The following is a 72,089-nucleotide window of genomic DNA, read 5'->3' as shown; positions in this document are numbered from 1 at the left end:
GACACCACAGAAATAAAAAGAATCATCAGAAATTACTACAAGGACCTGTATGCCAGCAAACAGGAAAACCTATCAGAAATGGATAGATTCCTCGACACATGCAATCTACCAAAATTGAACCATGAAGACATCGAAAACCTAAATAGACCCATAACTGAAACAGAAATTGAAACCGTAATAAAGGCCCTCCCAACAAAGAAAAGTCCAGGACCAGATGGATTCACTGCTGAATTCTACCAGACATTTAAAGAAGAACTAATCCCATTTCTTCTCAAACTATTCAGAACAATCGAAAAAGAGGGAATCCTCCCAAATTCTTTCTATGAAGCCAGCATCACCTTAATTCCTAAGCCGGAAAGAGATGCAGCATTGAAAGAGAATTACAGACCAATATCCCTGATGAACATAGATGCAAAAATCCTCAATAAAATTCTCGCCAATAGAATGCAACAACACATCAGAAACATCATCCACCCAGACCAAGTGGGATTTATCCCTGGTATGCAGGGATGGTTTAATGTGCGCAAGACAATCAATGTGATACACCACATTAACAGACTGCAGAAGAAAAACCATATGATTATCTCAATAGACGCAGAGAAAGCATTTGATAAAATTCAACACCCTTTCATGATGAAAACTCTAAGCAAATTGGGTATAGAAGGAACATTCCTCAATATAATCAAAGCAATTTATAAAAAACCCACAGCCAGCATCCTATTGAATGGGGAAAAGTTGGAAGCATTTCCACTGAAATCTGGCACCAGGCAGGGATGCCCACTCTCACCACTGCTATTTAACATAGTTCTGGAAGTTTTAGCCAGAGCCATCAGACAAGAAAAAGAAATCAAAGGGATACAAATCAAGAAGGAAGAAGTCAAACTATCCCTCTTTGCAGACGATATGATTCTGTACTTAGAGGATCCAAAGAACTCTACTAAGAGACTATTGGAACTCATAGAGGAGTTTGGCAAAGTGGCAGGATATAAAATCAATGCACAAAAATCAACAGCTTTTGTATACACAAGCAATGCCATGACTGAGAAAGAACTGCTAAGATCAATCCCATTCACAATAGCTACAAAAACAATCAAATACCTTGGAATAAACTTAACCAAGGACGTTAAAGATCTCTACGATGAAAATTACAAAACCTTAAAGAAAGAAATAGAAGAGGATACCAAAAAATGGAAAAATCTTCCATGCTCATGGATTGGAAGAATCAACATCATCAAAATGTCCATTCTCCCAAAAGCAATTTATAGATTCAATGCAATCCCAATCAAGATACCAAAGACATTCTTCGCAGATCTAGAAAAAATGATGCTGAAATTCATATGGAGGCACAAGAGACCTCGAATAGCTAAAGCAATCTTGTACAACAAAAACAAAGCCGGAGGCATCACAATACCAGACTTCAGGACATACTACAGGGCAGTTGTAATCAAAACAGCATGGTACTGGTACAGAAACAGATGGATAGACCAATGGAACAGAATTGAAACACCAGAAATCAACCCAAACATCTACAGCCAACTTATATTTGATCAAGGATCTAAAACTAATTCCTGGAGCAAGGACAGTCTATTCAATAAATGGTGCTGGGAAAACTGGATTTCCACGTGCAGAAGCATGAAGCAAGACCCCTACCTTACACCTTACACAAAAATCCACTCAACGTGGATTAAAGACCTAAATCTACGTCCTGACACCATGAAGTTATTAGAGAACATTGGAGAAACCTTTCAAGATATTGGCACAGGCAAAGAATTTCTGGAAAAGACCCGGGAGGCACAGACAGTCAAAGCCAAAATCAACTATTGGGATTGCATCAAATTGAGAAGTTTCTGTACTGCAAAAGAAACAGTCAGGAGAGTGAAGAGACAACCGACAGAATGGGAAAAAATATTTGCAAACTATGCAACAGATAAAGGGTTAATAACCAGAATCTACAAAGAGATCAAGAAACTCCACAAAAACAAAACCAACAACCCACTTAAGAGATGGGCCAAGGACTTCAATAGACATTTTTCAAAAGAGGAAATCCAAATGGCCAACAGGCACATGAAAAAATGTTCAAGGTCATTAGCAATCAGGGAAATGCAAATCAAAACCACAATGAGGTTTCACCTCACCCCGGTTAGAATGGCTCACATACAGAAATCTACCAACAACAGATGCTGGCGAGGATGTGGGGAAAAAGGGACACTAACCCACTGTTGGTGGGAATGCAAACTGGTCAAGCCACTATGGAAGTCAGTCTGGAGATGCCTCAGAAACCTGAATATAACCCTACCGTTCGACCCAGCCATCCCACTCCTTGGAATTTACCCAAAGGAGTTTAAATTGATAAACAAAAAAGCGGTCTGCACCCTAATGTTTATTGCAGCACAATTCACAATAGCCAAGACCTGGAACCAACCTAAATGCCCATCAACGGTAGACTGGATAAAGAAATTATGGGATATGTATTCTTTAGAGTACTATACCGCAGTAAGAAACAACGAAATCCAGTCATTTGCAACAAAATGGAGGAATCTGGAACACATCATGCTGAGTGAAGTAAGCCAGTCCCAAAGGGACAAATACCATATGTTCTCCCTGATCGGTGACAACTGACTGAACACCAAAGGGGAAACCTCCTGAAGTGAAGTGGACACTATGAGAAATGGTGACTTGATCAGCATAGCCCTGACTGCTGATGGACAACTTAACACATTATCCCTCATAGTATTTTTTTTTGTCTGTTCTACTTGATATGACTGGTTTAATTCTGTAATTATCACAGAGTTATTCTTGAGTGTTGAAAATTAACTGAAATGTGATCCCTGTTGAACGTAAGAGTGGGAATAAGAGAGGGAAGAGATGTGTAATTTGGGGCATGCTCGGGCTGACTTGCCCCAATTGGTAGAGTTGGAAACATACCAGGGGATTCCAATTCAATCCCATCAAGGTGGCATGTGCCAATGCCATCTCGCTATTCCAGGTGATCAATTTCAGTTCACAATTGATCATAATGAAAGGACTGAGAGTCAAGGGGAGCACATGGGCAAGTCTAGTATCTGCTGACACCAACCGATAGAATGGATAAAGGGGAGAGTGGTCCAGCATGGGAAGTGAGATGCTCAGCAGACTCATAGAATGGCGGATGTCCTAAATAGCACTCTGGCCTCAGAATCAGCCCTGAAGGCACTCGGATCTGGCTGAAAAGCCCATGAGAGTATTTCAGGCCTGGAAAGCCAAGACACTCTGGCAAAAAGATCTCTGTGAGTGAGATCCCAGTGGAAAGAACAGGTCTTCAAAGAGGGAGGTGCCTTTCTCTGAAGGGAGGAGAGAACCTCCACTTTGACTATGACCGTGTCCAAACAAGATAAGAGTCGGAGAACTCAGGGGGCTTCCATAGCCTTGGAAACTCATAACTGGTGCATAGGGAGATTACTGATGCCATAAACAGGAGTGTCAATTTGTGAAGTCAACGGCAGGAGTCACTGTGCACTTACTCCTCATGTAGGATCTCTGTCCTTAACATGCTGTACACTGAGGCTTAATGCTATAACGAGTACTCAAACAGTATATTTCACTTTGTGTTTCTATGGGGGTGCAAACGATTGAAATCTTTACTTAATGTACACTAAACTGATCTTCTGTAAAAAAAAAAAAAAATTATCAATTCCCAACTTGACTCTCACTGGGATTAAACATGACAATAGGTCTGATCTGATTTCATCATCATTTAAAAAAAATCATCTATTATTTTTCACTTTATGTTTCTGTGTGGGAGCAAACTGTTGAAATACTTACTTAAGGTATGCTAGGCTGATCTTCTGTATATTAAGATAATCGAAAATGAATCTTGACGTGAATGGAGGGGGAGAGGGAGTGGGAAGGGGGGGGTTGTGGGTGGGAGGGACGGTATGGGGGGGAAGCCATTGTAACACATGAGTCGTACTTTGGAAATTTATATTCATTAAATAAAAGATTAAAAAAAAAGAAATTTAACTGAAATGTGATCCCTGTTAAACATAAGAGTAGGAATAAGAGAGGGAAGAGATATATAATTTGGGACATGCTCAAGCTGACTTGCCCCAAATGGTAGAGTTAGAAACATACCAGGGGACTCCAGTTTAATCCCATCAAGGTGGCATGTACCAATGCCATCTCACTATTCCAAGTGATCAATTTCAGTTCACAATTGATCATAATGAAAGGACTAAGAGTCAAAGGGAGCACATAAACAAGTCTAGTACCTGCTAACACTAACCGATAGAATAAATAAAGGGGAGAGTGATCCAACATGGGAAGTGAGATACTCAGCAGTCTCATAGAATGGCAGATGTCCTAAATAGCACTCTGGCCTCAGAATCAGCCCTAAAGGCATTCGGATCTGGCTGAAAAGCCCATGAGAGTATTTCAGGCATGGAAAGCCAAGACACTCTGGCAAAAAGATCTCTGTGAGTGAGATCCCAGTGGAAAGAACAGGTCTTCAAAGAAGGAGGTACCTTTCTCTGAAGGGAGGAGAGAACCTCCACTTTGACTATGACCTTGTCTAAAAAAGATAAGAATCGGAGAACTCAGAGGGCTTCCATAGCCTTGGGAACTCATGACTGGAGCATAGGGAGATTACTGATGCCATAGACAGGAGTGTCAATTGGTAAAGTCAACAACAGGAGTCACTGTGCACTTACTCCTCATGTAGGATCTCTGTCCTTAATGTGCTGTGCATTGAGATTTAATGCTATAACGAGTACTCAAACAATATATTTCACTTTGTGTTTCTATGGGGGTGCAAACTGTTTAAATCTTTACTTAATGCATACTAAACTGATCCTCTGTAAAAAAAAAAAATTATCAACTCCCAACTTGACTCTCACTGGGATTAAACATGACAATAGGTCTGATCTGACTTCATCATCATTTAAAAAAAATCATCTATTATTCCTCACTTTATGTTTCTGTGTGGGAGCAAACTGTTGAAATCCTTACTTAATGTATACTAAGCTGATCTTCTGTATATTAAGATAATCGAAAATGAATCTTGATGTGAATGGAAGGGGAGAGGGAGTGGGAAAGGGGAGGGCTGTGGGTGGGAGGGACGGTATGGGGGGGGAAGCCATTGTAATCCATAAATCGTACTTTGGAAATTTATATTCATTAAATAAAAGTTAAAAAAAAACAATATACTATATTCTATATGGTGTGGTTTCATATTTGTAAGTAAAAAACATATTCATTTATAATATTAGTGGTGGTCACTTATAGATCATGGGGATAACAGTCATTCTTTACGTACTGCAATTTCCTTAATTTCTATGTATATGAAAGACATACAAAAGAAACAGAGACATTCTCCAAATGTGTGCAACAGCTAAGGCTGGGCCTGGTTAAAGCTAGGGGCATGGACACTCAGACTCCCTATGGGTTGCAGGAACCCAAATTCTCGCAAACTTCATCACCACGGACTGAGAATATGGGGCCTACCTGACCTTAGCCTGTGAATCTCCTGAACCAGGAGCCAAAATACATCTCTTCCTGTATAACGCTAGCCTGAATCACTTATTATGTTACAGTAATCAAAATATGACTAATATTCACAGATGTTCTTTGTGAAGACCCGTCAAGCTTACAACATGCACCCTTCTGAGTGCATGTTCTGCTTCAAGAAGAGCTTATTGGCTGGTGTTGTGGCATAGTGAATTAAGACAGTCTGTCACACTGGAGTCTCATATTGGAGCACATTTTCTAGTCCCTGCTGCTCCACTTCTGATTTACCTCCCTACTAATGTGTGTGGGAAATCAGTGAAATATGACACAAGTACTTGGGCCCCTGCCACCCACTTGGGAAAACCAGATGGTGCTCTGGTCTCCAGGCTTCAGTCTGGACCACCTCAGCTCATTGGTGCCATGTGGATAGTGAACCAATAGATCTGTGATCTCTCTATCTCTCCCTCTCCCTCTCTGTATCACTCTGCTTTTTAAAAAAAAATTAAATCTTTTAAAAATAATTAAAAGCTTCAATGATTATGTAGACTTAGAAGAAATCACTTGGAGAATATAGGGACATTTAATTATTCTTTTTAAAGATATTGGCAAATAATAAAAAAAAAAGCAGGTTGCCAGACAGTGTGTGCTATGGTGTATGGTCCATCTATACAAGTTGATAAATACATTCATTTATGATAGTAATGGTGATTAGTACTGGATAATTGGGTTACGTGTCATTTAAAATATTGAATTTTTTTTAACTATTTGAAAGACACGGTGGGGGGGGGCAAAGAGGAAGAGAGGTCTTTCTTCCATTGGTCCACTCTCCAGATGCACACAAGAACTGTGACTGAGCCACGCTGAAGCCAGTGGCCCAGAAGTCAATCTGAGTCTCCCATACAAGCGGCAAGAACCCAAGGGCTTGACACACCACCAGTTGCCTCTTAGTGTGTGCACACATAGGAAGCCAGCACTGGGGGCAGATCTGGGCCTGGAACCCTGGCACTGCAATATGAGACACAAGCTGTCGCTCCCCTTCTTCGTGGAGGAACGACACTAAACCCTGCTCTGTTCTTTTGTCTGCTCGGCCCTCCCTGGGTTTGCTGCTGGTTCTTCCCGGGTTGGCTACCGACCCTTCCACCTCCGTGGAAGGGTGGTTCCCCCTGCCACTTTCCCCACTTCCGCGGGGGAGCGGCACACCACCGGCCAGCTCTCTCGGGGGCTGCTCAGATGTTCCTCAGGTGTTCCCCTTAGATGTTCCTGGTGCATGTTGTCTCTCTCCTCCTTTATAGTCCTCTTCCACCAATCCCAACTCTGCTACCCACACGCCGAGTACGCTGCTCTCCTCCAATCAGGAGCAGGATCAGCTCCTGCAGGTCATCACTCAAGTTGGCGAGAGGCAGCTGCGTAGAAGTTGTTACTCCCTTCTCAGCGCCATATTGTGGGAGAGCAGATGCATAGAATAAGTCTTAATTCCAGTAACAGTCTAGTCCAAGTTGCTCCCCACACAAGCATCCCAAGCAGCATCTTCACCACTGCTTCAAATGTCTGATGCCCCAATTTTTATTTACCTATAAAAATACATTAGTCATGTGTGGGAGTACTTCAACACATTCACTGAAAATGTGTTTTATGAAAAACTATGCACAGATTTCTAAACTTTTTACACCAAAATAAATATATTTTTATTTCTAGTTTTCCGTGATCTGGTGGAAGTTCCCTCATGCTACTGTGAAGTGGAGAACACAGTGCTCCTGTGGAGTTGGAGACCATGTTCTGGAAAGTGCGGGGGGACCAGGTGTTCAGGGCCGATCAGCCCAGTCCCATAACACCTGTCATGCTTAAGCACTCCATCTCCCCCTTGCCCGGAATGTTTTGTTCAACCTCTTTCCATTGCTTAATCTGATATGCTGATGGAACATTCTGAACACCTGGGCCCTTGGCAGGGGGGTGGCCTGCATTAGAAACTCTATCACCAGTGACCCTCAAGGCCGGACATTCCCATACAGAGTGCCAGCAGGACTAATGGCAAGGTAAACATTGTTGTCCAATTTTTCTCCTGGGTTAGCCTGGCACAGTGAGATTATGTGGCTTCTTTAGTGCCAGCAGAGTATCAGCCCTGGCTGCTGATCAGAGAGCCCCAGAGTCAGGATTCCCTTCTATCTCACAAGAGTTCTAGTACAGGAGGTCATGGAGATGGCTTCTCTGAGAGCCTGTAGGGTGGCCCTCACAGAATGCAAACTTACACTCTAATCCACAGACAGAAACCAGATGGATAAGAGTCCTCCAGGTCTTGGGAACTCCTGAGACCCAGGGTCTAGACCTGCCAGTGCCATTGCTTGGTTATGAGAACCTGCACTGATCACTTAACCCCTCGACTACATCGATGGTGAGACAGCAGAAACAGTGACTTAAAAGGGGAAAAGCAGATTTCAGAGTATTCAGAAAATCAGAAAGAGCCAATGAAATTCAAGTATTATGTTCACGGAGAGTTGCAGATAATCCAACCACTGACACCAACCTCCGCAATCTCAGATCACTCACATGCTGTGAAAGTGGCCCCAAGAGGGGAAGAGTATAAGGCAGGGATGGTAGACTTCCCAGGAGATTAATTTGCTGAAGATAACACACGTTTAACTCATAACACCTCACATTTACGATCTCTCAGTTTCTGTGGTCAGGAACCCAGGTCCAGCTGAGATGGGTTTGCTCTGTCAGGATCTCACAGGGCTGCTGACCATGGGCCAGTTAAGGCTGTGGTCTTACCTGTGGCTTGACTTGAGAAGGATCTGCTTCCACACTCACTGGGTGTGGGAAGGGCTTAGTTCTTTGTGGATTGTCAGACAGGGGCCCTCAGTTTCTCTGGCTGTTAGCTGAGGCCACTTTCAATGTTTTCCTTTGTGGGTCTCTCCCTAGGGCAGCTTGCTTCATCCGAGCCACCATTGTGAGAATCAGCAGAGTGCTGACCAACAAGATAGAAGTTCCAATCTTACACGATGCAACCTCTATATGATGTCTCATCTGTTTTGCTGTATCTTATGGGATAGAAGTAAGCCATGAGTTCTGCCCAGGTTCAACAGGATTGGACTTCACAGATGCATCAATACACATTGGGAGGATAACGGGCTGCGGCAGTCAGCTTCTCACTACTACAACAAAATATTTTGGTGAAGCTACTTATGAGGCAAAGATATTTATTTAGCTCATGTATTAAACATTCGATGTGTAAATGGCCTGGTGCAAGATTTGGTTCTGGTGAGGGGCCCATGGTGAATGGTGAAGTTAATGCAGGCTGATAAAAAGACAAGCCGGATTCCAGAGAGAGTGGCTGGCTCGAAACGCAAACTCATAGTGACCCTCTCCTGAGGAATGACTTCCATGGACATGAGCCCAGTGGCCCAGAAACTTCACACTAGGCAATACCTCCTACGGGCTCCATCTCTTCTCAACAGCATCACCGCAGGAACCAGTCAAGAACACCTGGGCCTTATGGGGTATCAACACCCAAATCATATCAGGGCCAACCTAGAGAGTCTTCCTGCTCCTGGAATTGTGTCCCTGTGCTTTCTTCTCAATGGAGACTTGTCTTTCCTAACCCAACAGCTTCCTTCAGTGTGACCCAGAGCCCCTCCAGGCAGAAGACAAGAGGCTTTTCTCCATCTCCCCCACCACCTTTTCTCAAGCTGTTTGCATCTACTTTAGAATTCAGCAGCTCCTCATAGTCATAGAGTCAGTCTTGGGGGCAAAGTTCTTATTGATTTCTCTTCCTTGCATTACCAAGATACTCAGACTTTGTACAAATCATTTACACATTACCAGCAACCCTTCCATGCCTAACCTCCATTTGAGACTTTCCCTGACATCATCTTAGACATTTAGGGTATTTCAGGGGTCAAGATCATTTCAGGTCCTCCAGTCACAGGAGTATTTTCAGTCAAGGATTAACAACAAAGTAGTTAACGCCATTCATGGGGAATTCTCAGTCCAAACTCCCATAGATATTTCTGGGAGGGGGCACACAGGCTGTTGCCCGCAGCTCCAGTCTAGGCTGCACATGAGGCCAAGACACAGAGAAGGCATCCCATCGCCCCAATGCTGCAGCCTGTACTCCACACTCTGCGGATTCAAACAAACTTCCTGGCTCTCAAGTAACACATCCCGTTGAAATCACTGGAAGAGAAGATTCTCTGCCTTCTGCTTTACAACACGTGGTGGAGGAACATTCTCCACTCAGATCTGATGTCCATTCTGTAACACAACAAGGGTAAAGCCAGGCAATGGCTTCACAGGCATCCTGCCCAAATGTACCCAGAACATTTTCTTTTTTTATTTATTTTTTTAACTTTTATTTAATGAATATAAATTTCCAAAGTACGATTTATGGATTACAATGGCTTCCCCCACATACCGTCCCTCCCACCCACAGCCTTCCCCTTTCCCACTCCCTCTCCCCTTCCATTCACATCAAGATTCATTTTCGATTATCTTAATATACAGAAGATCAGCTTAGTATACATTAAGTAAGGATTTCAACAGTTTGCTCACACAAAAACAAAAAAGTGAAAAATAATAGATGATTTTTTTAAATGATGATGAAATCAGATCAGACCTATTGTCATGTTTAATCACCAAAAAGGAAACCTCCTGAAGTGAAACGGACACTATGGGAAACGGTGACTTGATCAGCATAGCCCTGACTGTTAATGAACAACTTAATACATTATCCCTCTTAGTAGTTTTTTTGTCTGTTCTACTTAATATGACTAGAACATTTTCTTATGCCATCAACTGTCACTTTCCAGTCTGCAGCCTCTAGTAGGACTTCATCATCAGATTCTGGTTTACAACACAGAGTAAGGGAAGGATTTGTTCCCCAGCTAGACATCACATCTGCTCCCTTCAACTTGTAGGTAAAGGAACTACAACTTCATGCAAAGCCTGTCCACCTTCCATGATGTAACCCCTCCTTTGTTTATGTTGCATCCCCCATGGACTTCTCCACCCTGAGAGTCAAGAAACACTGACACTTTCTCTATTGTTGTCTAGAGGAATCTGCCTAACAGCTGTACCAATGTCAGGGTGTATTTCTCATTGTAATCTTCATCTTCTGGCTTCTTAAACTTCACACGACTAGGGTAGGTGCAGTAAACTTGTGTGGGGTTGTCTAATGTTAGGTGACCTGCAAGAGTACCCTTGGGCCATCCAGCCTTCTAGTGCTGTTAATGCCATGATTATGAGGAAGGAATATGCATTGACAACCACAATAAACACTGCTGTGTAGTTCCCTATCTTCTTCATGGCTTATAAGGGTCGGGGGAAGTTGATGAGGGCATCATGATCCATGTCCAAGTTCTTTCTTCATGGGATAGTCTTCCAAGGATATTTAGGTAGCCTCCAGGGTTAGTGTCTTGGACTACATATAGGTGGGTAAATGTCTAGCCAGCAGTCCTCTCCTCTTTATTTGAGCTTCTATAGAGAGCTACAACCAAGGATGGTGAGTTTTGCTTTTGTTCCTGTAAGTATGCACCTCTTCCCCTCTAGTGAACCAACTCCCTACAAGTTGGATCCACCCCTGAAATCAAATGGGACTTGGATCTCCAGCAACTGACTGAGGCAGAACTGCTGCCCACACCAGAGATGGCTGTGTGGCCACAAGATCTCCTTCACTTTCTGACTCTTTCCCCTCTCAAGCTCTGATCTCTAGAGTCAGGACCACTCTACTGGATCCCACTGCCACCCAGGATAACTTCCTATTTGTCATCAAAAGAACTCCTCTTGCCCCATTTTCAGGAAGCCCTGTGATCCCTGTGTTTAAGGCCGGTGTGTGGGTTCTTCAATTCATGAGCATGATTGCTGATACACTTGTGGGGGGGGGGGTCCCCAGCATGGACTCAGCAGCCTCCTTCCCATGGCTTTGGCAGGACCGCTCTGGGGTTAGGAGGATCTTAGGATCTACTATGGAACACTCACATAGCAGAGAATTTTGTTATGACCAGCTAAAGGCAGGGAGATCAGAGTTCCTATCATCTACCTCGGAGAAGAGATTTCTAGTTTCTTTGCCATTAGGAGGAGTGATGAGACAGGAAACAGGGACAGAAACCAAATCTACCTCCATATACACAGATCCCCTTATGTCATACACACATGAAGCCATGAGCACACAGAAGTAGGCCATGATCCACAAACCACTCTCTGCCAACATCCTCAGGGGTGGCAGACACAGAAATGGCACCCAGGACTATGCTGGGCAGCTGCTTTCTTAGAACCCCAACTGTCTGTGGCACTGGGACAAATCAGTATACAATGAGATAATGCAACACTGGTCCAATGCTGTGTTCTCTGCATTTCTGACCAACTCTGTCAAAACACTGAGCCTGGAAAGTTGGACATGGACCCATCTCATTGTAAACATCACAGTCAATCCTCAGTAGCTGGCAGGATTTCGGCAGGTGCACTCCAACTGAGGGATGTGGTGTTAGTGGAAAGCTACTCCACGGGCCAATTCTCAGAACAGGACTTCACACAGGACTGTGTTATCAGAGACTGTTATGTTGGGAGTGTGATAGCAGGTGGCATTAAGAGACTGATAAGGACTATTACATTCAGGATTGGCCACACATATTTAAGCAGTGGCTCTTGCCTGCTGCTGTACACCTTCCACTCGTCCTGCCTTCCCCAGTGTCTTGGGAGTCAGGAAGAACCATGAAGTGGCTGCTGCTGCTCGGCCTACTGGCGCTCTCTGAGTGCGTCATCCACAAGTGAGTCTGGGGTCAAGCAGTGAGAAGAGCGGCTCCAAGAGGCAATCTCCCAGCACTCGGCTGCCTCCCAAGTCCCTGCTTGTCCTATGTCCACTTTCCTTTCCTCCCTATGTTTCAACATCTTGAAGCTTCCTGACTTCTCTTTCTGCCTTTATGGAGAGGCCAGGCTCCAATGCAGCCAGTTATGTTTCAGCCCCATCACTGGCCAGCAGCACCTCCCTTCTGTGCACTGTTGAGTAACAGATGGGAGCTTCTCCCCTCCTCCTTTCTCTTCTCTTGAATCAGGTCCCTCACTTTTCTTGGGTTTCTGTAGCAACCCTGATCCGATCTTTGCCCAATTACCTCTCCTTCCCTAACCATGCATATTCCAATGCTCTGCCCCAGGGTCCCCCTGGTCAGAAAGAAGTCCTTGAGGAAGAACCTGATTGAGAAGGGCTTGCTGCAGGACTACCTGAAGACTCACAGCCCCAACCCGGCCACCAAGTACTTCCCCAATGCAGCCTATGCCAAGGAGTCAACTGAGAAGATGGAGAACTACATGGACGTGAGTATGCATACAGCTGGCAGGAGCATCCCCAAGGACTGACCCAGAGAGGGAACTAGGGGCATGGATGACAGCCAGGGACTATTCCCTGATCTCAGTAGCCCAGGGAAACTCACAAAATCCACAATCAGAACTATCGTGATTTGTTCATCACAAGATCTTTCAATATTTCTTTACACTGAGTTCTATCTTAGGTTTCAGATCTTTTGCTGAATAAAATTACTGTAACGCAAGGGATAATGATATCCTCAGTGAGACTCAGCACCCAGTGAGAATCCAGAGTAGCCAGAGGGCCAACAAAGAGGGGTCTCGCTCATTGAGCCGGCACTCCGGGAGGGCAAGGATGCCTTCTGGGAGCAATGAAAGAAGAACAGGAGCTTCCAAGAGAAGGCAGGGACTTTTCGAGAGTTAGTGGGCTCATGCTCAACCTGTGGGCACAGGGAGCCAACTGCATTTCAGGAAGTAAGAGCAGAGTGCATAGAAGAGTGTAAAGTGAAACAGAGTGGTGCCAAGGGAGGCAGAGGGGCCATGGGTGGGGCAGACCACAGAGAGGCCAGGAGCCTGACACAGCCTAAGCCCTACTTGCCAAGTATGTTAACCCCAGGGTGAATATGAGCCTCAAGACCTCTGACTCTTTTATTTGGGATCTGATGGCACACCCTGGTCTTCAGTAGACACTGTACATCTTCATGTGAATAGAAACAGCCAAAGGAACAAAGCAGGCTTGACTGTGGCCAAGGGCTAGGCCTCTGAAATCCCTAAGACGTGCTGCAAATCGGGGCTCTAAGGCCTCCAGGCCTGGTGATCTTGGGAAAGTTGTTTACATTCTTTGAGCCTCAGCATCCTGGTCTAGAGAACTGACCCATTCACGGCCACCATCCACAGAAGGCTACAAGTCATTAAAACCCCAGATTTCTGGGAGTGCTGAGCACAGGGCCCAGCAGCCCCCATGGCAGAGCTCAGAAACAGCAGCCTATTTATCAAGTTCATATTTATTTACAAAGCACCTGCTAAGTGCCAGAGGCTAGCACATACTGAGGCCACAACATTGAGCAGGCCAAAGTCCTGGGGTTATATTCAAGAGAGGACGGCAAACAAACCAGCATGTGAGAAGAGTCATGTAATGAGAGAAGCCACAAAGCATAACACTTCAGTTAATTAATTACAAGTCGATGAAGACACATAGGGGACAAATTTGGATGAAGTGATGGGGAAGACTTGCTGAGAGAGGTGACATTGGATGAGAGCTCTAAATGATGAAGAAAGAGGCAGCCAAGGGAAAGTCTAGAAGAAACATTTTCCGACCAAGGAATAGCCAGTGCAAAAGCCCTAGGGTGGGAAGGAGCTTGTACTTGTCCAAGAAAGGCACAATGACCAGGGTAACTAGAGCAGATCTACCAGATAGGAACGTGCTGACATTGAGAATAAAAATACTGACAACCCTGCTATCCACCCTCAGATTTAGGGATAGGAGATTCCCATGTGCTCCCACGTTGAAGTGTCTTATATGTCTCCAGCTCAGCAAGTTAATGAACAGGCACTGTTGACATGACTTGCTAAGTGCCACAGTTACATCCTATCCTCTGAGAAGGTGAACTCTTTAGGAGGTCAAGACTGACATAGGTAGGGTTCTGGCCAAGAGAACACAGCATATAAGCCTCGGATGTGAATGTACTTAGCAGAGAACAGTCAGAGGCAACTACGGAGCAATCAGGAGGAGTGGAGACCCGGCTGGGGTTTGAAGAAGAGTGTACTGGATGAGGAGGTTAGAAGAGAGGAGATGATGGAGAGTTTGACTGAGGAGCTGGCCCCCAGGGAGGATGGATGGGGTGACCAGGTACTTGAGCTACACTGTCCTGACCCCTGCAGGCTGAGTACTTTGGCACCATCAGCATCGGAACCCCCCCTCAGGACTTCACCGTCATCTTTGACACGGGCTCCTCCAACCTGTGGGTGCCCTCCATCTACTGCTCCAGTCTTGCCTGTGGTGAGTAGCTGAACCTGCCTGGCCTGCTCTTCCCTTGCTGCCCAGAACCAGCTGATGCTGGCAAACTGGACCCTTAGGGACTTTCTTTAGTTCCTATTAAGCTATTGAAGCCACTCGGCCATTCACCTTGCCCAGGAAGCTACTAGGAGCCTATAACTGGGCACACATGCTCTTAGGATTAAAGGTGGAGCAGATGTGGTCAGATAGGCTCACAGAGCAGAAAACTTGTAGAAGTCCAAAGTTAATCTTGGCTAAATAGGGCTCCAGCCTGGCAAGCCACGCTGCATGGGCTATGTGACACAGTGGATTTAATGTCAGGCTGAAGCACCCTCGAGAAAAGTGAGAAGCTTAGTCATTAAAAGCTTAGTCTACAGCCATACCATCCTGAACACGCCCAATCTCATCAGATCTCAGATGCCAAAAAAGCATGGTTGGGAATGATTAGTATGTGGATAGCGAAAACAAACACATGAGTCATTGCTTTGCTGATGAAGGAGACTTTGTCACTGGAAGTCACCACAATGTTTCAAGCTCCAGCCTCTTGTGGCTTTTTTTAACCTGAATTTTAATTAAGAGGAGATGCCCTTGAAATCATCTGTGCCCAAACTGGAGCCTTGGCTGTGCAGGCTGCTGTGCTCAGAGTTTGTCAGAAGGATCTTGGGGTGACATGGAATAGGTTGGGTTCCATCCACCAGTGACATGGTGCCAATGACAACAAGTTTGGATTGGCTCAGGGTACTAAAGGGTCAATTCAAAGGGCACATTGCGGCAAAGGTTGTCTTTCTCTGCCAGTACCAAGACACCCAAAGCAAAGAAGATATTACCAGCTCACTTGCTTGCCCTCTGGTGGTTAATGATGTCTCTTTCTGCTTTTGTAGCCTTCCATAAGCAGTTTAACCCTAAGAAGTCCTCCACCTACCAGGCCACCGACAAGACAGTATCCATTGCCTATGGCACTGGCAGTATGACAGGCATCCTGGGATATGACATTGTGAAGGTGAGAACCTGCCATCTCTGCCCCTCACACTGCCAGGCCTTAGGGCCAGCTTCCTGAGACCACAGTGTGTCCCCCAGAGCAAGCTAATTCTAGAAGTACAGGTGTCTCAGAGATGACACAAGAAATCTAACAGGGTGGTCAGGGAGCCATGTGGCAGAGCTGCCATACACACATTGCAGGCTGAGCCACCAGTGCATAAGGGTAGTGGTGCCTGGAGTCGACAGCCAACCTCAGTGCCGAATGCCATGGAGGAAGCAGTGATTGGAGATGGAAAGGCTAAGATACCTTTGGAGTTCTCATCTTCCTCTAGATCTCTATAGTCACATGAGCTCCACAAGTCTCACAGGGCATGACAGGGGCAACAGATCCTAAATTGCTGGGTTCTGCTTTGCATCTGCCCAGCTATAATGCAAATGCACAGTGGTCATCCATCCTGTAGCAGAATCTCACAGCAAGTCACAACAGTGGCCATCTGGACATCAGCTCGCAGGACCTGTCCAGTGGGGAGTCAAAGTATTCCAGGGGATGGTCTCTCAACTTGCCTTTCAGCCTGATGCCCTGGAAGCTGAATCCTTTGGGAAATGATGCAAGGTTGCACTGGGTCCAGGACTAGGGTACAGCATTGCTCCATAAACAGTTGCTTATGTTGGACATCATCTCTGTCCCCCCTTACAAAGGTTGGAAGCATCGATGACACCCACCAGATCTTTGGCCTGAGTGAGACAGAGCCGGGTGACACCTTCGTGTTTGCTCCCTTCGATGGTATCCTGGGTCTGGGCTACCCCAGCATTTCCTCCTCTGATGCCACGCCCGTCTTTGACAACATGTGGGACCACCGTCTGGTGTCTGAGGACCTCTTCTCCGTCTACCTGAGCTCGTAGGTTGGCTAGCCCGGGGCCTCTCCCACACAGACCATTTTCACCTGGATCAGCAAAGGACCTCACCAGGGCTGGGTGGGCTTGGGAAGATCTTAGATGAAAGAGATTTTCAAAGTCAATGTCATAGTCTGCAGAACGATGTATTTGAGCAGCAATGCTGCCAAGTCTCTCTCACTCTCTGACAAACTATCTTCATGTGCTACTATTTATCAAGATAAGTTTTTCTCCCTTGAACTTCTCAACTCCAAAGTCATTACCAGTTGCTCTTGGCACTGATGCCCTCATTCTTGGCCCTAAGAAACCATTTAGAGTGAAATCACATAACACAGTGTTCAAAAATCATAGGAAAACAATAACAAAATTTGATTGTGACTTAGGAGGGGACTTCGAAAATTTTGTGGCAAGTGAAACTCAAAGACACATTTAGGGAGTGATGTTACTTCCAATGGTTAATTTACTGTTTAAGGTACTCAAACATCAAGTACATGCTTTGAGTCCAGACTACACTGTTTGTGCTTTATCTTCTTCATACTGCACAACCAGGGTAGGAGTAGCTGATGACTCAAGCACCTTGGCCTCTGTCACCCACTGGGAAGAGCCATATTGAGTCTGATTGCCTGTTTTCAACCCGGGTGCATTTGTGCAATTGTGGACATTTGTGGGCTGACAAGTAGATAAAAGACCCTGTCTCTTCCTATTGCTCTGTGTTTCAAATTTGCTTTGTAAAATAAGTATATTTTGGTGCATACATTTTGAACACCATGCATAGTTTTATTACATAACACTAATTTTTCATGAATATTTTGCAGAGCCCTTGAATGCTCAGGTTGCAAAATGTTTGGCACCAATATAAATTCTTTCAATATATTTTTCCAGCAACTTTTTGATGTACCCTCATATATATAGAAGAATGAAATGAGAAAGTAATGCTACAAAGTTTCTTTTTTAATTATCAAAATGTAGGGTCAGGCCAGCGCCGCGGCTCACTAGGCTAATCCTCCGCCTAGCGGCGCCGGCACACCGGGTTCTAGTCCTGGTCGGGGCGCTGGATTCTGTCCCGGTTGCCCCTCTTCCAGGCCAGCTCTCTGCTGTGGCCAGGGAGTGCAGTGGAGGATGGCCCAGGTGCTTGGGCCCTGCACCCCATGGGAGACCAGGAAAAGCACCTGGCTCCTGGCTCCTGCCATCGGATCAGTGCGGTGCACCGGCCGGGGTGGCCATTGGAGGGTGAACCAATGGCAAAGGAAGACCTTTCTCTCTGTCTCTCTCTCTCACTGTCCACTCTGCCTGTCCAAAAAAAAAAAATGTAGGGTCAAAGAATAAATGAAGAACAAACAGGTTGGTTTTGGCTGAGTAGACTTTTACACAAGAAGAGCTAGGCCAGTTGCCAACTTTCTTCTATTACTTAATTCCTCCTAATGACACTGTTGGTCATTATCCTGTTTTCCTTCACTTGTTAATAACCGCTAGATGTCGATTACACTATCACATGTTTCCTGCAAAAGTGGGTGGGTTAAACTGAGTGGGGCTGTGGTTCATAAATGGCCAGTTGGTGATTAATTCCTCAATACCCTCTATATTTACATCCCTATGTACCCTGAAATGGATGTTCCACTAACAAAGACCCCAACATGTGCTCTAGGCCACTAAGTAGTCATGTCTCTCATGGTTCTCACCTGCTTCATGTGGGCTAAAGTATGTCTTGTGAACCACTGCATTTCCCCCAGTGAGACAAAGGTCAATACAGCTCAGCACCATGGAGATTTTGGTTTGAAGTATTGTTGATGCTGTCCCATGCACTGTTTAGGGTGCAAAGCAGATCCCTGGACTTGATCTCTTTGGGCTCAGTAGCATCCGCTGCCCCCACACAATCACAACAACGAGAAATATCTCCAGATATTAGCAATACCTGCCTGGCCGAGAACACAAGAACTACACCATTGAGTCCTTAACAGCCAACACCATCCTATATTCAATTCACTTGTGGTCCCCATAGCAACTATAATGGGTATTGGACTACAAACAGCACAACCCATAATTTCTAGGTTCTACTTTTGGCTGGCACATCCTGCTGTGTGATCTCAAGAAAGTTGCCTTACTTCTCTGACCCTCAGAGTCGTTGAAGTCAAAATAATAATATTGACTATCGTATGGCTCTGGTATAGCATGAAAAGAACCCATGTCTATCACACATTGAGCACAAATCCTAGAACTGATGAGTACCCTATCCAGGGTAGCTCCTAGGTTGTACATAGCAAATATGTAACACATGAATGAGTGAATTCCTGTCTTCTCTTCCAACTATCCAGTGATGACAAGAAGGGCAGTTTGGTGATGTTTGGTGGCATCGATGAGTCTTACTACAAGGGAAGCCTGCACTGGGTGCCTGTTTCTTATGAAGGCTACTGGCAGTTCACCATGGACAGGTGAGATGGCACTGCTGGACGGTCTCTTGTCCTTGGTAAAGATCCCATTCTTTCCATGCTCACAGGAGAGTCAGTGTCCCCATCTGTCTGGAACAGCCAGCACATGGGAAAATCTGGAAATTGGCTTATCCAGAGTGAGCCTAGGAAATGTGCCTTTCTGAAAGGACAGGAGAGAGAGAGGACTGACCAGGAGCCCAATTCCTCTACAAGGATCAGGCAGCCATTTCCTTGTGGTCCAGGAGGCAGGCCCACCTTTCAGCCCCCACAGGGAAGCTCAGCCAACCCAGCAATTCCACATTGTTCAGCATTTATGAGACCTGGGGAGCATTACACAACCTCCCTCTCTAGGAAGAATACCACTAGAAGTCTAAGATTAGGAACAAATAACTGCGAATCTGGCTCAGGGCATACTGGCCCTGGCCAGGCTGTAGCCTGAATTCCCATCTGTTCTGTCCCCTGAGCGGGGTGTGGGGGGGCCCATCCTGGTCACAGGTGTAACTCTTGGGAACTCAGGCAAACCTTCCTTGCATCTCTCCCTCAGTGTGACCATCAATGGAAAGACCATTGCTTGTGCTGATAGCTGCCAGGCCATCATTGATACGGGCACCTCTCTGCTGGCTGGACCCACCAACGCCATTTCCAAAATCCAGCGTCACATCAGAGCTTATGATAACTCCGAAGGCGAGGCAAGTGCAGCCCCACACGCTCTGTTTTAGACTCCAGTGGTGAGAGTAATATGCAGAAGGAATAAACCTCCTGTAATCCTTCCACCCTTGCACATTCCAGGAAGTCGTCAAATGCTCAGACGTCAAGTCCCTGCCTGACGTTGTCTTCACCATCCATGGTGTGAAGTACCCTCTGCCTGCCAGTGCCTACATCCTGAAGGTAAGGTGGCCCTGTGCCAATCCCAGGATGGGCCACACACTGCCCTCTGAACACTTCTCCCACCTGAAGTCCAGAGGCAGACTGTCACTTGCTCTTCATGGATTCCAGACACAGTGTGCATTCACAGGCAATGTATGAGTGAGAATTTAGACAAATCCCCCTTAAGGGCTTTCCCTTAGGAAGAGTGGGGCAAAAGATGACAGCTTAAATAAGAGGCTCTGTTCATTTACACACCTGGCTCTGAGCCCTCAGTCTCAATGTCCAGCCTATTATTTCTGAGAAAGGTTGAACATCTCTTATCCTCCATTTCTTCAACGAAAAACCAGAGACTAAACCCACCCTCAGATTTCCATGACAGTGATCGCATCTTTAGGCCCATGAGCCACAGGAATTCTCTTTGCCATTTACCATACTGCCAGGTGCAAAACCAGTTCTTCCCAGCTGATCATTCTCAGTGACAAGTACTCACACATGAACCTCCTCCCAGGTGACTCTAACACACAGCCCAGGCTGCAGCTGGGGCCAGTATGCCAGGGAAGAGAAAGGACTCACAGCTGCCTGTTGTGCCACTGGTCTGGAGGAGAGTACTGAGAAATGGGCGTATCATCAGGGTTTCCAAACATCCTTAGCAAAGTTGACTTCTCTCTAAACCCCTTTGCTAAGGTCAGGGTTTATGTGTCTGCCAAAGACACTGGATATTGTCCAGCCTCCATGCAAAAAATGAGAGCAGTAATCAGCTTATTCAGGTACACCCCAGCTAAGCAAAAAACATATCCCTGGACACTAAGTCAGGAAGCCCTTCTTTGCATGGGCGTTGTCGTGAGTCCAGTGAGCCTGTGCTGTTTAATACCCAGCTCGCCTGTCACCCTGACCCTCTGTCTGGTCTACCGTGCTGTTCTCTGTTCTGCAGGAAGATGATGTCTGCACCAGTGGCTTTGAGGGCATGGACCTCGACACCTCCTCCGGTGAGCTCTGGATCCTGGGTGATGTCTTCATCCGCAAGTACTTCACCGTCTTTGACCGGGCCAACAATAAGCTTGGCCTGGCTCCTGCAGTTTAAGCCTGCAGCTTTCAAACTGCTTCCTGAGAGATCTGGCCTCCTGCTTGCAAACCCTTAACTGAAAAGAATTCTCCTGATTTTTCTTCCTGAAACACAGTCACCTCCTAATCATAGTAGATGCTTGTTCCTATTCCCATCCACACTCATAAATAGAATAAAAACAGCTGATGAAAATGTGTGTATCTTCTTCTCCTGACTAGAATGTCTCTTCCACATTTCTGGGGTCAGAATACCAGACAGAGAAGCAGAAATGAACATATACAACTAGACAGCTCCAAACCAGTGACATTTCATAACAGGGCCGGCATGACAAATGGGCGTCATCAAGTTTTGCTGGGAGTATCACAAAAGACCTGGGGACCAGAAACGACAGGCCCATTGTCTCCATAGAGAGGAGTGCACCTAGGCCTGTGCTTGAGGGGGTCAATTTCCCACTTTCTCAGAGCCATAATGATATAATGAGGAAAGGTAGAAAGTCAAGGGGAGGATATCTGATGGTGATGTTCCTGAGTGGGTAGAAGGAGGCCATGTAGGCCGGCGCTGCAGCTCAATAGGCTAATCCTCCACCTGCGGCAACAGCACCCTGGGTTCTAGTCCCAGTCGGGGCACCCGATTCTGTCCCGGTCGCTCCTCTTCCTGTCCAGCTCTCTGCTGTGGCCCGGGAGTGCAGTGGAGGATGGCCCAAGTGCTTGGGCCCTGCACCCGCATGGGAGACCAGCAGAGGCACCTGGCTCCTGGCTTCAGATCAGCGCAGTGCGCCGGCCACAGTGTGCTGGCCGTGGCGGCCTTTGAGGAGTGAACCAACAGAAAAGGAAGACCTTTCACTCTTCTCTCTCTCTCACTGTCCACTCTGCATGTCAAAAAAAGGGGGGGAGGCTATGTTATTTTGCAGACCTGAACAAAGAGTGACAGAAGCTGTGTTTCCTTCTGCATCTAGTAAACCAGCTCCCCAAGAGTTGGGTACAACCCAAAATTCGAATGGGACATGGACCTCCAGTTACTGACTGAGGCAGAACTGCTGCCTACATCAGAGATGACCATTCAGCAACCCAGGACCACAAGTCCTCACCCCGCTATACACGCATGTACCTTCTGACATTGTACTTCCCAAATCCCATGCCTCTTAAGTCAGGGCCATTCTCAACTGTTTGTAGACAATTCCCACACAGACCTTTATGAGGTCTCAGAATTGATTTCTCCTACAGCTACCTCCTGACACAACTCACAGCTGACATTAGATATGTGGGGACATTCTCCACACTCCAACAACTAACTCTGAAGTGGCCAACACCAGCTGGGTGACCGCACACTCAACTGGATTCATTCCTGCTCCCATCTTCTAGGAGAGAGCACAGGATCCCACAGGTAGGGCTCAGTTCTCAGCCCTATCCCACTACAGAGTCTGGCACAGGATTGAAGGGCTACAGATTTAGGTCCTCACAGTCCTGCCCTCAGATTCAGTTAATTTGCTCAGTGGCTCATGGGACTCAAGAAAACACACTAAGCTACAGAATTTCAAAGATGGATATGGGCAGCCACATGGGGATATACAGAGAGCGATGGCTGGTAGGGCTCAAGACAATGGGCTCTGCTCCCCCCCACCCCCAGCAGGGGAATGACTTCCTGTTTGGACTCACTCTACTCCACATAACCCACTGTCCAGAATCCTGAAACACTGTATTTGGTGAGGTACTGGGGCTTCATGGGCATGCTGGAAATAGACTGGTATAGGGCCCCAAAATGATTCTTCAGACTCCCTTCCTCCAGTGGATGGCACAGGAACCCTCTTGCATAAAGTGATTCTTAGCACCTACTATGGGACAATCACACAGCAGAAAATTTCATTATGGCTAGCTAAAGGCTGCAAGGTTAGAGTTACTATGTCCCACCTTGGAGAAAGAATTCTAGTCTCTGAGCCTTGTGTAGGAAGTGATGAGCCACGTACCACGGACAGAAACCAAATCTACTGACAGATGTACACACATCCTGTAATGTCAAACCCACATGAATCTGTCTACACAGAGAAGTGAGTTCTGCTCCCAAAACTACTCACAGTTCACATCCTCTGCATTGGCACAGACAGCAATGCCACCCATCGCTAAGTTGGAAAGATGCTTTCTAAAAACCCCGACTATACATCTCATTGGGGAAAACTGGGGCGCAATGAGCTCCCGCAGCATTGCTTCAATGCTCAGGACAACTCTTTCAAAGTAGTGAGCTTGGAATTCTATCACAGGCCATTCTCATTTCTTAAGTAATAGCCAACACTCTAAGGCTGGCAACTCTCAGGAAGTGCACTCCAATCATGGGTGCCATGCTAGTGGAAAGCTACTCACAGGCAGCTTCTCAGACGCTGACCCCAGGCAGGAAATCTAATCAGTATGTGTTCTGTGTGAGAGTGTGATAGCAGGCAGTATTTACAGGCTGATAAGGGCTATCAGGATGTAGGCCAGATACAAGCAGTGGCTCTTGCCTGCCGCTGAACACCTTCCAAATGTCCTGCCTTCCCCACTGACTTGGGAGCCAGGGAGAACCATGAAGTGCCTGCTGATGCTCAGCCCACAGGTGTTCCTTACTGCATCATACACAGGGACCATGGGATCAGGCAGCAGGGAGAGCGGCTCCAAGGAACAACGTCGCAACTCTCAGCAGCCTCTTTGCCCCTTATCTTTCCTCTCCTATTTTGAGCCTCCTCTTCCTCCCGGTCTTCCACCATCTGGAGTCTTCCTTGCTTCTTTCTGCCCTCCTGAGTAGGCAACTCTGCAGTGTGGTTACAGCCCAGGCCCTGAGTGCAGCCAGACTTTGGTTTCAGCCCCATCACTGACCAGCTGTCACCCCACACACATCCTGTGAACTGTAAGGTAACAGATGAGAGTTCTCCCCTCCTCCTTCTATCACTTCTCTTGAACCAGTTTCCTTGTCCTTCTTTGGCTTCTGTAGCATCCCCTGAGCAGGATCCTTGCCCATTAACCTCACCTCCTCTAACCATGCATGCACCAACGCTCTGCCCCAGGTCTTTTTTCACCTTCATTCACAAATGAGAGCTTTTCAGGATATAATATTCTGGCTGGCAGTTTTTCTCTCTTAGTACCTGGGCTATGTCTCGCCATTCCCTTCTAGCCTGTAGGGTTTCTGATGAGAAGTCTGCTGTGAGTCTAACTGGAGATCCTCTGAAAGTAATCTGATGTTTCTCTCTTGCACATTTTAGGATCTTTGCTTTATGTTTCACTGTGGTGAGTTTGATTACAACATGTTGTGGTGAGGATCTCTTTTGGTCATATTTACTAGGGGTTCTATGAGCTTCCTGTATTAGGATGTCTCTGTCCTTCTCCAAACCCAGGAAGTTCTCTGCTAGTATCTTACTAAAAAGGCCTTCATATCCTTTCTCTCTCTCCATGCCTTCAGGAACTCCTAGAACCCAAATGTTGGGTTTTTAATAGTATCCTGTAGATTCCCAACAATATTTTTAGATGTCTAATTTCCTCTTCTTTTCTTTGGTTTGACGTATACTTTCCTGTGCTCTGTCTTCTACATCCAATATTCTCTCTTCTGCTTCATTGACTCTGTTTTTAAGGCTCTCTAATGTGTTTGTCATTTGATCTATTGAGTTCTTCATTTCATTTTGACTTCTCTTCACTATCACACTTTCCTGTTCTACTAGTTTCTGCATTTCATTTTCACTAGAGAGATTTTCTATCTTGTCCAGTAAGATTTCTGTAGTTCAAGAATTTGTTTTTGAGAACTTCTAGATGTTCTTATCATTAATTTTTTGAAATCTGTATCTTTCATTTCTTCTATCTCATTATCCTCATAATCTTGAATTGGGGTGTCTCGTTCATTTGGGGGTGTCATAATGTCTTCTTGTTCTTGTTTCCTCGGTTTCTGTGTTTGTTGCTTGGCATTGTGGAGATATTCTTTGGATTCTTCTTCCCTCACTGTGGTGTTTTTTCTTGTTATACTATGACTGTATTAAGTGGACTGTCTGCTTTTGATGGAGCCTTAGAAGCTTGAGATGGGTGTGGCCAGAGAGCTCTGTTTGGTTCCTCAGAGTTAAGGGTGTGCCAAAGGTGACACTCCCAGGTTAGGCATGGTAAATCTCTCTTTCTTTTTTTGATTCAAAAGGGACGTAATTCTGCACAGCTGAATGGAATTGAAGGTAGTTAGGAGGTGAATGATATACCTACAGGATCCAGAGAGTGGAAACTCTTTCCCAAGGACCACACAGGGAATCTGTGCTGCCCTCAGCATGGGCGCAAATTCTCCTGCAGTCTCCCACTGGGTTGCCAAGGTTACCGAATTGCAGTATCTCTGGAGAGTACTCACGTGAATTCCGTGAGTTCTCTCACTCACCATCTCTTTTTTCACAGTCTCAGTTCATTAGCACAACACATTCACTAGGTCCTAATCTCCTGTTATTTCACACACACACACACACACACACACACACACCAGAATCAGGTTTTTCTGCTTGGTTGAGGGTGGGTGCAGCCCTGAGGTCACCCCACTTATGACATATGTCCAAAATGGCGCCTGCTCTTTGTCTTGCTCGCCTTTGAGAGGTAAGCGGAGAGAGAGAAACTTGTGTCTGTATCTGTTACTTTTTTTTTTCCTCTCTCTTCTAGTTAGCCTAGTGAACTTTTTCCCATGGGGTTTCAAGCCTCGTTGCCTCTAGTCTCCTCTTTCCGCTTGCCCACCGGTGTCTTAGGCTACTGAGGTTCGGCTCATCTCGTGTTCCAGCGCTGGTGCATTGATTCTGCCGCTGGTGTCCCAAACCATGGGCTCCCACACTCTCCACGCAGGCCCACTGTGAATCACTAGTTCCGGAAGAGTTTCCTCTGCTGTTTCTTCCCCTACTCTTCCTTGAACCTGCAGTATCTCCACTTTTATTAAACTGTCTCTTCCCGGACTATCAGTGTGCTCCCTTCCTATTCCGCCATCTTGCCTGATATTTTTCAAAAGAGGAAATCCAAACGGCCAACAGACACATGAAAAAATATTCAGGATCACCAGCCATCAGGGAAACGCAAATCAAAACCACAATGAGGTTTCATCTCACCCCGGTTAGAATGGCTTACAAACAGAAATAAATTAAAAACAGATGCTGGCGAGGATGTGGGGAAAAGGGGACACTAACCCACTGTTGGTGGGATTGCAAACTGGTAAAGCCACTGTGGAAGTCAGCTTGGAGATTCCTCAGAAACCTCAAAATAACCCTACCATACAACCAAGGTATCCCACTCCTTGGAATTTACCCAATGGGAATTAAATTGGCAAATAAAAGAGCTATCTGCACCTCAATGTTTATTGCAGCTCAATTCACAATAGCTAAGACATGGAATAAACCTAAAAACCCATCAATAGAAGGCTGGATAAAGAAATTATGGGATATGTATTCTATAAAACACTATACAGCAATGAAAAAAATGAAACCGCGATGTTTGCAACAAAATGGAGGAATCTGGAAAACGTCATGCTGAGTGAAATAAGCAGTCCAAAGGGACAAATATCATATGTTCTCCCTGAGCGGTTACTACTAATTGAGCACCTAAAAGGAAACCTGTTGTAGTGAAATGGACACTATATGAGAAGCAATGACTTGATCAGCCCTTGTCCTGACTGTCAAGGAACAGCTTACTATTTTATTCCTTTTAGTATTTTTTTGTTTTACATAATACCATTGGTTGAACTCTGTAATTAACACACAATTATTCTTAGGTGTTTAAATTTTAACTGAAAAGTGATTCCTGTTAAATATAAGAGTGGGAATAAGAGAGGGAGGAGATGTACAGTTCGGCACATGCTCAATCGGATTTACTCCTAATGGTAGAACTACAAACATGCCATGGGACTCCAAATCAACCCATCAAGGTGGCATGTACCAATGCCATCTTTCTTGTTAAAGTACTCAGTTTAAGTTCATAATTGATCAAAAAGATAGGATTAAGTGTCGAAGGATTACATAAATAAGACCAGTTTCTGCAAATAACGAAGGATAGAATTAAAAGGGAGAGAGTGATACAACATGGGAAGCGGGATACACAGCAGACTCATAGAATGTCAGATGCCCTAAACAGCACTCTGGCCTCAGAATCAGCCCTTAAGGCATTCAGATCCAGCTCAAAAGCCCATAAGAGTTTCACAGGCAAGGAAAACCAAGACAAAAAAAATGACCTAAGATGTTGCTGTGGATTCGTTCTGAGAGGAGGAGATTGGTGGGGGCAGGAAGTGTGGAGTCACCACACAGACCCTGGGAATCAGCTGAAAGTGGGCCAGAGGTGAGCAGCCCACATACTTGCTTATTTCAGTTGGTACAGCAGCTTAAATAGCTGAGGGAGCCAATCCAGTCAAGGGATGGCCTATGCCTTAACCAGTCACAGCATGTTGTCAGGCAGTTTCCAAAGCCATCCAATCACAACCTGTTGCCAGGCAGGTTCCGTTGTCATGTGGTTTTTGAAGCCATCCAATCACAGCCTGTTGCCAGGCAGTTTCGGTTGCCAGCAGCCATCTTGGCATGGCCTTCTCATTCCACCACACTAAAAGAAAGATCTCTGTGAGTGAGATCCCAGCAGAAAGAATGGGCCATCAAAGAAGGAGGTACATTTCTATGAGGACAGGAGAGAACTTCAACTTTGACAATGACCTTGTCTAAATAAGATCGAGGGCCAGCGCCATGGCTCACTTGGTTAATCCTCTGCCTGCAGCACCAGCATCCCATATGGGCACCGGGTTCTAGTCCTAGTTGCTCCTCTTCCAGTCCATCTCTCTGCTGTGGCCTGCGAAGGCAGTGGAGGATGGCCCAAGTACTTGGTCCCTGCACCCACACGGGAGACCAGGAAGAAGCACCTGGCTCCTGGCTTTGGATCTGTGCAGCGCCAGCCATTGCAGCCATTTGGGTGGTGAACCAATGGAAGGAAGACCTTTCACTCTGTCTCTCTCTCTGTCTATAACTTTACCTGTCAAATAAAATAAATAAATAGGATCGGAGTTGGTGAACTCAAGAGGCTTCTATAGCCTTGGTAGCTCATACAAGAGCTCAGGTGATTACTGATATCATAAATAAGAGTGTCAATTGTTAAATCCACAATGGGAGTCACTGTACACCTGCTCCCCATGTAGGACCTCTCTCCTTAATAGGTTGTACTATGCAAATTAACAGTAAAACTAGTACCCAAACAGTACTCTATACTTTGTGTGTCTGTATGGATGCAGTCTGTTGAAATCTTTACTCAGTATATACTAAGTTGATCTTCTGTATATAAAGATAATTGAAAATGAATCTTGATGTGAATGGGATGGGAGAAGAAGTGGGAGATGGGGTGGTTTGCAGGTGGGAGGGAGGCTATGGGGGGAATAGCTGCTATAATTCAAAAGTTGTACTTTGAAAATTATTTATTAAATAAAAGTTGAAAAAAGAAAGAGAAAAAATAAATAAAATACACAGACTGGTTGAATGGATTTTTTAAAAACCCTTCTATTTGCAGCCTACAAGAAACATATCTCATTAACAAAATACAGGCAGACTGGAAGTGAAAGGATGGAAAATTATATTCCATGCTAATGGAAAGCAAAAAAGAGCAGAGTAGTAGCCATACTGATATCAGATAAAATATACTTTAACACAAAAACTTTTTTTTTCCAACATTTCACCACATATATTTCTTCTTATGCAGTCTAAGCTGAGAATGCCATGTAAATGGGTCACTGAGAAATGCAGCAATTTAATTTTTCTCCAATCAAAATAAGAAGCAAACCAGTATGATCTCATTTCTATGAACTTTTGAAAGTTTACAGCAGTTAAAGTATTTTTGCTTCTATGTATGAAGGTTAAAAAAATCATTTTTTCATAAAATACAAGAGCAACCAATTTCACCATCGAGTAAAAGTAAAAATTGGGATTCTTTTTTAAATTAGTCCAACGTGGCATTTAGGAACTTAGTTGTAGGCTGCTGCGCTGACACCATGACAAACCAAAGTGTAGGGTTGGGCCTGGTTTTGTTTCGGTTTTCTTTTCAATATCCAATGCTCATGAATTAAGTTCTGGAAATGTTCCAATTGTAAGGCAGGGATCTGTTTGGATTCCACCACTGGTATGCTCCTTGGGTTGGATGCTAGAGGGCGAGGCACGTTTTGCCGGACCCATGTCGACTACCTAGTAGTCATCAAGATCAAAAAATTCATGGTCTCCTCCTTGATATTCCATTCCCTGGAAATCTACTCGGTACCGCAAGATACCTCCAATTCCACCAAATCCTTTCACAAACTGGGATCCTTCTTGTGACTTATCTGTGACAATTTCCAATGTAGCTCCAAATTTTTTTATAGTTGTTAGCAAACCATTCCAACAGGGGCATGCTCTCGATCAGCTCATGTTCCTGTCCTGTCTCTTTGTCTGTGAAATGAGATTTATCCTTCTCTTGTTCTGGAGTTAGGTAAAGAATTTTCTCCTCTTCTGTGCCTTGGCAATGAAGAACGTATCTCATTATATCCAAATTTTCATAGACTATTAGAATTTCTACGGCTCCCATTTCCAAAACTTTTAGCGTATCTTCAACTCCAAAACAGTACTTGCCCGTGTCTTGACTGATTTCATCAAAGTATCGTCCTATTAATTTCTTCTCTTGAATGAATTTCATGTTGGAGAGGACCTCAGTAGATAACTCAATAGCTTGGTTGAATCCATTTTCACTGCCATAGGATATATCAACTAATTTTAAAACTTTTGATTGCAACCTCTGATCAAACATATCAGATTGACTTAGTTCAGTTTTAAAGTCAGCTGATCCAGCTAAAACGAGACCAGCCACATTCACTTTGTCCCCAGAAATAAACAGCTGTACAGCGGTCTCTGCTACTTTCCGAACATAGTTGTGTCGCTTTTCCATTCCTAAACGGGCAAAACGCAAGGCTGACTGACCTCCTCTACCGTGTTTCTTTGGGAGATCCACAGTGAATTTGTGCAGGACTTCTCTTGTATTTCCCTGCAGTGTGCCAAAAAGTGCACCACTACCATCTATTACAATGAAGCCAAACTTGCTATCATCTGAAAGTAGTGCTGTAAGAGCCTCTGTATGGAATTTGTTGTCACACAAATACAATGACGTATTAATTGGTTTGAAAGGTTCAAAGTCAATGTTGACTTTCTTTTCCTTTCCTTCTTCTGTTACAATTGTTCCACAGTAAACAACCAGACCATTTGGAGGTGCTTTGTTATAAAGTTTGAGTCTTTGTTGTACAGATGTAAAGGCTCCCAGGACTGAAAGGCGGTTTACTCGTGACTTAATGTTGGATGCAGTTCCAAATTTTTTTGCCACTCGGGAAATCTGGTCTTTGGGAGGAATGATCAATGATATCATGCTGGTGCCATTGCCGCGGGCCGCCTCCAAGCTCTTAATGAGCTTCTTGATCTTCCAGATTTCCACGTTCCTGTCGGCAGCACTGGGGTAGTCCACCATCTTCTCGCCTCCTCCTCCCTAAGGGCCCAGTCCTGGGTGGCAGCGGCTGCTCTGATGTAGGACACCGGCTCCCTCTCTCCAGGCAGCTGTATGTGTTACAATCCGCTCACATGGGGCTTGTGACATCACTTCCTCCGCCAGAGGCGGAGTGGAAGGCAGCGGGCGGAACACACACAAAAACTCTTAAAAGAGACAGAATAGGGCACTATAATGATTAAAAGATCAATTCAAAGGTAAGAGGTGACTATAATAAATGTATATGCACACAACCCATAGCTGCTAAATATTTAAATCAAATGATAATGGATTTAAAGGGAGAAATAGAATTCAGTACAATAGAAATGGGAATTCCATCACCCCACTGTCATCAATGGACAGGTCAACCAAAACGAAAAGCAATGAAACAACAGAGTTAATTGACAATATAGACCAAATGGACCTAACAGATATCTACAGAACTTTTCATCCTACAATTGCAGAATACACTTTCTTCTCACCAGTGCGTGCAATTTTCTCTAGGATGCACAACATGAAGGCCATAAAGCAAGTCTCAGCAAGTTCAAAAATATCAAAATCATACAATGAATCTTCTCTGACCACAAGGAATCAAGCTGGAAATCAACAACTCAAGAATCTCTAGAACATATGGAAACATATGGAAACTGAACAACATGCTCCTGAATAAACAGTGGATCATAGGAGAAATCAAAAAATGTCTGGAATTTAATGAAGACAATAACTATATCAAAGCTTATGGAATACAGCAAAAGTATTATTGAGAGGGAAAATTTACAGCACTTGGTGTTTGAATCAAGAAATTGGAAAGACAACAAAAAAATTGAGCTATCAATGCACCTCCAGGACCAAGTAAAACAACAACAAACCAAATCCAAAGCCAGTAGGAGAAAAGAAAAAATTGAAATTAGAAGAAATAAACAAAATTGAAACAAAAAAAATACGCAAGAGCAAAACAAAGAAATGGTTTTTTGAACAAATAAACAAAATTGACACACCATTATCCCAACAAACCAAAAAAAGGGGGAGAAGACCAAAATCAACAAAATTAGAAATGAAGAGAAATTAACAACAGACACCACAGAAACTTAAAAAATGAGAAATTATTACAGAGAGCTGTATGCCAACAAAATGGGAAACCTAAAAGAAATGGATAGATCCTTGGACACATACAACCTACCTAAATTGAGCCATGAAGACATAGAAAACCTAAACAACCAATAACCAGAGATAAATGGAAACAGTAATAAAGCACCTCCCAACAAAGAGAAGCTCAGAACCAGATGGCTTCACTGCTGAATTCTACAAGACATTTAAAGAAGAAAGAACTCCAATTCTTCTCAAGCGATTCAAAACAATTGAAAGGGAGGAAATTCTCACAAACTCTTTCTATTAAGCCAGCAGCACCTTAATTCCTAAACATGAAAAAGATATGATATAACAGAGAAAGAGAACTACAGACCAATTTCCCTGATGAATATAAATGCAAAAATCCTCAAAAAAATACTACCCAAACGAAACAAACAACACATCAAAAGAGCATTTGCCTGGGCCATGTAGAATTTTTCCCTGGTATGCAGGGATGGTTCAATACAGGGAAATCAATCAATGTGACACATCACATTAATAAATTGAAAACAAAAACCATACGATTACCTCAACAGATGCAAAGAAAGCATTTGATAAAATACAACACCCTTTCATGGTGAAAACTCTAAGCAAATTGGGAATAGAAGTAACATTCCTAAACACAATCAAGTCAATTTATGACAAACCCAAGGCCAGCATACTATTGAACAGGGAAAAGTTGGAAGCATTCCCAATGATAGGCAGAACCAGATAAGGATTCCCACTGTCACTGCTGCTTTTCAGTATAGTCCTGGAAGTTTTATACAGAGCCATTAGACAAGAAAAATAAATCAAAAGGATACAAACTGGGAAGGAGGAAGTCAAACTATCCCTATCTGTAGATGACATGATCCTAAACATAGGGGATCCAAAAGATTCATGAAGAGATTATTAGAACTTTGAGTTTGGAAAAGTAGCAGGATATATACCAACACACAAAGATCAACAGATTCGTATACACAGACAACTATGGCTGAAAAAAAAAACTTCTAATACCAATCCCATTCACAATAGCTACAAAAAAATGCCTTGGAATAAATTTAACCAAGTATGTTAAAGATCTCTATGATGAGAATTACAAAACTTTAAAAAAGAAATAGAAGACAAAAAGGATGGAAATATCTTCCATGTTCACAGACTGGAATAATTGATATCATCAAAATGTCCATGCAACCAAAAACAATATACAGATTCAACATAATACCAATAAAAATACAAAGACATTCTACTCGGATATAGAAAAATCATGTTGAAATTCCTATAGAAGTGAGAAGACCTATAATAGCTAAAGCAATTGTATACAACAAAAAGCTGGAGCCATCACAATACCAGATTTCAAGACATACTACAGAGTAGTTAGAATAAAAACAGCCTGGTAATAGTACAAAACAGATGATAGACCAATGGAACAGAATGGCAATGCCAGAAATCAAGCTACACATTAAAATCAACCTTTGATGAAGGAGATAAAACCAATCCCTGGAGCAAGGTCAGTTTCTTCAACAAATAATGCTGGGAAAACTGGATTTCCACATGCAGAAGTATGAAGCAGGATGCCTACCTTACACCTTACACAATCCCATTCAAAATGGATTAAAGACCTAAATCTATCACCTGATACCATCAAATTATTAGAGATCATTGGGGAAAACAATTGGTACAAAAAAGAATTCACAGAAAAGACCCCAGAGGCATAGGCAATCAAAGCCAAACTTTACAAATGGAATTACATCAGATTGAGAAGCTTCTAACTGCAAAAGAAACAATCACCCAAGTGAAGAGGCAACTGACAAAATGGGAGAAACTATTTGCAAACTATATGACTGACAAAGGATTAGTAAATAGAATATATAGAAAAGATTAAGAAATCAACAACAAAACAAACAACCCAGTAAAGAAATGGGCAAAGGACTTAAAGAGATATTTTTTTAACAATTATTTAATAAATATAAATTTCCAAAGTACAACTTTTGAATTATAGCAGCTTTTCCCCCAATAACCACCCTCCCACCTGCAAACCATCACATCTCCTATACCCTGTCCAATCCCACTCTTCATTAAGATTCATTTTTAATTAACTTTAAATACAGAATATAAACTCAATATATACTAAGTAAAAATTTCAACAGTTTGCACACACAGAAATACACAAAGTATAAAGTACTGTTAGAATAGTAAGTTTTACCGTTAATTCACATAGTACAGGGGGCGGAGCCAAGATGGCGGAATAGTGACGGCGCACACCGATAGTCCGGGAAAATTTAGTTTAATAAAAGCGGAGTTACGGTAGCCTCAGAAAAAGGATCAGGAAAAAAACTGCAGAGGAAACTCTTTCAGAGCCAGTGGCGGTGACTCAGAGGACCTACTGGGAGAGCAGGGTCGCCCACCGCGTGGAAGCCGAAATGCGGGAGCCGCAGAGTCTGAGCGCCAGTGCAGGAAGGGGAGTCGATGTGACACAGACACCAGCGGGGAGAGGAGGGAAGTCCAGGGCTCCAAGTCCACACATCGGCGCTGGAAGTGGAGGTGAGCTCAGTAACTGGAGACATTGGCGGGGAAACGGCAGACAGAATTTTAGAGGGAAGCAGGCTTTGAAGCGGGAAAGTTCAACAGACTACAGGAGAGAAGGGAGAAAAAAAAAAAAAAACAAGGTGAGGGCATACTGGTACAGAGAGTTCCTCTCTCCGCCAACCTTGCAAAGGCGAGCAAGAGACAAAGAGCTGGGATATACATAATAAAAGGGGAGAGTTAAGGCTACAATTCAGTAGCCTAGGCAACCCAGTGGGAGTCCCCAGGAGAAACGGAGCCTGCACAGACTCTTTGGGTAGAAGCCAGAGATCTGAAGCTAAATACATTCCATTCTGCTCAGCCTTGCAGTATTACTTACCTCCTGAATAAAAAATAAAATAAAATAAATAAATGAATAAATAAATAGAGATTTAACACGCATAACCTTTGCACACCTGGAACCCTGAAGAACCAAGCAGAGCTCTCAGGCCACACCCATCTCAAGCCTCCAAGGCTCCTCCAACAGCAGGCAGTCCACTTAACACAGACATAATATGTATAAAAAAAAAAAAACACCTCACAGTGAGGGAAAAAGAATTAACCATGCCAAGCAATAAACACAGAAACCGAGGGAACAAGATCAACGATTACACTATGACGCCTCTAAATAAACAAAACACCCCAAGCCAAGATTATGAAGATGATGAGATAGAAGAAATGCAAGATACAGATTTCAAAAAATTTATGATAAGAACATTTAGAAGTTTTAAAAAGCAAATCCTTGAACTACAGAAATCCTTATTGGACAGGATTGAAAACCTCTCTCGTGAAATGAAATTTTAAGGAAGAATCAAAATGAAACGCAGAAACTAGTAGAACAGGAAAGTGTGATAGTGAAGAGAAATCAAAATGAAATGAAGAGCTCAATAGATCAAATGACAAACACATTAGAGAGCCTTAAAAACAGAATGGGTGAAGCAGAAGAGAGAATATCGGACTTAGAAGACAGAGAACAGGAAAGGATACAGCCAAACCAAAGAAAAGAAGAGGAAATTAGAAACCTAAAAAATATTGTTGGGAATCTACAGGATACTATTAAAAAACCCAACATTCGGGTTCTAGGAGTTCCTGAAGGCATGGAGAGAGAGAAAGGATATGAAGGCCTTTTTAGTGAGATACTAGCAGAGAACTGTCCGGGTTCCAAGGAGAAGGGCAGAGACATCCTAATACAGGAAGCTCATAGAACCCCCAGTAAACATGACCAAAAGAGATCCTCACCACGACACGTTGTAATTAAACTCACCACAGTGAAACATAAAGCAAAGATCCTAAAATGTGCAAGAGAGAAACGTCAGATTACTCTCAGAGGATCTCCAATCAGACTCACAGCAGACTTCTCATCAGAAACACTACAGGCTAGGAGGGAATGGCGAGACATAGCACAGGTACTAAGAGAGAAAAATTGCCAGCCCAGAATATTATATCCTGAAAAGCTCTCATTTGTGAATGAAGGTGAAATAAAGACCTTTCATAGCAAACAGAAATTGAAAGACTTTGCTGCCACTCATCTGGCCCTGCAAAAGATACTTAAAGATGTGCTACACTCAGAAACACAGAAACATGGCCATCAATATGAAAGAAGGGAAAGGAAGAACACCTACCAGTAAAAGAGCATGGGAAGCTCAAAGCATATATTAGAACTTATCTTTGGCAAATGGCAGGGCAAAGTCACTATGTATCAATAGTCACATTAAACGTTAATGGTCTTAACTCTTCAGTTAAAAGACACCGATTGGCTGACTGGCTTAAGGAACAACACCCAACTATTTGTTGCCTACAAGAAACACATCTCTCTAACAAAGATGCATGCAGACTGAAAGTGAAACATTGGAAAAAGATATTCCATGCCAACAAAAAAAAAAAAAAAAAAAAAAAAAGCAGGTGTAGCCATATTAATATCAGACAAAATAAACTTTAATACAAAAACTGTTAAGAGAGACAAAGAGGGGCACTATATAACGATTAAGGGTTCAATTCAACAGGAAGATGTAACTATTATAAATGTATATACACCTAATTACAGGGCACCGGTCTATTTAAAAGATATGTTAAGGGACTTAAAGGGAGACTTACATTCCAATACAATAGTACTGGGGGACTTCAATACTCCACTCTCAGAAATAGATAGATCATCCGCAAAGAAGATCAACAAGGAAACAGCAGATTTAATCGACACTATTGCCCAAGTGGATCTAACAGATATCTACAGAACTTTCAATCCTACATCTAAAGACTTTACATTCTTCTCAGCAGTGCATGGAACCTTCTCTAGGATTGATCACATGCTAGGTCATAAAGCAAGTCTCAGCAAATTTAAAAGAATTAGAATCATACCATGCAGCTTCTCAGACCACAGTGGAATGAAGCTGGAAATTAGCAACTCAGGAAACCCCAGAAAGTATGCAAACACAGGGAGACTGAACAACATGCTCCTGAATGAACACTGGGTCATTCAAGAAATCAAAAGAGAAATCAGAAACTTTCTGGAAGTAAATGAGGATAATGACAAAACATGCCAAAACTTATGGGATACGGCAAAAGCAGTATTGAGAGGCAAGTTTATAGCAATAGGGGCCTATATCAAGAAATTGGAAAGGTACCAAATAAATGAGCTTTCAGCGCATCTGAGGACCTAGAAAAACTGCAGCAAACAAGACCCAAATCTAGTAGGAGAAGAGAAATAATTAAAATCAGAGAAGAAATCAACAGGATTGAATCAAAAAAAAATTACAAAAAATCAGCCAGGCGAAGAGCTGGTTTTTTGAAAAAATAAACAAAATTGACACCCCATTGGCCCAACTAACTAAAAAAAGAAGAGAAAAGACCCAAATCAATAAAATCAGAGATGAAAAAGGAAATGTAACAACAGACACCACAGAAATAAAAAGAATCATCAGAAATTACTACAAGGACTTGTATGCCAGCAAACAAGAAAATCTATCAGAAACGGATAGATTCCTGGACACATGCAATCTACCTAAATTGAACCAGGAAGAAATCGAAAACCTAAATAGACCCATAACTGAAACAGAAATTGAAACAGTAATAAAGGCCCTCCCAATAAAGAAAAGCCCAGGACCAGATGGATTCACTGCTGAATTCTACCAGATATTTAAAGAAGAACTATTTCCATTTCTTCTCAAACTATTCAGAACAATTGAAAAAGATGGAATCCTCCCAAATTCTTTCTATGAAGCCAGCATCACCTTAATCCCTAAGCCAGAGAAAGATGCAGCACTGAAAGAAAATTATAGACCAATAACCCTGATGAACATAGACGCAAAAATCCTCAATAAAATTCTCGCCAATAGAATACAACAAGACATCAGGAAAATCATCCACCCAGACCAAATGGGATTTATCCCTGGTATGCAGGGATGGTTTAATGTGCGCAAGACAATCAATGTGATACACCACATTAACAGACTGCAGAAGAAAAACCATATGATTATCTCAATAGATGCAGAGAAAGCATTCGATAAAATTCAACACCCTTTCATGAGGAAAACTCTAAGCAAATTGGGTATAGAAGGAACATTCGTCAATATAATCAAAGCAATTTATGAAAAACACATGGCCAGCATCCTATTGAATGGGGAAAAGTTGGAAGCATTTCCACTGAGATCTGGTACCAGACAGGGATGCCCACTCTCACCACTGCTATTTAACATAGTTCTGGAAGTTTTAGCCAGAGCCATCAGACATGAAAAAAAGAGTTGGAGAACTCAAGGGGCTTCCATAGCCTTGGAAACTCATGACTGGTGCATAGGGAGATTACTGATGCCATAAACAGGAGTGTCAATTTGTAAAGTCAACAACAGGAGTCACTGTGCACTTACTCTTCATGTAGGATCTCTGTCCTTAGCGTGCTATACATTGAGACAATGCTATAACGAGTACTCAAACAGTATATTTCACTTTGTGTTTCTATGGGGGTGCAAACTGTTGAAATCTTTACTTAATGTATACTAAACTGATCTTCTGTAAAAAAAAAAAAGAAGAAATTATCAATTCCCAACTTGACTCTCACTGGGATTAAACATGACAATAGGTCTGATCTGATTTCATCATCATTTAAAAAAATCATCTATTATTTTTCACTTTATGTTTCTGTGTGGGAGCAAACTGTTGAAATCTTTACTTAATGGATGCTAAACTGATCTTCTGTATATAAAGAGAATCGAAAATGAATCTTGATGTGATTGGAAGGGGAGAGGGAGTGGGAAAGGGGAGGGTTGCGGGTGGGAGGCACGTTGTGGGGTGGGAAGCCATTGTAATCCATAAGCCATACTTTGGAAATTTATATTCATTAAATAAAAGTAAAAAAAAATTCACATAGTACAACACATTAAAGACAGAGATCCTACATGGGGAGTAAGTGCACAGTGACTCCCGTTGTGGATTTAACAATTTACACTCTTATTTATGACATCAGTAATCTCCTGAGACTCTTGTAATGAGCTGCCAAGGCTATGGAGGCTTCTTGAGTTCACAAACTCTGACTTCATTTAGACAAGGCCATAGTAAAAGTGGAAGTTCTCTCCTCCCTTCAGAGAAAGGTACCTACTTCTTCAATGGCCCATTCTTTCCGCTGAGATCTAATTCACAGAGATCTTTCATGTAGGTCATATTTTGCCACAGTGTCTTGGCTTTCCTTGCCTGCGAAACTCTCATGGGCTTTTTAGCCGGATCTGAATGCCTTAAAGGCTGATTCTGAGGCCAGAGTGCTGTGTAGGGCATCAGCCATTCTATGGGTCTGCTGTGCATCCTGCTTCCCATGTTGCATCATTCTCTCCTTTTTAATTCTATCAATTATTATTAGCAGACACTGGTCTTGTTTGTGTGATTCCTTTGACACTTAATCATATCTTTTTGATCAATTATGAACTTAAACGGATCACTTTTATTAGTAAGATGGCATTAGTACTTGCCACCGTAATTGATTGATTCGGAATCCCATGGCACATTTCTCACTCTACCATAAGGACTAAGTCTGATTGAGCATGTGCTGAACTGTACATCTCCTCCCTCTCTTATTCCCACTCTTATTTTTAACAGTGATGAATTTTCAGTTAAATTTAAAGACCTAAGAATAATTGTGTGTTAATTAAAGATTTCAAACAATGGTATTAAGAAAACAAGAAAATACTAAAAGGAATAAAATAGATCTCCACGAGTGATATCCCAGTGGAAAGAACGGGTCATCAAAGAAGGAGGTACCTTTCTCTGAAGGGAGGAGAGAACTTCCACTTTGACCATGGCCTTGTCTAAATATGATCAGAGTTGGTGAACTCAAAAGGCTTCCATAGCCTTGGCAGCTCATGACAAGAGCCTAGGGTGATTACTGATGCCGTAAACAAGAGTGTCAAATTGTTAAGTCAACAACAGGAGTCACTGTGCACTTACTCCTCATGTAGGATCTTTGTCCTTAATGTGCTGTACATTGTGATTTAATGCTATAACTAGTACTCAAACAGTATTTTTCACTTTGTGTTTCTATGTGGGTGCAAAGTGATGAAATCTTTACTTAATGTATGCTAAACTGATCTTCTGTATATAAAGAGAATTGAAAATGAATCTTGATGTGAATGGAAGGGGGGAGGTAGATGGAAAGGGGAGGGTTGCGGGTGGGAGGGAAGTCATGGGGGGGAAGCCATTGTAATCCATAAGCTGTACTTTGGAAATTTATATTCATTAAATAAAAGTTAAAAAAAAAAGAAAAATGTCTATTTAGGTCCTTGGACCATCTCTTAAGTGGTTGTTTGTTTTGTTGTTTTGGAGTTTCTTGATCTCTTTGTAGATTCTGGTTATTAACCCTATATCAGTTGCATTGTTTGCAAATATTTTTCCCATTCTGTTGGTTGCCTCTTCACTTTCCTGACTGTTTCTTTTGCAGTACAGAACTCCTCAATTTGATGTAATCCCTTTGTTAATTTTGGTTTTGCCTACCTCTGCCTACCTTCCAAGAAGTCTTTACCTGTGCCTATATCTTGCAAGGTTTCTCCAATGTTCTCTAATAATTTGATGGTGTCAGGTCGTAGATTTAGGTCTTTAATCCATGTTGAGTGGATTTTTGTGTAAGGTGTAAGGTAGGGGTCTTGCTTCATGCTTCTGCACGTGGAAATCCCATTTTCCCTGAGCACCATTTTTTGAATAGACTGTCCTTGATCAAATATAAGTTGGCTGTAAGTGTTTGGGTTGATTTCTGGTGTTTCTATTCTGTGACATTGGTCTATCCATCTGTTTCTGTACCAGTACCATGTTGTGTTAATTATAACTGCCCTGTAGTATGTCTTGAAATCTGATACTGTGATTCCTCCAGCTTTGTTTTGTTTTACAAGATTGCTTTAGCTATTCGAGTTCTCCTATGCCTCCATATGAATTTCAGCATCATTTTTTCCAGATCTGAGAAGAATATCTTTGGTGTTTTGATTGGTATCACATTGAATGTATAAATTGCTTTTGGGAGAATGGACATTTTGATGATATTGATTCTTCCAATCCATGAGCATGGAAGAATTTTCCATTTTTTAGTATCCTCTTCTATTTCTTTTTTAAAGTTTTATAATTTTCATTGTAGAGATTTTGACATCCTTGATTAAGTTTTTCCAATATATTTGATTGTTTTGTAGCTATTATGAATGGGATTGATCTTAGAAGTTCTTTCTCAGCCGTGGCATTGCCTGTGTATACAAAGGCTATTGATTTGTGTGCATTGATTTTATATCCTACTACTCATATTAAGTGTTAAAGTGAACCTATAGATAGAATTAAGTGTTAAAGTGATCATATAAATAGGATCAAGCGTCTGGTAACGATAACAGATAGAATTAAAAAGGAGAGAATATTCCAACATGGGAAGCAGTCCACACAGCAGATTCATAGAATGATAATCACTTTATGTAACACTCTGAGCTCAGAACCACCCTTTAAAGCCTCATGGTCTGACTGAAAAGCCTGTAATAGCATTTTAGGGATAGAAATACAAGACACTGTGGCAACGAAAAATGCCCTACATGAAGGATCTCTCTGTGTGAGCCCCCAGCGGAAAGAAGCAGCCACTAAAGAAGGATATACTTTTCTCTGAAGGGAGAAGAGCTCTCCCACTTGGTCTGGGTCTAAGAAGTGGGGAACACAGTGCTCACGTGTGGTTGGAAAACCATGCCCTGGGCTGAGACCTTGAGGGAAAGCTCCAAGGGACCAGGTGTCTCAAGACTGATATGCCCAGTTCCATAACACCTGTGACCCTTAAGTGCTCCATCTCCATCATGCCAGGAATGATTTGTTCAACCTCATTCCACTGCTTAATCTGATACATCCAGGGATCATTACTGAACAACAGGGACCTTGGCAGGGTGTGACCTGCATTATAGATTCTATCCCCAATGTACCTCAAAGCCAGGCACTGCCACATTGAGTGCCAGGCAGCGCTAATGGCAAGGTCAACATTGTTGTCCAATCTTTCTCCAGGGCCAGCCTGGCACAGTGAGATTATGCACCTTCCTTGCTGGCAGTCCTGATCATTCCTGTCTCAGTGGCCCCAGATGAGGAATTTCCCTCTCTCTCTCAAGAGTTTTGGTAAAGGGAGTCAGACCAAGGCTTCTCTGAACACCTCTGGGGTAGAATCAGAGAATGCCCACTAACACTAACTCATGGAAAGAAACCAGGTGGGACAAAGGCCTTCCAAGGCCAGAGCTTTCTTAGACCCAGGGTCCAGTCCTGCCAGTGCCATTACTTGGTTATGACAACCCATACTAACTACCAAACCCCTTGACTGTGTCAATGGTGATACCAAAAAATAGTGATCTAAAAGGAAAAAATGGGGCAGACATCTCAACATAATCAGAGAAGCAGAAAGAGCCAATGAAATTCAAATATTGTGTTCATGAAGGTGTGCAGATAATCCATTCACTGTCATCAACTTCCCCATTCTCAGCTCATTCATTTCATGGAAATGTCCCCAAGTGCAGAAGACTACAAGGCATTCTGGGTGGTCTTGTTAGACCTCTCAGGAGGTTTTCAGCCCTGTTTTTTCTTGCTTATGACAAAATAACATATGTTTAACTCACAACACCTCACATGATCTCACAGTCTCTGTATTCCAGAATCTAGACTCAGCTGGAGGACTCTCTGGTTCAGCAACTCACAAGGCTGCTGATCATGGGTCAGCCAGGAATGGGATCTCATCAGAGGTTCCTAAATAGGCAATGATCTGCTTTCATGCTTACAGGGAGTTATCAGGATTCAGTTCCTTGTGGATTGTAATACAGGGGGCCCTCAGTTTCTCTCGCTCTTGGTGAGGCCACGCTCAATGCATTGTTGTGTGGGCCTCTCCGCAGGGCAGCTTGCTTCACCAGAGCCAGTAGGAAGAGGGTTTATACAGGGACTTGGACTGCAGAATACAAGATCCAGTCCTACACACTGAAGCACCAAGAGTGACATCTCATCCGTTTTGTTGCATTCTATTGGTTAAAAGCAAATCGAAGGCCCTACCCAAATCAATGGGAGTGGATTGCAAGATGCAGGAATACACACAGACAAGGATAACTGAGGCTATATTAGTCAGCACTTTAATGATAAAACAAAATATTTGAGCCAAGCTACTTATGTAGGGAAGAGCTATTCAGCTCAGGTGTCATACACTCAAATACAAATGGCATGGCACAGAATTTCATTCTGGTGGAAACAGTAGCATGTGCAGAAGATGCATGCTATTCTAGATACCAGAATGGCTGAGCCCAAGCTCAGGATTATAGCAGAATGGACTTGAGAACTAACTCCAATGGTCATGAACTCAATCATATAAGGACCTCTCACTAGGCCTCACTACTCCCAACAGTACCACCCTGGGGACCAAGCCCTTAATACATGGTCCTTTGAGGAAAGTTCAGTATCCAAACTAATATCCTACCAAGGTGGAACAATGCTAGGGACAGTCTGCGCCACTCCCTGAAATCTGTCACTAAGCAAGTCAGCATCCCTTTGGGTGTCAAAACCTCTTGTATGGGAAGAATTAATTGCCTTTCCTAATCTAAGGGCTTACATCAGTGTATTTACAATTCGACATATGGACTTGCTTTAGATAATGTTAATTGTGTTGGGGACATCAAATCAGATAGTCAAGAGCCAGTGGGACCTGGCCCTATTTCCTCCATCAGTCCTCATCAAGAGGTTGACCCTACATCAGTGTCACAGAGCAGGTTCTTTATTCCAGTTTGATCTGTATATCTATGGCCTTGACATCCACAATGCACACAGGTGTGGGTATCCATATTCTCTTCATTGATGACTCAGGGTCAGGGGAAAATTGCTAAGGTCATCAGAATCCAAATTGTTTCTCAAGGGTGTGCTCTTCCAAGGATATTGGGCAAGTTTCTAACGTGCAGTGTTTGGGCCACAGGAACATGGGTGATATGTGGTGCCAACAGCCCCCTTTTCCTTCATTGGAGTCACTACAGGGAGCAATTCCATGAGATTTTGCTTTTTTCCTTATAAAATAGTGTTTCCTCCTGTATCCAGTGAACCAGCTCCCCAGGAGTTGGATGCAATCCAAAATTCCAACTGGATGTAGACCTCCAGTCACTGACTGAAACAGAACTTCTGCCTACATTAGAATTGAGCACTCTGACATCCAGGGATCACAAGTTCCTCACCCCCACCACTCTGACTCCTTCCTTCTCCTCCATGCCTCTTGAGTCAGGGCCATCCTCTACTGTTTGTGGACAACACTCACACAGAATCTCAGGAGGTCTCAGAATCGATTTCTCCTATAGTTTCTACCCAACACAGTCCACAACTGACACCAAATGTGTTAGAATGCTCTCCACACCCCAACAACCAATTCTGCAGCAGCTGAAACCAGCTGGGTGACCTCCCATTAAACTGGATTCAGTCCTGCCCCGATCTGGGAGAGGAGAGTAAGGATCCCATAAGTAGGGCTCAGTTCCCAGCTCTGATTCAGAGGTTGGCCCAGGAATTACAGGATACAAATTTGGGTTTGCACAGCATCACCCTCAGGTTCATTTAATTTGCTAAGTGGCTAATTGGATTCAAGGAAACACATTTTGCTGCACAATTTAAAGGATACAAATAGGCAGCCAGATGAGGAGATATAGAGGATAAGAGCAGGAAAGGCCCAAGTCTGTGGGTTGTATCTTTGGATTGGGGAGACCTCTCCCAGCAGGGGGATTCCTTCCTGCTTACAGGTACATGGCTCCACATAAACCACTATACAGAACCTGAAACACTGTATTTGGGGAGGTACTGGGGACTTCATGGGCATGATTGAGATAGACTGGTGTAGGGCCCTGCATGGATTCTTCAGACTCCTTCCTCACCACAGGAACCCTCTTGCATTAATTAGGTCTTAGCACCTACTATGGGACAATCACACAGCACAGAATTTCATTATGGCAAGCTAATGGCTGGAGATTACAGTTCCTATGTTGCATCCTGGAGAAAGAATTATAGTTTCTGTGCCTCGTTGAATGAAGTGATGAGCCATGTACCAGGGGCAGAAACCAAATCTATCAACATATTCATATATTCTATAATGTCAAACATACATGAATCTGTGTGCACAGGAAAGTGAGTTCATCATTGCTTCAATGTTGTGCTCAGGGCACAGATGAACAACTCTTTCAAAATAGCAAGCTTGGAATTCATAACATGGGCCATTCTCATTTATTAAGTCATCGCTATCACTTTGTGGCTGGCAACTCTTGCCAGCTGCACACTATCAACCATGGGACGCAGTGTTAGTGGAAAGCTACTCAACAGGTAGTTTCTTAGAAGCTGACCCCAGGTCAGGAAATCTAATCAGAAAATGTTCTGTGTGGTAGTGTGATAACAGGTGGCATTTACAGACTGATAAGGGCTATTAGTCAGGACATGTACCCTATATAAGAAGTGGATCTAGTGTGCTGTTATACACCTTCCACTGCTCCTGCCTTCCCCACTGACTTGGGAGTCAGGAAGAACCATGAAGTGGCTGCTGCTGCTCAGCCTGCTGGCACTCTCTGAGCATCGTCCACAGGTGAGTTTGGAGTTGGGCAACGGGAAGAGTGGCTCCAAGGGACAACGTCCCAGCTCTCAATGATCTCCCATTCCCCTTATCTTTCTTCTCCTATTTTTTTTGACAGGCAGAGTTAGACAGTGAGAGTGAGAGTGAGAGTGAGAGTGAGAGTGAGAGAGAGAGAGAGAGAGAAAGGTCTTCCTTCCATTGGTTAACCCCCCAAATGGCTGCTATGGCCGGTGCGCTGTGTCAATCCGAAGCCAGGAGCCAGGTGCTTCCTCCTGGTCTCCCATGCGGGTGCAGGGGCCCAAGCACTTGGGCCATCCTCCACAGCCTTCCCGGGCCACAGCAGAGAGCTGGACTGGAAGAGGAGCAACTGGGACTAGAACCCAGTACCCATATGGGATGCCAGCGCCGCAGGCAGAGGATTAGCCAAGTGAGTCATGGCGCCGGCCTTCTCTCCTATTTCCATCCATCCCTTCCTTCCAGTCTTCCATCATCAGGGGTCTTCCTTCCCTATCTATCTTTTCGAGCTCCTGGGGAGGCCATGCTGTGGCATGGTTTTAAAGCCCAGGTCCTGAGTCCAGCTGGGTTTGGGTTTCAGTCCATCACTGACCAGCAGTCACCCTCCCTGCCACCCTGTACACTGTTGGGCAACAGATATGAGCTTCTGCCACCTCCTTCCATCACTTCTCTTGAACCAGTTTCCTTGTCCTTCTCTGGCTCCTGTAGCATCCCCTGAGCAGGATCCTTGCCCAGTTGCCCCTCCTCCCCTAACCATGCCTGCACCAATGCTCTGCCCCAGGGTTCCCCTGGTCAGAAAGAAGTCCTTGAGGAAGAACCTGATTGAGAAGGGCTTGCTGCAGGACTACCTGAAGACTCACACCCCCAACCTGGCCACCAAGTACTTCCCCAAAGAGACCTTCGCCTCAGTGTCCACTGAGAGCCTGTAGAACTACCTGGATGTGAGTGCATGGGCAAGGGGAGGGACAGCCACAAGGACTGAGCCAGCAACAGAGAGAATTTCTGGGGGAAATGGATGACAGCCAGAGACTGCTCACGGACCTTAGCAGCCCACAGCAATAGGAAACACAATCACAACTTCTGCTCTCAGTTGTTCATCATTCGTTCATTTCTTCTTTCAAAGTTTGTTTTTCCTAAGTGCCCTGTTATGTGTCAGGCCTTGTGTTCGGCCCAGGCGGCAGCACTGAGCAAAGTCATAGTTACCTAAGGGGAGAATGATGATCTCACTGAGCCTCACCACCCAGTGAGAAGCAAGACTAGGATTGGGGCCACCAAGTGAAGGTGTCACTAAATGAGCAAGCAACTCCTGGAGGATAAGGAGAACTCCTGGGGGCAGTGAAAGAAGAACAGGAGTTTCAAAGTGGTGGGACAGAATTCCAGAGAGCAGGAGGACTTGTGCCAGATATTGAAAAAGTACCGGCTGGCGCCGTGGCTCAATAGGCTAATCCTCCGCCTTGCGGTGCCGGCACACCGGGTTCTAGTCCCAGTCGGGGTGCCGGATTCTGTCCCGGTTGCCCCTCTTCCAGGCCAACTCTCTGATGTGGCCAGGGAGTGCAGTGGAGGATGGCCCAAGTGCTTGGGCCCTGCACCCCATGGGAGACCAGGAGAAGCACCTGGCTCCTGCCTTCGGTTCAGCGCGGTGCGCCGGCCACAGCGCGCCGGCTGCGGCGGCCATTGGAGGCTGAACCAACGGCAAAAGGAAGACCTTTCTCTCTGTCTCTCTCTCTCTCTCTCACTGTCTACTCTGCCTGTAAAAAAAAAAAAAGTACCTACTAAGTGGCAGAGACTAGCACATGTTGAGGGCACAACAGTGAGTAAACCAAGGTCCTGGGGCTTAATATTCAAGAGAGGAAGACAAACAAAACAACATATGAGATGAATTCAAGTCACAAGAGGAGCCGCAAAGCATAACTGATTAATTACATGATTGGACAAAGGGCAAGAAGAAACAGAGGGGAAAGAACAAATTTGGATAAACTGATCAGGGAACTTGTCTTAGCAGATGTGACATTGGATGAGAGCTCTGAATGAAGAAGGAGACAGCCAAGGAAAGATTCAGGAAAAACAAAACATTTTGAAGCAAAAGGAATAGCCAGTGCAATTGTCCCAGAGTGGGATGGATCTTGTTATTATCTAAGAATAGCACAGACACTAGGGGAACTAGAACAGAGATGGCAAGCAGGAAACTGCTGACACCAAAAATAAATACGCTGCTGTTCATCCCGTGGGTTAGCAATGAGAGATTTCCATTAGATCCGATGTTTACGTGACTTATGTGACTTCCCCTTAGCAAGCTGATGAGCAAGCACTTGAGTCTTGAATCGCTGGGTGACCCAGGTCATATCCCATCCTCTGAGAAGGTGTGGTCTCCAGAAAGGCCAGACTGACACAGGCAGGGCACTGGCTGAGATGGACAGAAGATCTGCATTGGTTGATGTGCTAAGTAACAGCTCACAGGCAATGAGGGAGAAATCAGAGAAGACTTATAGCACACAGGGCGACTAGGCCTGGGCTTTGTATGAGGGTATAATGAACGGGCAGGTGAGAAGAAAGAAGAGGCAGAGGGAGACTGAGAGCTACTCTGAGGGAGGCCCAGATAGGCAGTTGCAGGTCCTTGAGCTGTGCTGTCCTTGCCCCTGCAGACAGAGTACTTTGGCACTATCAGCATCAGAACCCCCCCTCAGGACTTCACCGTCATCTTTGACACCGGCTCCTCCAACCTGTGGGTGCCCTCCACCTACTGCTCCAGTGCTGCCTGCAGTGGGTGCTGCCATGCCCAGTCCTGTTTGCCCCTTGCTGCCCAGCAACAGCTGATGCTGGGAATCCTGACCACTCAGTGACTTCTTACAACCCCCCAATTAAAGCATGTAGGAGTCACTCAGGAATTCAAGAAACAGGCCTTGCTCAGACAGCTACTGGAAATCAAGTACAAGGAAAGGGTGCTCTGGGGGAAAAAGGAACACTTGGGAGTGGTCAGATAGACTCACAGAGGAGAAATCCTGTAAGGGTCCAAAGTGAAGCAGGGATGAAGGGCTCTAGGCTGATAAGACAAACTGAGTCCCTTGTGACACAGTGGATTTAAGCTGGGCAGGAACATCATGGAGATGAGTGAGGAACTCATTAAACGCACACAAATACACACATACACACACACAAACACACAAACACACACACATCATTGCCGTGCTAATGAAAGAGACTTTGTCATTAGAGCCAGCACAAGGTTTCAAGCTCCATCCTCTCCAGGCATCTTGACCTGATTTTAATTAAGACAAGGTACCTGTGACATTGCCCATGGCCTAACACTTGGCTGTGCAGGAGGCCGCTTCTGTGCTCCGCACCATAGGCAGCAGGCCACTGTGCTCAGTGTCTGCGGCACCTGGGGAGGACACAGGGTCGGCTGGACTGTTGACCAGTGACAAGGCGCCAACTGCTCAAAGGGAAGGATGTGGAAACTGGGTCTCTAGATCTCCAAAGGTCATCTCAAAAGTTGCCATGGAGCCAATGCCATCATTTTCCTCCATAGCTCCACCCAAGGCCCCATCCCAGGAAGACATTTTAAACCCATGACCATTGCCTGCCCTTGGGGGTTAATGATGTCACTCCTTGCCTTTGCAGCCATCCATAACTGATTCAACTCTGATGACTCCTCCACCTTCCAGGCCACCAGTGAGACGTTCGCACTGGCAGCACGACGGGCATCCTGGGATATGAAACTGTGAACGTGAGCACCTAACAGCTATGCTCCCTCACAACTGCCTAGCCTTACACAGAATGCCCAACAGCAAGCTCATTCTAACAGTATGGGTATCAGAGATCACACAAGTGACCAAACTGGGCACTGCAGGGAGCGATGTGGCAGAGTCCATCTGGGGGCTGAGCTGTATGGGAATAGGGGAATGGCCTTGGGGGCCATCAGCCGACCTCAGTGCTGAATGTCATGGAAGAAGCAATGAGGAGAGACCCAAGAGCTCAGTTCTCTTTTGGCATCTCTCCCCTCCTACCTCCTCCTCCTCCTCATAATCACATGAACTCCAGGGCATGGTGGGGAGGAGTGCTCTAATTTACTGCAGTTTGCTTTGCATCTACCCATCTGAAATGCAAATGCAGAGTGACCATCCATAATGTAGCAGAATCTCACGGTGAGACACACTGTGGCCATCAGGACAACAGGTGCCAAGGTTCTGTCCAATCATGACCCATAAGCATTCTAGGGGATAATCCCTCTCCCTGCCTGAAGCTTGATGTTCTGGAAGTTGAGTCCTCCAAAAAAAGAGAAAGGATCACTCTGAGTTCAGGGCTGGATCCCAGCAGTGATCCATGTACAGGAGCTCATGGTGGACATCATCTCTGTCACACCCCACACCCTCAACACAGGTTGGAAGCATCGAGGACACCAACCAGATCTTTGGGCTGAGTGAGTCAGAGCCTGGCTCCTTCCTGTACTACACTCCCTTCGATGGCATCCTGGGTCTGGCCTACCCCAGCATTTCCTCCTCTGATGCCACGCCCGTCTTTGACAACATGTGGAACGAGGGCCTGGTGTCCCAGGACCTCTTCTCCGTCTACCTGAACTCGTAGGTTGCACAGTTCTGGGTCTCTCCTACACTGAACATATCACTTGGCCCAACATGGGATTCATTCAGGGCAGGGTGAATTATGCAGGATCTTAGAAGAATGAGATTTTTCAAAGCCAGCATCAAAGTCTGGAGAAGGGTGTCTTTGGGCAGTAATGCTGCCAACTCTCTCTCTGACAAGCTGTCAGCATTCACTATTATTTACCAGCTGAAGTCGTTGACCACTGACTTGCTCAACTGCAATGCCATAGCGATTTGGTCTCCAGAACTGATTCCCTCATCCCTGGATCTCAAAAGACAAAATTAAATGTGCACCCCCTTTTTTAAGGGGTCACGTTTCACAGGAAAAAGGACAAGACATTATTGACACTGAGAGGGCACTTAAAAAGTTCACAGAAGTTGAAATTAAAAGGTACATTCAGGCACTCAAGATATGTGGTTAAGTCACTGTGTGGGGTGCCAGCGTCCCATATCAAGGGTCTGTTTTGAGTGCTGGTTCCTGTACTTCTGAATCAGCTTCCACATAATGCCCACCCGAGGAGGCAGCACAAGTATACTGAGGTGCTTACATCACTGCCACCCATGTGGAAGACACAGATTGAGTTCTGTGATCCTGGTTCCACCCTTGGCCTGCAATGGCTTTTATGGATAGTTGGAGAGTGAACCAGTGGATAAAAGATTCCTATCTGTCCCCGTCTGTCTCTCTAGCTGTCTGACTTTCAAATTTAAAAACAAGAAAAAGTTTACTTTGGTGTAAAAACCTTGAAATTTTGCATGGTTCAACTATAGGCACGTATATATGCATGTATTTTAACTTTTACCACTTTCACTAGGGAATGAATCAGTAGAGCAACTCACACTCATGTGGGAAGCTGATCTCTAGTCCTCTTGATAGTAATGTTGTATCTTGCCATATTACATAATCCTTTTATCATTTGAATTTCTTTATAATTTATGTAACGTTTTCCAAATATATTACTGACTTTTATAACAGAGATAGACTTAATTAGTTTTTATCATTTTCATGTATCTAATTCATCTCTAGTATAAAGTGGAAAAGCAGCAAGGATAGTAGACATCCTTGCACTGTTCCGGGAAATGATGAAAATGCTTCTAAAGTTCTTCATTAAATAAGATACTGGGTTTTTGATGGCTGTATGTATACTTTAGGTTTTGAAGTATATGATTTACTGAATAATAAGGATTATTATATTAACAGTGATGTTGATTTATTGACTGGTTTTCATTTAATATTAAGATGATTAAAAAAAAGAAATTTTGCATGGGTACTTTTAAACACCCATTTTCCTTGAACATTTGGCATGTTCCCTGGATGAACATATTCAACATATTATGCATCAATACAAATCCTAGGAATATATAAATTCCTAGGAAAATAAAATCAAAATTCACCTGATGAAATAAACTCATATATCTTGAACAAAGAAATGTTAAAATAATTAAAGCAATGAATTTTATTCAACAAAATGTAGGCTCTAAGTATGCAATGAGTTAATTCTAAGAATGAAAAGGAATAAACCAGGATAGCTTTGGTTGGGCAATCTTATAGCCAAGAGTATCCAGGGCTGTCACCAACCTTCCTCTGTCCCTCTTACTCCTCCTGACATACTTGGTCATCAATAATGTTTTCCTTCACTTGTGAACAAAACTGGTACAAGTTGCATTGCACTCTCAGGTGTTTACAGCAAAGGTGGGCTGGTTGTGTTTCATACTTTGCCAGTTCTTTGGATACTAGTTTCTTGTTACCATCTATATCTGCATCATAATCTAACCATAAAGAGTAGATAATTTAGAAGATGGACTCTGAGATAACACAGACACCAACGGGAGGGCTCCTTTATCTTTTGTGCCTGTTGTCCATTCAAAATTAGGGAACCCATATACCATCTGCTTTCATAAGTACTCATATACCTTAAGGGCCACTGCATCTCTGGAGATAGAGACGACAGTTATTCCAGTTGAGCACAATGAACATTTGGGGTCGGGTAGGTCAATGTTCTCAGGCTATTACATGCACTGTATGGTGTGTAGCAGATGCCTGACCCTGAACTCATGGACCTCAGTAAAAACCCTGCCCCTACTAAATCAGATCAACAGAAATGTCTCCAGACATGTGGAACACCAGCCCTGGCTGAGAACCAGCAAAGCACGCCATCAAACCATTAATATCCAGGACTGTCCCATGTGCACTTCCATGGCATCTCTAGTGAGTATCAATGTGCTAATCACACAGCTGGGAATCCAAATGTTCAAGGGTCCACTCTTGACTGCCCCTTGCCAGCTGTGTGATTTAAGCAATGTGACATATTTCTCTGCTTCAGTGTCTTTGTGTAGTGGGAAAAAATACTACTACCCACTGTGTGGACAATGGAATAAGATGAAAAGAACCCAGTCTGTCACACATTTAGCACAGCTCCTTGAACTAATAATTATCCCATCAAGGGTAGCTCTTTGACTATACATAGCAGATATGTAACACAAAGTAAATGAATTCCTGTCTCCTCCCCTCATTTTCCACAGTGATGAGCAGAGTGGCAGCCTGGTGATGTTTGGTGGCATCGATTCTTCTTACTACACTGGAAGCCTGAACTGGGTGCCTGTTTCTTATGAAGGCTACTGGCAGATCACTGTGGACAGGTGAGAAGACCATGGATGCATGGTGTCCCAACCTGGGCCCCAATCCCAATTCTTTATCAACTTGAAATTCCGTCATCTGCCTGGAACACCAAGCTACAGGGAAGCTGAAAACTGCCCAAAGCCAAAGACAGCCCAGAAAAGTGCTGCACTTCAAGGAGAGAGGACAGGAGGCTTTAGGAAGCCAAGCTCTTCTACAAGGGTGGGACCACCACTTCATGTGGTCCAGGTGGCAGGACCACAACCCAGCACACCCTAGGAATGGTTGCACACACTCCTGTCCATAATTCTCAGCATTTAGGGAACCTAGAAAACACCACACACCCTCCTTGAGGAACAATGTCAGTGTCAGTCTAGAATTAAGGTGAAATGACTGAGAAATTGTCTTGGGCCATGCTGCCCCAACCCCGTTGTAGCCTGAGTTTTCAGCTGTTCAGGTCTGAGGAGGAGCCATCTGGGGTCTCAGGTATTACCCATGCATCTCCCACTCAGCATCACCATGGATGGAGAGACCATCGCCTGTGCTTATGGCTGCCAGGCCATTGTGGACACAGGCACCTCTCTGCTGGCTGGCCCCACCAGTGCCATTTCCAACATCCAGAGCTACATTGGAGCCTCTGAGAACTATGAGGGGGAGGCAAATCCAGCCCCTAATGCTCTCTTCTAGCCATAGTTTGTGGGAGTGCCATGCGCAAGGAATGAACCCCTTCTAATCTCCCACATTCACACCTTCCAGATGATCGTCAGCTGCTCATCCATGTACTCCCTGCCCAACATTGTCTTCACCATCAATGGAGTCCAGTACCCTGTGCCCCCCAGTGCCTACATCCTGGAGGTAAGGGACCACTCGGCCAGTCACAGGATGGGCCCAAACTCAAGGTGGCCACACACTACCCTCTGCACAAGGAAAAGAAGTGTTTACTCATCGAATCCAAGAGACAACTGACACCTGCTCTGCATGGCCTTCAGACAAAAAGAATATATTCACAAGGGATGGATGAATGAATATTTAGACGAAGCCCTGAAGGGAAGTGATGCAAAAATGATGGTGTGAAAAGGGGATGCTCTCCGTATAGACACCTGCATATGAGCCCTGTGTCTCAATGTACTGCCCATTCATTTCTAAGCAAGGTGCGACTTTTCAAACCCTCTGTTTCCTAATTCATCTGAAAACAGTCGTGTCAACTCACTCAATCTCCAGAGTGTAGTTACAGGGATGCTTGAGAGTGACCACATTCTGAACCAATGAGCCAAAGAATGCTCCTCACCTCCTACTAATCTTCCATGTGCAAACCAGTTTTTTCCAGTTAGCTGACCTTCCTCAGCGAGAAATACTCACATCTGGGGCTCTCCCCAGGCCAGTGTAACCTGCATCCAAGGCTGAGTCAAGTAACCCTGGGAAGGGAAAGAACCCACAGCTGTGCATTATATCCTTGGCCAGGGTGGGAATAATAAGAGGCTGTGCCATCTAGATATCCAAACATTCTTCCCCCAAGATGAGCTCTCCCTATACATCAGTGCTGAGTTCAGGGTTCCTTGTCTGCCAACAACAGCAGAAAATGTTCAGCAATACATGCACACCAGGTATTGACTGACGCCAGTCCTGCAAAAGTCACATTCCAGCCCACAGAGACAGGCAGCCCTTCTTTGCATGGGCCTTGTTGCCAGATCAGGAAGCACCTGCCACCCTCACCCTGTTTCCTATCTCAAATGCTGTTCTCTGTTATGCAGGAAGATTCTGTCTGCACAAGTGGCTTCGAGGGCATGGACGTTGACACCTCCACCAGTGAGCTCTGGATCCTGGGTGACGTCTTCATCCGCCAGTACTTCACCGTCTTTGACCGGGCCAACAATCAGCTTGGCCTGGCTGCCGCAGCTTAAACCTACAGCTTTCAAACCACTTCCAGAGAGATCTGGCCTCAGTCCTTTTCCCCCTTAAATGTATAGAATTCTGATTGAACTCCCTAAAATGAAGTCACATTCTAGTTGAAGTAGATGCCTGATCCTGTTCCCAATCATACCAAAAATGGTAAATAAAAACAGCTGATGAAAACAGGTGTGTGGCTCCTTCTCACTAGTATTTCTCCAAACATCTTTTGGATCAGCACACCAGGCAGACATGCAGAAATGAACTCTTCCATTTGGACATCTCCAAAAACAGAGACATTTCAATATGTCAAATAAAAAATGCACTGGAAAGCCTTAAAAAAGACATGGTGAGTCATAAGAAAGCATATAGAAGCTATAAGATGAATCATGGGAAACATTTCAATCAGACCAAAAAAAAATAAGGAGAAAGGGAGGAAGAATTTAGAAAAATTTAAAAAATGTTTGAGATTTACTGTATACTATCATTGACCCAATCCAAAGGACTTAGTAGTTCCTGGAGCTGTGGACAGAGAAAATGGATTAGAAGGCCTATTCAGAGAAATAATTACAGAAAAAATCCCTAATTTGAGAAAGAAATGAACATCCAGTATACAAGGCACAAAAAACTGCTAATAGACATGACCAGAAAAGATCTTCACCACAACACTTTCTAGTCAAATTTTATTTTTTTAAAAGATTTATTTATTTATTTATTTGAAAGATGGAGTTACAAAGAGGCAGAGGCAAAGAAAGAGAGAGAAACTTCCATCCACTGAGTCACTCCCCAAATGGCCACAGTGGCTGGAGCTGGGCCAACCTGAAGCCAGGAGCCAGGAGCCTCTTCCAGGTCTCCCATGCAGTTGCAGGGGCCCAAGTAGTTGGGCCATCTTCCACTGCTTTCCTAAGCCATAGCAAAGAACTGGATCAGAAGAGGAGCAGCCGGGCCTCGAACAGGCGCCCATATGGGATGCCAGCACTGCAGCTGGCAGCTTTACCCATTATGCCACTGTGCTTGCCCCTGTAGTCAAATTTTCAACAGTACAACAAAAAGAAAATATTCTAAAATGTACATGAGTGGATTGTCAGATTACTTTCAGAGGATCTACAATTAGACTCACAGATACTTTCTGTTCAAAAACCCTACAGGCTGAGACAATGGAGAGACATAGTCCAAGTCTTCAAAGAAAAAACTGTCAACCCAGAATATGGTACCCTGAAAAGCTCACATTTATGAATTAAGGTGAAATAAAGACTTTCATACCAAACAGAAATTGAAAGAATTTCTCACCACTCATCCAGCCATACAAAGATGCTTCTGGGTGTGCTGCTATACACAGAAACACATAAACATGTTCATCACTATGAAAGAAAATGAAGGCAGAAAATTTCCCAATGAAAGTACAAAGGAAACCCAAAGCAAATGATAGGAATATTTATAGGAAATGGCAGGGCCAACTCATTACTTATCAATAGTCACTTGAGTGTAAATGGCCTCAACTCTCCAATTAAAAGATAGATATTGGCTGGATGGATTAAAAAACAAGAGTCATCTATTTGCTGCTTACAAGAAACACATCTCACCAACGAAGATACACACAGACTAACAGTTAAAAGACAGAAAAAGATATTACATGCTAACAGAAAGCCAAAATGAGCAGATGTAGGCATCCTAATATAAGATAAAATACACTTTAACACAAAAATGTATCATTAGCCATCAGGGAAAAGGCTATGGAAGCCTCTTAAATTAGCCAACTCCAATATTATTCAGACAAGGTCATAGTCAAAGTTGAAGTTCTCTCCTCCCCCTTGGAATAAACTTAACCAAGGATGTCAAAGATTTCTATGATGAGAATTACAAAACCTTAAAGAAAGAAATAGAAGAGGATACCAAAAAATGGAAAAATCTTCCATGCTCATGGATTGGAAGAATCAGTATCATCAAAATGTCCACCCTTCCAAAAGCAATTTACAAATTCAATGCTATACCAGTCAAAATAAAAAGACATTCTTCTCAGATCTGGAAAAAATGATGCTGAAATTCATATGGCGGCACGGGAGAAGTCAAATAGCTAAAGCAATACTGTAAAACAAAAAAGTACTAGAGGCATCACAATACCAGATTTCAAGACATACTACAGGGCAGTTATAATCAAAACAACATGGTACTGGTACAGAAACAGATGAATAGACCAATGGAACAAAATAGAAACACCAGAAATCAACCCAAACATCTACAGCCAACTTAGATTTGATCAAGGAGATAAAACCAATTCCTGATGCAAGGATAGCCTTTCAACAAATGGTGCTGGGAAAACGGGATTCCCACATGCAGAAGCATGAAGCAAGACCCTTACCTTACACCTTACACAAAAATCCACTCAACATGGATTCAAGATCTGAATCTATGAGCCGACACCATCAAATTATTAGAGAACATTGGAGAAACCCTGCAAGATATAGGTACTGGCAAAGACTTCTTGGAAAAGATCCCAGAGGCACAAGAAGTCAAAGCCAGAATTAACAATGGGGAATACATCAAATTGAGAAGTTTCTGTACTTCAAAAGAAACAGTCAGGAAAGTGAAGAGGCAACCAACAGAATGGGAAAAAATATTTGCAAACAATGCACTGATATAGGATTAATAACCCGAATCTATAAAGAGATTAAGAAACTCCACAACAACAAAACAAACAACCCACTTAAGAGATGGGCCTTGACCTAAATAGACATTTTTCAAAAGAGGAAATCCAACGGCCAACAGACACATGAAAAAGTGTTCATGAACACTAGCCATCAGGGAAATGCAAATCAAAACCACAATGAGGTTTCATCTCACCCCAGTTAGAATGGCTTACATACAGAAATCAAAAAACAACAGATGCTGGCGAAGATGGGAGGGAAAAGGCACACTAATCCACTGTTGGTGGTAATGGAAACTGGTAAGGCCACTATGGAGACAGTTTGGAGATTCCTCAGAAATCTGAATATAGCTCTACCACAAGATACAGCCATACCACTGCTTGGAATTTATCCTAAGGATATTAAATTGGTAAATAAAATAGCTGTATGCAGGTCAGTGTTTATTGCAGCTCAATTCACAATAGCTAAGACATGAAATCAACCTAAATGCCATCAACATAAGACTGGATAAAGAAATTATGGGATATGTACTCTATAGAATCCTACACAGCAACCTAATATGTTATCCCTCTTAGTATTTTTGTTTGTTTGTTCTACTTAATACTTTCGGTTGAATACTGTAATCAATACACAATTATTCTTAAGTGTTGAAACTTAACTGAAAAGTGATTGCTGTTAAATATAAGAGTGGGAATAAGAGAGGGAAGAGATGTACAATTTGGGACATGCTCAAGCTCACTTACCTCAAACGGTAGAGTTAGAAACATACCAGGGGATTCCAATTCAATCCCATCAAGGTGGCATGTACCAATGCCATCTCACTAGTCCCAGTGATCAATTTCTGTTCACAACTGATCATATGATAGGACTAAGAACCAAAAGGATCACATAAACAAGAATAAAGTCTGCAAATACTAGCTGATAGAATCAAAAAGGGAGAGAATGATCCAACATGGGAAGTGAGATACACAGCAGACCCATAGAATGGCAGATGTCCTAAACAGCACTCTGGCCTCAGAATCAGCCCTTAAGGCATGCGGATCCGGCTGAAAAGCCCATGAGAGTATTTCAGGCATGGAAAGCCAAGACACTCTGGGGGAAAAAAAAAAAACTAAATAAAAGATCTCCACGAGTGAGATCCCAGTGGTAAGAACGGGTCATCCAAGAAGGAGGTACCTTTCTCTGAAGGGAGAAGAGAACTTCCACTTTGACCATGGCCTTGTTCAAATATGATCAGAGTCAGTGAACTCAGGGGGTTTCCATAGCCTTGGCAGCTCATGACAAGAGCCTAGGGTGATTACTGATGCCATAAACAAGAGTGTCAAATTGTTAAGTCAACAACAGGAGTCACTGTGCACTTACTCCTCATGTAGGATCTTTGTCCTTAATGTGCTGTACATTGAGATTTAATGTTATAACTAGTACTCAAACAGTATTTTTCACTTTATGTTTCTGTGTGGGAGCAAACTGTTGAAATCTTTACTTAATGTATGCTAAACTGATCTTTTGTATATAAAGAGAATCGAAAATGAATCTTGATGTGAATGGAAGGGGGGAGGGAGTGGAAAGGGGAGGGTTGCGGGTGGGAGGGACGTTAATGGGGGAAGCCATTGTAATCCATAAGCTGTACTTTGGAAATTTATATTCATTAAATAAAAAAAAGGATACTACACAGCAGTAAAAAAAATGAAATCCAGCCATTTGCAACAAAATAGAGGAATCTGGAAAACATCATGTTGAGTGAAATAAGCCAGTCCAAAGGGAAAAATATCATACATTCTTCCTGATCGGTGAAACTAACTGAGCACCTAAAAGGAAACCTGTTGAAGTGAAATGGACACTATATGAGAATCTATGACTTGATCAGCCCTTGTTCTGACTGTCAAGGAACAGCTTACTATTTGATTCCTTTTAGTATTTTTTTGTTTTACTTAATACCATTGGTTGAACTTTTTGATTAACACACAATTATTCTTAGGTGTTTAGATTTAACTGAAAATTGATCCTTGTTAAATATAAGAGTGGGAATAACAGAGGGAGGAGATATACAGTTTAGCACATGCTCAATCAGACTTACCCTAAACGGTAGAGTTAGAAAGATGCCATGGGGGTGAGTTCCAAGATGGCAGAATAGAAGGGAGCACACCGATGGTCAGAAAGGGAAGGTTCAAAGAGGGGTGAGAGTTTGTGGTTTCGGGGACAGGGAAGCTCTTCCAAATGAGGGAGACAGGGTGGACCTGCGAGGAGGACACGGACGCCTGAGGAGCAGGACACCAGCAGGAGTGAGTACGCACCAGCGCTGGAAGCCAAGGTGAGACAGGGCACTCACCCAGCACCGCTGTAGCAGCTGCCGCCTCCCCTCCCCCAACCCACCCTGGGACAGACACTGAGACACACACGCACAACTGAGTGGGGGAGGAAATAGAAAACAGAACAGAGTGAGTAGTGCCTGCGGAAAGAGTGAGCGATTCAGGGGGTCTGAATGAGGGACTGAACAATCCAGGAGCCTCCCCCAAGTCGGAGCTGCAGCGGGCGGGAAGCAGCCATCTTGTTTGTTTACATTCAGGCTTAAAGGAGAACTGCCTCTGCCTCCGCACTAACCTTCAGAGGCGGAGCCCAAAGGTGGAGTGGAGAACACCACACTCCTTGTGCAGGGGCAGGCAGTGAGGGAGGGCAGCTCAAAGCCCTGACACCAGTCTACTCAAGTTACCAGAAAAAAAATTGAATAGCACCCGCAGGAAGAGGGCAGGATCCAGGGGGACAAACTGAAGGATCAAAAACGCCAGGATCCTTAGGAACCGACCAACCCACAATCAGAGCTGCAGCGGGCAGAGTGCAGCCATCTTGTTTGTTTACATTCGGGCTTAAAGGAGGCTGGCTTCTGCTCCAAAGGAGGAAGCAGCAGGGGTGGAGTCCAAAGGTGGTCTGGAGCTACTTGACACTCCTCAGGAAGGAGATGCAGTGAAAGAGAGTGGCTGACCAACGAACCCCAGGCACGGACACATAAGGGCAAACGTAGGAACAAGGAAACCAGACCCCAAGGGGCGGAGACTGGCACCTCAAAGCCCTGACACCAGCCCACTCAAGTTACAAAAAATAAATAAATAAATAAATAAATAAGTAAAAAATAAACAAACAAACTCTAGAAGGCAGAGCAGCCTGCTTACACTGGATATTGGTAGAGACTCACAGCAGCCCATAGCAGAGGGAAATCAACCTGAAAAACCACCCAGACAGAATGCCAAAAAACAAAACAAAAACCCACAATAAGAATATAGAAGAACATATAAACTCGCCAATGGCGCAGACTAAACCAACCATAACAGAGGCTGAAGAAGAAGAAGAAGTTGAAACTATGCCAGAAAAAGAATTCAGAAAATTAATTATCAGAATACTTAGAAATAATGAGAAACAGTGTCGAGAGCTGAACGAAAAACAAGCCCAAGAATTAGAGAACCTAAAGAGAAGCCAGAATGAAATACTGGAAATGAAAAACTCAATTGACCATATAAAAAACACCATGGAATCCCTCGGAAATCGAACAGATGAAATAGAAGACCAAATATCAGAATGCGAAGACAAACTTCCAGAAATAATACAGTCAGTTCAAACGCAGGAAGAGGAAATTAAAAAATTAAAAAATATGGTCGGAGACCTACAAGATTCAATCAAATGGTGTAATGTTCGGATAATAGGAGTCCCTGAGGGGGTGGAAAGAGAGAATGGATTGGAAGGTGTTTTCAATGAAATAATATCAGAAAACTTCAAACAAAGGCAGCTGGATAACAACAGGCAAATTCAACACATAGCCAGGACTCCGAACAAGGTAGACCAGAAGAGAAATTCACCTCGACACATTGTGGCAACACTTAGCTCAGTGACACACAAAGAACAAATCCTAAAATGTGCCAGAGAAAAATGACAAATCACATTCAGGGGTAAGTTAATCAGACTCACTCCAGACTTCGCATCGCAAACACTACAGGCAAGGAGACAATGGCATGATATATTTCAAGTTTTTTTTTTACATATATATATGATGTGTTTGTTTATTTTTTTTTACTTTTTTTTAACTTTTATTTAATGAATATCAATTTCCAAAGTACGGCTTATGGATTACAATGGCTTCCCCCCCATAACGTCCCTCCCACCCACATCCCTCCCCTTTCCCACTCCCTCTCCTCTTCCATTCACATGAGGATTCATTTTCGATTCTCTTTATATACAGAAGATCAGTTTAGCATACATTAAGTAAAGATTTCAACAGTTTGCTCCCACACAAACATAAAGTGAAAAATAATAGATGATTTTTTAAATGATGATGAAATCAGATCAGACCTATTGTCATGTTTAATCCCAGTGAGAGTCAAGTTGGGAATTGATAATTTCTTCTTTTTTTTTTTTTACAGAAGATCAGTTTAGTATACATTAAGTAAAGATTTCAACAGTTTGCACCCCCATAGAAGCACAAAGCGAAATATACTGTTTGAGTACTCGTTATAGCATTAAGCCTCAATGTACAGCACATTAAGGACAGAGATCCTACATGAGGAGTAAGTACACAGTGACTCCTGTTGTTGATTTTACAAATTGACACTCCTGTTTATGGCATCAGTAATCTCCCTATGCACCAGTCATGAGTTTCCAAGGCTATGGAAGCCTTTTGAGTTCACCGACTCTTATCTTCTTTAGACAAGGTCATATTCAAAGTGGAGGTTCTCTCCTCCCTTCAGAGAAAGGTACCTCCTTCTTTGAAGACCTGTTCTTTCCACTGGGATCTCACTCACAGAGATCTTTCATTTAGGTTTTTTTTTTTTTTCCAGAGTGTCTTGGCTTTCGATGCCTGAAATACTCTCATGGGCTTTTCAGCCAGATCCGAATGCCTTTAGGGCTGATTCTGAGGCCAGAGTGCTGTTTAGGACATCCACCATTCTATGAGTCTGCTGAGTATCTCGCTTCCCATGTTGGATCACTCTCCCCTTTATTTATTCTATCAGTTAGTATTAGCAGGTACTAGACTTGTTTATGTGCTTCCTTTGACTCTTAGTCCTTTCATTATGATCAATTGTGAACTGAAATTGATCACTTGGACTGGTGAGATGGCATTGGTACATGCCACCTTGATGGGATTAAATTGGAGTCCCCTGGTATGTTTCTAACTCTACCATTTGGGGCAAGTCAGCTTGAGCATGTCCCAAATTGTACATCTCTTCCCTCTCTTATCCCCACTCTTATGTTTAACAGGGATCACATTTCAGTTAAATTTCAACACTTAAGAATAACTGTGTATTAATTACAGAATTAAACCAGTCATATTAAGTAGAACAGACAAAAAAACTACTAAGAGGGATAATGTATTAAGTTGTTCATTAACAGTCAGGGCTATGCTGATCAAGTCACCGTTTCTCATAGTGTCCATTTCACTTCAGGAGGTTTCCTTTTTGGTGTTCAGTCAGTTGTCACCGATCAGGGAGAACATATGGTATTTGTCCCTTTGGGACTGGCTTACTTCACTCAGCATGATGTGTTCCAGATTCCTCCATTTTGTTGCAAATGACTGGATTTCGTTGTTTCTTACTGTGGTATAGTATTCTAAAGAGTACATATCCCATAATTTCTTTATCCAGTCTACCGTTGATGGGCATTTAGGTTGGTTCCAGGTCTTAGCTATTGGGAAATGAGGTGCAAGAAACATTAGGGTGCAGACCGCTTTTTTGTTTGCCAATTTAAATTCCTTTGGGTAAATTCCAAGGAGTGGGATGGCTGGGTCGAACGGTAGGGTTATCTTCAGGTTTCTGAGGAATCTCCAGACTGACTTCCATAGTGGCTTGACCAGTTTGCATTCCCACCAACAGTGGGTTAGTGTCCCTTTTTCCCCACATCCTCGCCAGCATCTGTTGTTGGTAGATGTCTGCATGTGAGCCATTCTAACCGGGGTGAGGTGAAACCTCATTGTGGTTTTGAATTGCATTTCCCTGATTGCTAATGACCTTGAACATTTTTTCATGTGCCTGTTGGCCATTTGGATTTCCTCTTCTGAAAAATGTCTATTGAGGTCCTTGGCCCATCTCTTAAGTGGGTTGTTTGTTTTGTTTTTGTGGAGTTTCTTGATCTCTTTGTAGATTCTGGTTATTAACCCTTTATCTGTTGCATAGTTTGCAAATATTTTTTCCCATTCTGTCGGTTGTCTCTTCACTCTCCTGACTGTTTCTTTTGCAGCACAGAAACTTCTCAATTTGATGCAATCCCAATAGTTGATTTTGGCTTTGACTGCCTGTGCCTCCCGGGTCTTTTCCAGAAACTCTTTGCCTGTGCCAATATCTTGAAGGGTTTCTCCAATGTTCTCTAGTAACTTGATGGTGTCAGGTCGTAGATTTAGGTCTTTAATCCACGTTGAGTGGATTTTTGTGTAAGGTGTAAGGTAGGGGTCTTGCTTCATGATTCTGCACGTGGAAATCCAGTTTTCCCAGCACCATTTATTGAATAGACTGTCCTTGCTCTAGGAATTAGTTTTAGATCCTTGATCAAATATAAGTTGGCTGTAGATGTTTGGGTTGATTTCTGGTGTTTCAATTCTGTGCCATTGGTCTATCCATCTGTTTCTGTACCAGTACCATGCTGTTTTGATTACAACTGCCCTGTAGTATGTCCTGAAATCTGGTATTGTGATGCCTCCGGCTTTGTTTTTGTTGTACAAGATTGCTTTAGCTATTCAAGGTCTCTTGTGCCTCCATATGAATTTCAGCACCATTTTTTCCAGATCTGAGAAGAAGGTCTTTGGTATCTTGATTGGTATTGCATTGAATTTATAAATTGCTTTTGGGAGAATGGACATTTTGATGATATTGATTCTTCCAATCCATGAGCGTGGAAGATTTTTCCATTTCTTGGTATCCTCTTCTATTTCTTTCTTTAAGGTTTTGTAATTTTCATCGTAGAGATCTTTAACGTCCTTGGTTAAGTTTATTCCAAGGTATTTGATTGTTTTTGTAGCTATTGTGAATGGGATTGATCTTAGAAGTTCTTCCTCAGCCATGGCATTGTCTGTGTATACAAAGGCTGTTGATTTTTGTGCATTGATTTTATACCCTGCTACTTTGCCAAACTCTTCTATGAGTTCCAATAGTCTCTGAGTAGAGTTCTTTGGGTCCGCTAAATAAAGAATCATATCATCTGCAAAGAGGGATAGTTTGAGTTCTTCCTTCCCAATTTGTATCCCTTTAATTTCTTTTTCTTGCCTAATAGCTCTGGCTAGAACCTCCAGAACTATATTGAATAGCAGTGGTGAGAGTGAGCATCCCTGTCTGGTACCAGATCTCAGTGGAAATGCTTCCAACTTTTCCCCATTCAATAGGATGTTGGCCGTGGGTTTTTCATAAATTGCTTTGATTGTATTGAGGAATGTTCCTTCCAAACCCAGTTTGCTTAGAGTTTTCATCATGAACGGGTGTTGTATTTTATCAAATGCTTTCTCGGCGTCTATTGAGATAATCATATGGTTTTTCTTCTGCAGTCTGTTAATGTGGTGTATCACATTGATTGTCTTGCGCACATTAAACCATCCCTGCATACCAGGGATAAATCCCACTTAGTCTGGGTGGATGATCTTTCTGATGTGTTGTTGCATTCTATTGGCGAGAATTTTATTGAGGATTTTTGCATCTATGTTCATCAGGGATATTGGTCTGTAATTCTCTTTCAGTGCTGCATCTTTTTCCGGCTTAGGAATTAAGGTGATGCTGGCTTCATAGAAAGAATTTGGGAGGATTCCCTCTTTTTTGATTGTTCTGAATAGTTTGAGAATTGGAGTCAGTTCTTCTTTAAATGTCTGGTAGAATTCAGCAGTGAATCCATCTGGTCCTGGGCTTTTCTTTGTTGAGAGGGCCTTTATTACTGTTTCAATTTCTGTCTCAGTTATGGGTCTGTTTAGGTTTTCGATGTCTTCCTGGTTCAATTTAGGCAGGTTGCATGTGTCCAGGAATCTATCCATTTCTGATAGGTTTCCCTGTTTGCTGGCATACAAGTCCTTGTAGTAATTTCTGATGATTCTTTTTATTTCTGTGGTGTCTGTTGTTACGTTTCCTTTTTCATCTCTGATTTTATTGATTTGGGTCTTTTCTCTTCTTTTTTTAGTTAGTTGGACCAATGGGGTGTCAATTTTGTTTATTTTTTCAAAAAACCAACTCCTCGTTTGGCTGATTTTTTTGTAATGTTTTTCTTGATTCAATCCTGTTGATTTCTTCTCTGATTTTAATTATTTCTCTTCTCCTACTAGATTTGGGTCTGGTTTGCTGTAGGTTTTCTAGATCCTTCAGGTGAATTGAAAGCTCATCTATTTGGTGCCTTTCCAATTTCTTGATGTAGGCACCTATTGATATAAACTTTCCTCTTAACACTGCTTTTTCTGCATCCCATAAGTTTTGGTATGTTGTGCTGTTATCCTCATTTACTTCCAGAAAGTTTTTATTTCTCTTTTAATTTCTTCTATGACCCATTGTTCATTCAGGAGCATGTTGTTCAATCTCCATGTGTTTACATATGCTCTAGGGATTCCTGAATTGCTAATTTCCAACTTCATTCCTTTATGGTCTGAGAAGCTGCATGGTATGATTCTAATTCTTTTGAATTTGCTGAGACTTGCTTTATGGCCTAGTATGTGGTCAATCCTAGAGAAGGTTCCATGTACTGCTGAGAAGAATGTAAAATCTTTAGCTGTAGGATTGAAAGTTCTGTATATATCTGTTAGATCCATTTGGGCTATAGTGTCGTTTAAATCTACTGTATCCTTGTTGATCTTCTGTCCTATTGATCTGTCTATTTCTGAGAGTGGAGTATTGAAGTCCCCCAGTACTATTGTATTGGGGTCTAAGTCTCCCTTTAAGTCCGTTAACAAATCTTTTAGATAAACTGGTGCCCTGTAGTTAGGTGCATATACATTGATAATTGTTATATCTTCTTGTTGTATTGATCCCTTAATCATTATATAGTGCCCCTCTTTGTCTCCCTTAACAGTTTTTGTGGTAAAGTTTATGTTGTCCGATATTAAGATGGCTACGCCTGCTCTTTTTTCATTTCAGTTGGCATGGTATATCTTTTTCCAGCCTTTCACTTTCAGTCTGTATGCACCTTTGTTGGAAAGATGTGTTTCTTGTAGCAGCAAATAGATGGGTTTTGTTCCTTAACCCAATCAGCCAATCTGTGTCTTTTAATTGGACAGTTCAGGCCATTAACGTTCAATGTGACTAATGAAAAGTGGTAACTTTGCCCTGCCATTTGCCAAAGATAAGTTCTAATATATGCTTTGAATTCCCTGTGATCTTTTGCTGTGAGGTTTCCTTCCATTATCTTCTTTCATATTGATGACCGTGTTTCTGTGTTTCTGTGTGTAACACATCTTTAAGCATCTGTTGCAGGGCTGGACGAGTGGCAACAAATTCTTTCAATTTCTGTTTGCTATGAAAAGTTTTTATTTCACCTTCATTCACAAATGATAGCTTTGCAGGATATAATATTCTGGGCTGGCAGTTTTTCTCTCTTAGTACCTGGGCTATATCTCACCATTCCCTCCTAGCTTGTAGAGTTTCTGATGAGAAGTCAGCTGTGAGTCTGATTGGAGATCCTCTGAGAGTAATCTGACGTTTCTCTCTTGCACATTTTAGGATCTTTTCTTTATGTTTCACTGTGGAGAGTTTAATTACAACATGTCGTGGTGAGGATCTCTTTTGGTCGTGTTTATTAGGGGTTCTGTGAGCTTCCTGTACTAGGATTTCTCTGTCCTTCTCCAAACCTGGGAAATTTTCTGCTAATATCTCACTAAAAAGGCCTTCTAATCCTTTCTGTCTCTCCATGCCTTCAGGAACTCCTAGAACCCGAATGTTGGGTTTTTTAATAGTATCCTGAAGATTCCTGACAATATGTTTTAGATTTCTAATTTCCTCTTCTTTTCTTTGGTCTGACTGTATCCTTTCCTGCTCTCTGTCTTCTAAGTCCGATATTCTCTCTTCTGCTTCACCCATTCTGTTTGTAAGGCTCTCTATTGTGTTTTTCATTTGATCTATTGAATTCTTCACTTCAGTCACTATCACAGTTTCCTGTTGTACTAGTTGTTTCGTTTCATTTTGATTCCTCCTTAATATTTCATTTTCACGAGAGAGATTTTCTATCTCGTCCATTAAGGATTTCTGTAGTTCAAGAATTTGTTTTTGAGAACTTCTTAATGTTCTTATCAATTTTTTGAGATCTGCTTCTTGCATTTCTTCTATGTCATCATCTTCATAATCTTGAATTGGGGTGTCTTTTTCATTTGAGGGCGTCATGGTGACTTCCTTGTTTTTATTACCTCGGTTTTTGCATTTGTTATTTGGCATATTGGATATATTTGGTTTCTTCACTGTGGTGCTTTTTCTTGTTATACTATGACTCTAGATTAAGTGGACTATCTGTTTTTGATGGAGCCTTAGGGCTTGAGATGGGTGTGGCCTGGGAGCTCTGTTTGGTGTGCCAAAGGTGACACTCCCAGGTTAGGCGTGGTAAATCTCTCTCTCTCTCTCTCTCTCTTTCTTTTTTTGATTCAAAAGGGAAGTAATTCCGCACAGCTGAACGAAGTTGGAGGTAGTTAGCAGGCAAATGATATACCCACAGGAGCCAGAGATCGGAAGCTCTTTTCCAAGGACCACACAGGGAATCTGTTCAGCCCTCAGAGTGGGCTCAAAGTCTCCTTCAGTCTTCCACTGGGTTGCCAAAGTTAGGGAATTGTAGCGTCTCTGGAGAGTGCTCACGTGAATTCCATGAGTTCTCTCCCCCACCATCTCTTTTTTCACAGTCTCAGTTCAGTAGCACCACAAATTTACTAGGTCCTAATCTCCTGTTAATTCGCCCCGCCCAGAGTCAGGTTTTTCTGCTAGGCTCAGGGCCGATGCAGACCTGAGGTCGCTCTGCTTATGACGTATGTCCAAGATGGCGCCTACTCTTTGTCTTGCTCGCCCTTGAGAGGTGAGCGGAGAGAGAGAAACCCGTGTCTGTACCAGTTACCTTTTTTTTCTTTTTTTTTTCTCTCTCTCTCTTCCAGTTAGCCTGGTGAACTTCCCCCACCCCCCCGGGGGTTGTTCCCTCTAGTCTCCTCACTCCACTTGCCTGCCGGTGTCTCGGGCTATTGAGGTTTGGCTCACCTTGCGTTCCAGCGCTGGTGTGTTCAGTCTGCCGCTGGTGTCCCAAACTGTGGTCTCCCACGCTCTCCACGCAGGTCCGCTGTGAATCACGCGTTCTGGAAGAGTTTCTTCTGCTGTTTCCTCCCCTACTCTTCCTTGAACCTGCAGTATCTCCACTTTTATTAAACTATCTCTCCCCGGACTATCAGTGTGCTCCCTTCCTATTCTGCCATCTTGCCTCCTCCTCGATATATTTCAAGTTTAAAAGACAAACAATGCCAACCTAGAATACTATACCCTGCAAAGCTTTCATTTATGAATGAATTGGAAATAAAGATCTTCCAAGATAAACAGAAACTGAAAGAATTTGTATCCAGGCGTCCAACCCTAAAACACTTGCTCAAAGACGTGCTGCACACAGAAATACAAAAACAAGAACTTCACTACAAAAAAAAGCAAATGTAGAGTAACCTACAAACAAAGTTAAAAATACATAAACAGCTCGTTTAGGAAACATGAATGGGAAAAGACAGTACTTAACATAATCACACTGAATGTGAATGGTCTTAATTCTACTACCAGAAGACATAGACTAGCTGACTGGATCAAGAAAGAGAATCCATCTATATGTTGCCTTCAGGAGACACACCGTATCAGCAAAGATGCACGCAGACAGAAAGTGAAAGGATGGAAAAAGATACTCCAAGCTAACAGAAATCAAAAAAGAGCTGGTGTGGCCATCCTGATATCAGACAAAATGGACTTCAACATAAAAACTATTAAAAGAGACAGAGAAGGGCACTATATAATGATTAAAGGATCTATCCAACAGGAAGACATTACTATTATAAACGTATATGCACCTAATTACCGGATGCCTGGCTACATGATAGAATTACTAAAGGATTTAAAGGGAGATATAGATTCAAATACAACAGTAACAGGGGACTTCAACACCCCACTCTCACCAATAGACAGATCAACCAGTCAGAAATTGAACAAGGTAACAACAGAGTTAATTGACACTATAGACCAAATAGACCTAATAGATATCTTCAGAACCTTCCACCCCACAGCCAAAGAGTTCACATATTTCTCCCCAGTACATGGAACGTTCTCTAGGATTGACCATATGCTAGGCCATAAAGGGAGCCTCCACAAATTCAAAAAAATTGAAACTATACCATGCAGCTTCTCAGACCATAGCGCAGTAAAACTCGAAATCAACAACCCAAGAATCTATACACCATATGCAAATATATGGAGAATGGACAACATGATCCTGAACGAACAGTGGGTCATCGAAGAAATTAAAAGAGAAATCAAAAGATTTCTAGAAACAAATGAAAATGATAACACAACCTATCAAAACCTGTGGGACACAGCAAAAGCAGTGCTAAGAGGAAAGTTTATAGCAATTGGTGCCTACATCAAGAAGCTGGAAAGGAACCAAACAAATGAACTCTCCATGCACCTCAAGTATTTAGAAAAACAGCAGCAAATCAAGCCCAAATCCAGAAGGAGGAAAGAAATACTAAAGATCAGAGAAGAAATAAACAGAATTGAAACAAACAAAAAAAATACAAAAGATCAACAAAACCAGGAGCTGGTTCTTTGAAAAAACAAACAAAATCGACACACCATTGGCCCAACCTAACAAAAGAAGGAGAGAGAAGACCCAAATCTGTAAAAATCAAAGATAGTAATGGAAATGTAACAACAGACACAACAGAAATAAAAAGAATCATCAGAAACCACTACAAAGAGATGTATGCTAACAAATTTGGGAACCTGGAAGAAATGGATAGATTCCTGGACTCATACAACCTTCCTAAACTGAGCCAAGAAGATATAGAAAATCTAAACAGACCCATAACCATGGAAGAAATTGAATCAGTAATGAACACACTACCGAAAAAGAAGAGCCCAGGCCAGGATGGCTTCACCGCCAAATTTTACCAGACATTTAGAGAACAACTGACCTTTGTTCTTCTCAAGTTATTCAAAACAATTGGAAGGGAGGAAATCCTCCCAAATTCTTTCTATGAAGCCAATATCACCTTAATTCCTAAGCCCAGAAAAGACACAACAGAGAAAGAAAACTACAGACATATCTCCCTGATGAACATAGATTCAAAAATACTCAACAAAATATGGCAAACCGAATCCAACTGCACATCAGAAAGATCATTCACCCAGACCAAGTGGGATTTATCCCTGGTATGCAGGGATGGTTCAATATTCGAAAGTCAATCAATGTAATACATCACATTAATAAATTGAGAAACAAAAATTATATAATTATCTCAATAGATGCAGAGAAAGCATTTGACAAAATACAACACACTTTCATGATGAAAACCCTAAGCAAATTGGGGTTAGAAGGAACATTCCTCAACACAATTAAGGCAGTCTATGATAAACCAATGGCCAGCATCATATTGAATGAGGAAAAGTTGGAGGCATTTCCATTGAAAACTGGCACCAGACAGGGATGCTCACTCTCACCAATGCTATTCAATATAGTCCTAGAAGTGTTAGCCAGAGTCATCAGGCAAGAAAAAGAAATTAAAGGGATACAAATGGGAAAAGAGGAAGTTAAACTATCCCTATTTGCAGATGACATGATACTATATATAGGGGACCCGATAAACTCCTATAAGAGACTATTGGAACTCATAGAAGAGTTTGGTAAAGTAGCAGGATACAAAGTCAACGCTCAGAAATCAACAGCCTTTGTATACACAGACAATGCCAGGGCCGAGGAAGAACTTCTAAGATCAATCCCATTCACGATAGCCACAAAAACAATAAAGTATCTTGGAATAAATTTAACCAAGGAGGTCCTTTATGATGAAAATTACAAAACACTAAAGAAAGAAATAGAAGATGACACAAAAAAACGGAAAAACCTGCCATGCTCATGGATTGGAAGAATCAATATCATCAAAATGTCCATTCTCCCAAAAGCAATTTACAAGTTCAATGCAATACCAACCAAAATACCAAAGTCATTCTTCACAGACCTAGAAAAATGATGCTTAAATTCATATGGAGAAACAGGAGACCGAGAATAAAGCAATCCTTTACAATAAAAACAAGGCCGGAGGCATCACAATTCCAGACTTCAAGACATATTACAGGGCAGTTATAATCAAAACAGCCTGGTACTGGTACAAAAACAGATGGATAGACCAATGGAACAGAATAGAAACACCAGAGATCAATCCAAACATCTATAAACAACTCATATTCGACAAAGGACCTAAAACCAACCCCTGGAACAAGGACAGCCTCTTCAACAAATGGTGCTGAAAACTGGATGTCCACATGTCGAAGTATGAAGCAAGACCCCTACCTTACACCATATACAAATATCCACTCAACATGGATCAAACAACTAGAGATGAGCCACAACACCATGAAACTAATTGAAAGCATAGGGGAAACCCTTCAAGATATTGGAGAAGACCCCACAGGCACGAGTAATCAAAGATAAAATAAACAAATGGGATTACCTCAAATTTAAGGGTTCCTTTACAGCAAAGGAAACAGTCAGGAAAGTGAAGAGGCAACCAACAGAATGGGAGACGTTATTCGCAAACTATACAACAGATAAAGGATTAACAACTAGAATCTATAAAACTATCAAGAAACTCCACAGCAACAAAACACACAACCCACTTAAGAGATGGGCCAAGGACCTTAACAGACATTTTTCAAAAGAGGAAATCCAAATGGCCAACAGACACATGAAAAAATTCTCAGGATCCCTAGCCATCAGGGAAATGCAGATCAAAACCACAATGAGGTTTCACCTCACTCTGGTTAGATTGGTTACATACAGAAATCAACCAACAACAGATGCTGGCGAGGATGTGGAGAAAAAGGGACACTAATCCACTGTTGGTGGGAATGCAAACTGGTAAAGCCACTATGGAAGACAGTTTGGAGAGTCCTCAGAAACCTGAATATAGCACTACCACA

At 43.1% G+C, this 72,089-nt stretch overlaps 1 protein-coding gene and 2 pseudogenes across 3 annotated transcripts; 2 read left to right on the top strand and 1 right to left on the bottom strand.

Moving 5' to 3' along the window:
* Positions 1-12,082: 12,082 nt before the first annotated feature.
* LOC100356146 (pepsin II-4) lies at positions 12,083-21,187 on the top strand. Of its 2 annotated transcripts, none has more exons than XM_089308170.1 (9): positions 12,083-12,239; positions 12,624-12,783; positions 14,653-14,770; positions 15,649-15,767; positions 16,445-16,644; positions 18,952-19,068; positions 19,610-19,754; positions 19,855-19,953; positions 20,864-21,187. In XM_089308170.1, the coding sequence occupies exons 1-9, from the start codon at positions 12,184-12,186 to the stop codon at positions 21,011-21,013; spliced, it is 1,164 nt and encodes a 387-aa protein (XP_089164296.1). In that variant the 5' UTR covers positions 12,083-12,183; the 3' UTR covers positions 21,014-21,187. The 2 variants fall into 2 exon arrangements, with proteins under 2 accessions (XP_089164296.1, XP_089164301.1); XM_089308175.1 differs by having other exon boundaries at positions 19,610-19,758; positions 19,859-19,953.
* A 7,637-nt stretch (positions 21,188-28,824) lies between these two features.
* LOC149128283 (eukaryotic peptide chain release factor subunit 1 pseudogene) lies at positions 28,825-30,511 on the bottom strand (annotated as a pseudogene).
* A 17,229-nt stretch (positions 30,512-47,740) lies between these two features.
* On the top strand, positions 47,741-54,496 carry LOC100355657 (pepsin-3-like; annotated as a pseudogene). The gene is made up of 8 exons (XR_016213369.1): positions 47,741-47,752; positions 47,854-48,047; positions 48,843-48,935; positions 49,589-49,788; positions 52,330-52,446; positions 52,936-53,080; positions 53,180-53,278; positions 54,175-54,496. The product of XR_016213369.1 is annotated as a pepsin-3-like (transcript).
* The last annotated feature ends 17,593 nt before the right edge of the window (positions 54,497-72,089 follow it).

The sequence above is a fragment of the Oryctolagus cuniculus genome, chromosome 1 (assembly GCF_051225735.1).
Source record: "Oryctolagus cuniculus isolate XC-2025 breed Fujian yellow rabbit chromosome 1, ASM5122573v1, whole genome shotgun sequence".
NCBI classification, from domain to species: domain Eukaryota; kingdom Metazoa; phylum Chordata; class Mammalia; order Lagomorpha; family Leporidae; genus Oryctolagus; species Oryctolagus cuniculus.
Note: the sequence above shows the minus strand (reverse complement) of the source record. Positions and strands in the feature narration are given on the sequence as shown.

Coding starts and splice junctions, on each gene's coding strand:
- LOC100356146 (XM_089308170.1), top strand. CDS start 12,184: ATGAAGTGGCTGCTGCTGCTCGGCCTACTGGCGCTCTCTGAGTGCGTC. Junction 16,645..18,951: donor TTCTCCGTCTACCTGAGCTC/GTAGGTTGGCTA, acceptor CCAACTATCCAG/TGATGACAAGAAGGGCAGTT. Junction 19,069..19,609: donor TGGCAGTTCACCATGGACAG/GTGAGATGGCAC, acceptor TCTCTCCCTCAG/TGTGACCATCAATGGAAAGA.